The 71,388-nt window shown below is 48.9% G+C and overlaps 2 protein-coding genes across 5 annotated transcripts; both read left to right on the top strand.

The window, feature by feature from the left end:
- Window positions 1-21,988: 21,988 nt before the first annotated feature.
- Window positions 21,989-24,466, top strand: LOC103630653 (vegetative cell wall protein gp1). The gene is made up of 4 exons (XM_020547085.3): window positions 21,989-22,556; window positions 22,658-22,758; window positions 23,609-23,674; window positions 23,756-24,466. The coding sequence occupies exons 1-4, from the start codon at window positions 22,037-22,039 to the stop codon at window positions 24,188-24,190; spliced, it is 1,122 nt and encodes a 373-aa protein (XP_020402674.2). The 5' UTR covers window positions 21,989-22,036; the 3' UTR covers window positions 24,191-24,466.
- A 14,886-nt stretch (window positions 24,467-39,352) lies between these two features.
- Window positions 39,353-46,005, top strand: LOC100216768 (uncharacterized). 4 transcript variants are annotated; one of them, XM_008666894.4, is made up of 15 exons: window positions 39,353-39,623; window positions 39,720-39,774; window positions 39,875-39,919; window positions 40,133-40,241; window positions 40,722-40,798; window positions 40,872-40,948; window positions 41,637-41,717; window positions 42,002-42,134; window positions 42,565-42,624; window positions 42,858-42,914; window positions 43,026-43,121; window positions 44,925-44,984; window positions 45,231-45,338; window positions 45,413-45,553; window positions 45,676-46,005. In XM_008666894.4, exons 1-14 carry the CDS (start codon window positions 39,598-39,600, stop codon window positions 45,548-45,550), a joined length of 1,122 nt encoding a protein of 373 aa, XP_008665116.1. In that variant the 5' UTR covers window positions 39,353-39,597; the 3' UTR covers window positions 45,551-45,553; window positions 45,676-46,005. The 4 variants fall into 4 exon arrangements, 2 of the variants coding, with proteins under 2 accessions (XP_008665116.1, NP_001136639.1); XR_561224.4 differs by having other exon boundaries at window positions 39,386-39,623; window positions 45,235-45,338; XR_561223.4 differs by having other exon boundaries at window positions 39,386-39,623; window positions 45,235-45,338; window positions 45,413-45,558.
- Window positions 46,006-71,388: the final 25,383 nt, after the last annotated feature.

The following is a 71,388-nucleotide window of genomic DNA, read 5'->3' as shown; positions in this document are numbered from 1 at the left end:
AGGCCGACCTCCCTTGGCGCACCGGACACTGTCCGGTGTACACCGGACAGTCCGGTGAATTATAGCCGAGTCGCCTCTGGGAATTCCCGAAGGTGGCGAGTTTGAGTCTGAGTCCCCCTGGTGCACCGGACATGTCCGGTGGCACACCGGACAGTCCGGTGCGCCAGACCAGGGGTGCCTACGGTTGCCCCTTTGCTCCTTTGTTGAATCCAAAACTTGGTCTTTTTATTGGCTGAGTGTGAACCTTTTACACCTGTATAATCTATACACTTGGGCAAACTAGTTAGTCCAATAATTTGTGTTGGTAAATTCAACCACCAAAATTAATTAGGGACTAGGTGTAAGCCTAATTCCCTTTCAATCTCCCCCTTTTTGGTGATTGATGCCAACACAAACCAAAGCAAATATAGAAGTGCATAATTGAACTAGTTTACATAATGAAGGAGTAAAGGTTGCTTGGAATTTAGCCAATATAACTACTAACAAGATATGCATGGAATGTTTGTTTCTTATATAACATTTTGGACCACATTTGCACCACATGTTTTGTTTTTGCAAATTCTTTTTGAAAATCCTTTTCAAAGTTCTTTTGCAAATAATCAAGGTAAATGAATAAGAGTTTTGCAAAGCATTTTCAAGATTTGAAATTTTCTCCCCCTGTTTCAAATGCCTTTCCTAAACAAAAACTCCCCCTAAATGAGATACTCCTCTTAGTGTTCAAGAGGGTTTTGATATACCATTTTTGAAATACTATTTTCTCCTTCTTTTGAACACAATAGGATACCAATTGATAAATACTTTTGGAAAGCACTAAGTTTTTGAAATTGGTGGTGGTGCGGTCCTTTTGCTTTGGGCTCATACTTTCTCCCCCTTTGGCATGAATCGCCAAAAACGGAATCATTAGAGCTCTCGAAGTACTATCTTCCCCTTTGGTCATAAGTAAATGAGTTAAGATTATACCAAAGACGAAGTCCGGTCCTTTAGCTTTGGGCTCTTACTCTCTCCCCCAAAGACAAGGTCCATTTATTGGAGCGATGGCGAAGGATGAGTTACGGAGTGGAAGCCTTTGTCTTTCGCCGAAGACTCCAATTCCCTTTCAATATACCTATGACTTGGTTTGAAATAGACTTGAAAACACATTAGTCATAGCATATATGATCAAAAGTATAAATGAGCTATGTGTGCAATCTAGCAAAAGAAGTTGCGAGAATCAAGAATATTGAGCTCATGCCTAAGTTTGGTAAAGGTTTGTTCATCAAGAGGCTTGGTAAAGATATCGGCTAATTGATCTTTAGTGTTGATGTAAGAAATTTCGATATCCCCCTTTTGTTGGTGATCCCTAAGAAAATGATACCGAATGGCTATATGCTTAGTGCGGCTATGCTCGACGGGATTGTCGGCCATTTTGATTGCACTTTCATTATCACATAGCAAAGGGACTTTGGTTAATTTGTAACCGTAGTCCCGCAGGGTTTGCCTCATCCAAAGCAATTGCGCGCAACAATGACCTGCGGCAATGTACTCGGCTTCGGCGGTGGAAAGAGCGACCGAATTTTGCTTCTTTGAAGCCCAAGACACCAGGGATCTTCCCAAGAACTGGCAAGTCCCCGATGTGCTCTTCCTATTAATTTTGCACCCCGCCCAATCGGCATCCGAATAACCAATCAAATCAAATGTGGATCCCCGAGGGTACCAAAGCCCAAACTTAGGTGTATAAGCCAAATATCTCAAGATTCGTTTTACGGCCGTAAGGTGGGATTCCTTAGGGTCGGATTGGAATCTTGCACACATGCAAACGGAAAGCATAATGTCTGGTCGAGATGCACATAAATAAAGCAATGAACCAATCATCGACCGGTATACCTTTTGATCCACGGACTTACCTCCCGTGTCGAGGTCGAGATGCCCATTAGTTCCCATGGGTGTCTTGATGGGTTTGGCATCCTTCATCCCAAACTTAGCAAGAATGTCTTGAGTGTACTTCGTTTGGCTAATGAAGGTGCCTTCTTGGAGTTGCTTCACTTGAAATCCTAAGAAATACTTCAACTCCCCCATCATAGACATCTCGAATTTCTGTGTCATGATCCTACTAAATTCCTCACAAGTAGACTCGTTAGTAGACCCAAATATAATATCATCGACATAGATTTGGCATACAAACAAGTCATTTTCAAGAGTTTTAGTAAAGAGTGTAGGATCGGCCTTTCCGACTTTGAAGCCATTTGCAATAAGGAAATCTCTAAGGCATTCATACCATGCTCTTGGGGCTTGCTTGAGCCCATAAAGCGCCTTAGAGAGCCTATAAACATGGTTAGGATACTCACTGTCTTCAAAGCCGGGAGGTTGCTCAACATAGACCTCTTCCTTGATTGGTCCGTTGAGGAAGGCACTTTTCACGTCCATTTGATAAAGCTTAAAGCCATGGTAAGTAGCATATGCCAATAATATGCGAATTGACTCAAGCCTAGCTACGGGTGCATAGGTTTCACCGAAATCCAAACCTTCGACTTGGGAGTATCCCTTGGCCACAAGTCGAGCTTTGTTCCTTGTCACCACACCATGCTCATCTTGCTTGTTGCGGAAAACCCATTTGGTTCCTACAACATTTTGGTTAGGACGTGGAACTAAATGCCATACCTCATTCCTAGTGAAGTTGTTGAGCTCCTCTTGCATCGCCACTACCCAATCCGAATCTTGGAGAGCTTCCTCTACCCTGTGTGGCTCAATAGAGGAAACAAAAGAGTAATGTTCACAAAAATGAGCAACTCGAGATCTAGTGGTTACCCCCTTATGAATGTCGCCGAGGATGGTGTCGACGGGGTGATCTCGTTGGATTGCTTGGTGGACTCTTGGGTGTGGCGGCCTTGGTTCTTCCTCATCCTCCTTTTCTTGATCATTTGCATCTCCCCCTTGATCATTGCCATCATCTTGAGGTGGCTCATCTTCTTGACTTTGCCCTTCATCAACTTGAGCCTCATCCTCATTTTGAGTTGGTGGAGATGCTTGCGTGGTGGAGGATGGTTGATCTTGTGCATTTGGAGGCTCTTCGGATTCCTTAGGACACACATCCCCAATGGACATGTTCCTTAGCGCTATGCATGGAGCCTCTTCATTACCTATCTCATCATGATCAACTTGCTCTACTTGAGAGCCGTTAGTTTCATCAAACACAACGTCACATGAGACTTCAACTAGTCCAGTGGACTTGTTAAAGACCCTATATGCCCTTGTGTTTGAGTCATAACCAAGTAAAAAGCCTTCTACAGTTTTAGGAGCAAATTTAGATTTTCTACCTCTTTTAACAAGAATAAAGCATTTGCTACCAAAAACTCTAAAGTATGAAATGTTGGGCTTTTTACCGATTAGGAGTTCATAGGATGTCTTCTTGAGGATTCGGTGAAGATATAACCGGTTGATGGCGTAGCAGGCGGTGTTGACCGCTTCGGCCCAAAACCGGTCCGGTGTCTTGTACTCATCAAGCATAGTTCTTGCCATGTCCAATAGAGTTCGATTCTTCCTCTCGACTACACCATTTTGTTGTGGCGTGTAGGGAGAGGAGAACTCATGCTTGATGCCCTCCTCCTCAAGGAAGCCTTCGATTTGAGAGTTCTTGAACTCCGTCCCGTTGTCGCTTCTTATTTTCTTGATCCTTAAGCCGAACTCATTTTGAGCCCGTCTCAAGAATCCCTTTAAGGTCTCTTGGGTTTGAGATTTTTCCTGTAAAAAGAATACCCAAGTGAAGCGAGAATAATCATCCACTATTACAAGACAATACTTACTCCCGCCGATGCTTATGTAAGCAATCGGGCCGAATAGATCCATGTGGAGAAGCTCAAGCGGCCTGTCGGTCGTCATAATGTTCTTGTGTGGATGATGGACTCCTACCTGCTTCCCTGCCTGACATGCGCTACAAATCCTGTCTTTCTCAAAATGAACATTTGTTAATCCTAAAATGTGTTCTCCCTTTAAAAGCTTATGAAGATTCTTCATCCCAACATGGGCTAGTCGGCGGTGCCAGAGCCAACCCATGTTAGTCTTAGCAATTAAGCATGTGTCGAGTTCAGCTCTATCAAAATCTACTAAGTATAGCTGACCCTCTAACACACCCTTAAATGCTATTGAATCATCACTTCTTCTAAAGACAGTGACACCTACATCAGTAAAAAGACAGTTGTAGCCCATTTGACATAATTGGGAAACAGAAAGCAAGTTGTAATCTAAAGAATCAACAAGAAAAACATTGGAAATAGAATGGTCAGGAGATATAGCAATTTTACCAAGTCCTTTGACCAAACCTTGATTTCCATCCCCGAATGTGATAGCTCGTTGGGGATCTTGGTTTTTCTCATATGAGGAGAACATCCGTTTCTCCCCTGTCATGTGGTTTGTGCACCCGCTGTCTAGTATCCAACTTGAGCCCCCGGATGCATAAACCTACAAAACAAATTTAGTTCTTGACTTTAGGTACCCAAACTGTTTTGGGTCCTTTGGCATTAGAAACAAGAACTTTGGGTACCCAAACACAAGTCTTGGAACCCTTGTGTTTGCCCCCAACAAACTTGGCAACTACCTTGCCGGATTTGTTAGTAAGCACATATGATGCATCAAAAGTTTTAAATGAAATAGCATGATCATTTGATGCATTAGGGATCTTCTTCTTAGGCAACTTAGCACGGATTGGTTGCCTAGAACTAGATGTCTCACCCTTATACATAAAAGCATGATTAGGGCCAGAGTGAGACTTCCTAGAATGAATTTTCCTAATTTTGCTCTCAGGATAGCCGGCAGGGTACAAAATATAGCCCTCGTTATCCTGAGGCATGGGAGCCTTGCCCTTAACAAAGTTAGACAAGTTCTTAGGAGTGGCATTAATTTTGACATTGTCTCCCCTTTGGAAGCCAATGCCATCCTTAATGCCAGGGCGTCTCCCATTATAAAGCATGCTACGAGCAAATTTAAATTTCTCATTTTCTAAGTTATGCTCGGCAATTTTAGCATCTAGTTTTGCTATATGATCATTTTGTTGTTTAATTAAAGCCATGTGATCATGAATAGCATTGACATCAATATCTCTACATCTATCACAAATAGACACATGCTCAATAGTAGATGTAGACGATTTGCAGGAATTAAGTTCAACAATCTTAGCATGAAGAATATCATTTTTATCTCTAAGATCGGCAATTGTAACTTTGGAGACATCAAAATCTTTAGCCTTAGCAATCAAATTTTCATTCTCTATTCTAAGGCTAGCAAGAGAAATGTTTAATTCTTCAATCCTAGCAAGCAAATCATCATTATTATTTCTAGGATTGGGAATTGAAACATTACAAACATGAGAATCAACCTTAGCATTTAAACTAGCATTTTCATTTCTAAGGTTGTCAATCATCTCACGGCAAGTGCTTAGCTCACTAGATAATTTTTCACATTTCTCAATTTCAAGAGCATAAGCCTTTTTAACCTTAACATGTTTTTTGTTTTCTTTAATTAGACAATCCTCTTGGGAATCCAAAAGGTCATCCTTTTCATGAATAGCACTAACCAATTCATTTAATTTTTCCTTTTGAGCTATGTTAAGGTTGGCAAAAAGGGAACGCAAGTTATCCTCCTCATCACTAGCATTATCATCACTAGAGGATTCATATTTAGTGGAGGAGTTAGATTTAACCTTTTTCTTTTTGATGTCCTTTGCCATGGGGCACTTGTGGCCGACGTTGGGGAAGAGAAGTCCCTTGGTGACGGCGATGTTGGCGGCGTCCTCGTCGTTGGAGGAGTCGCTTGAGCTCTCGTCGGAGTCCCACTCACGACAAACATGGGCATCGCCGCCCTTCTTCTTATAATACCTCTTCTTCTCCTTTCTTCTCCCCTTTTGTCATCGCCTCGGTCACTGTCACTAGATATAGGACATTTAGCAATAAAATGACCGGGCTTACCACACTTGTAGCAAACTTTCTTGGAGCGGGACTTGTAATCCTTCCCCCTCCTTTGCTTGAGGATTTGGCGGAAGCTCTTGATGACGAGCGCCATTTCCTCATTGTCGAGCTTGGAGGTGTCTATGGGTTGTCGACTTGGTGTAGACTCCTCCTTCTTCTCCTCCGTTGCCTTGAATGCAACGGGTTGAGCTTCAGATGTGGTGGCATCATCAAGCTCGTTGATCTTCCTCGAGCCTTCGATCATGCACTCAAAACTTACAAAATTCCCGATAACTTCCTCGGGGGTCATTTTAGTATATCTAGGATTACCACGAATTAATTGAACTTGAGTAGGGTTAAGGAAAATAAGTGATCTTAGAATAACCTTAACCACCTCGTGGTCGTCCCACTTTACACTCCCGAGGTTGCGCGCTTGGTTCACCAAGGTCTTGAGCCGATTGTACATGTGTTGTGGCTCCTCCCCTTTGCGAAGCCGGAACCGACCGAGCTCCCCCTCAATCGTTTCCCGCTTGGTGATCTTGGTGAGCTCATCACCTTCATGCGCGGTCTTGAGTAAATCCCAAATCTCTTTTGCGTTCTTCAACCCTTGAACTTTGTTATACTCCTCTCTACTTAAAGAGGCTAGGAGTATTGTTGTTGCTTGAGAGTTGAAGTGCTCGATTTGGGCCACCTCATCCTCATCATAGTTCTCATCCCCTACGGATGGTACCTGCGCGCCAAACTCAACAACATCCCATATGCTTTTGTGGAGCGAGGTTAGATGAAATCGCATTAAATCGCTCCACCTAGCGTAATCTTCACCATCAAAAGTTGGTGGCTTGCCTAATGGGACGGAAAGTAAAGGTGTATATTTGGAAACACGAGGGTAGCGTAGGGGGATCTTACTATACTTCTTGCGCTCTTGGCGCTTAGAAGTGACGGAGGGCGCATCGGAGTCGGAGGTCGATGTTGATGAAGTGTCGGTCTCGTAGTAGACCACCTTCCTCATCCTCTTGTGCTTGTCGCCTTTCCGATGCGGCTTGTGGAAAGAAGATTTTTCCTTCTTCTCTTTGTGGTGAGAGGAGGAAGACTTTTTCTCCTTCCATTTGGAGGAGTCCTTCTTCTCCTTCCTCTTGGTGCGGGACTCTTCCGATGAAGTGCTCCCGTGGCTTGTAGTGGGCTTTTCGCCGGTCTCCATCTCCTTCTTGGCGTGATCTCCTGACATCACTTCGAGCGGTTAGGCTCTAATGAAGCACCGGGCTCTGATACCAATTGAAAGTCGCCTAGAGGGGGGGTGAATAGGGCGAAACTGAAATTTACAAATATAAACACGACTACAAGCCGGGGTTAGCGTTAGTAATAAGAAACGAGTCCGCAAGAGAGGGCGCAAAACAAATCCCAAGCGAGTAAGTAAGTGAGACACGGAGATTTGTTTTACCGAGGTTCGGTTCTTGCAAACCTACTCCCCGTTGAGGAGGCCACAAAGGCCGGGTCTCTTTCAACCCTTCCCTCTCTCAAACGATCCACGGATCGAGTGAGCTTTCTCTTCTCAATCACTTGGAACACAAAGTTCCCGCAAGGACCACCACAAGATTGGTGTCTCTTGCTTCAATTACAAGTGAGTTTGATTGCAAAGAAAGGATCAAGAAAGAAGAAAGCAATCCAAGCGCAAGAGCTCGAAAGAACACAAGCAAATCACTCTCTCTAGTCACTAGGGTTTTGTGTGTGGAATTGGAGAGGATTTGATCTCTTTGGTGTGTCTAGAATTGAATGCTAGAGCTCTTGTAGTAGTTGGGAAGTGAAAAGCTTGGATGCAATGAATGGTGGGGTGGTTGGGGTATTTATAGCCCCAACCACCACAAGTGGCCGTTGGGAGCCTGTCTGCTCGATGGCGCACCGGACAGTCCGGTGCACACCGGACAGTCCGGTGCCCCCTGCCACGTCATCACTGCCGTTGGATTCTGACCGTTGGAGCTTCTGACTTGTGGGCCCGCCTGGGTGTCCGGTGCACACCGGACATGTACTGTTTGCTGTCCGGTGCACCAGCATGGGCGAGCCTGCCCTCTGCGCGCGCAGAGCGCGCATTAAATGCGCGGCAGAGAGCCGTTGGCGCGGAGATAGCCGTTGCTCCGGAGTCGCACCGGACAGTCCGGTGCACACCGGACAGTCCGGTGAATTATAGTGGACTAGCCGTTGGAGTTTCCCGAAGCAGACGAGTTCCTGAGGCCGACCTCCCTTGGCGCACCGGACACTGTCCGGTGTACACCGGACAGTCCGGTGAATTATAACCGAGTCGCCTCTGGGAATTCCCGAAGGTGGCGAGTTTGAGTCTGAGTCCCCCTGGTGCACCAGACATGTCCGGTGGCACACCGGACAGTCCGGTGCGCCAGACCAGGGGTGCCTTCGGTTGCCCCTTTGCTCCTTTGTTGAATCCAAAACTTGGTCTTTTTATTGGCTGAGTGTGAACCTTTTACACCTGTATAATCTATACACTTGGGCAAACTAGTTAGTCCAATAATTTGTGTTGGTCAATTCAACCACCAAAATTAATTAGGGACTAGGTGTAAGCCTAATTCCCTTTCAATTATGTCTAACTTGATGTAATCTTTTTTATTTTTCCTATGGCACCCTTTTCCTTTCCAAAGGGGGAGAAAGGTTTTTAATGGGGCCATAGCATGTAATTTTCCTTTTTTTATTTCAGCTCTACGAGAGCAAAATCCCCCCAAAAATGTAAATGTAAAAAATGAGCATGCACCATCGAGTGCAGGAAAAAAGGAAAAAACAGGGAGAAGCTCAAAAGTCGTCCCTAAGGGGATGCAGAGCACGATGAAGCTACAAAAAGCCGTTCCTAAGGGAGCGCAGCATAAGTTTTCTGCTCAAAAGTCGTTCCCAAGGGAATGCAGAGCTTACAGCGAAAAGTCAACGCTGATACCGCCGAAATATAAGGCAAAGCGCGAAAAGTCAACGCGATATCGCCGAAATAGAAGGCGAAGAATTTCAAAAGACGTTCCTAAGGGGATGCAGAACTTACAGCGAAAAGTCAGCGCTGATACACCGAAAAATAAGCGGTGAAGCCGAAAAATAAACAGCAAAGAGACTTCGGTCATTCCCAAGGGAATGAAGGCTATGGTTGTGGCATCGGACGTGTGTGTTTGGGCATTCATTTGCACGACACATTACATCATACATTTGCATTCATAAACATTCATTTAGACATACATAGGATCATCATTATTATAACATACACATGCAGATGCTTCGGCTATAAAGATAAGGCTTCGGCAAAAAGAAAAAGAAGCAATTTCATGCTTCGTTGTGTACGAAAAGAAGGGAAGGTGTTTTTCGCCTTCGGCTCAAAAAATATGTCTCGTCCACATCAAAGTAGTTCACACATGAACAAAGAGGTAAAATTATATTACAAGGTATGCACAAATTCACAGAGTATCTGATTCCTAAAATTACAATACTTTTTTACAACGACATTACTAGATTTTCCATAGAATTTTTCAGCAAATTCTTCAATTTTGATATCATTAAACTTCGGATCATCTAAGCTTCAGATCAATGGTCAAGCTTCGGCTCTTTGTTCCTCAGCCTCGTCATCCTGTACATATTAAGACGATATGAGGCTAGTGCAAGGATCAAGGCGAAGGTAAGGTAACAGACTAGTTTTTTACCGGTTTAAGATGGCTTCGAGCTTCGTCGCCAGCCATTTTTCGCTTGCCCTCTATCCAAATTTGAGTTATGAACCTGTTTCCTATACTTCGAGCTAGGCTAGGGATATCAATTAAATCCACCGCTGACAAGCTAAAATTGGGTCTGTTGACAATTTTTTCGTGTGTACAACCAGATTTCATGAAGGCGACAGCTGTGCCTCGAGAAGCTAGCAGAGCGCAGAAATCAGTGTGTCCACCTATAACTTCGTCGAGAGCATCAACTTCACCCTCATTGTGTTCCAAAGTTTCTGGCAGGTTTTCAACCGAAGGACTGAATTTCTCAGTGCTTGCTCCAACCGAGTTGAACACCTGCTTCAGCCGCTGTAGGCATCGGTTGCCAAAGTTTAAGCATTTTTCCTGAAGGTCCTCCAGTGATTTTTGCAAATTTGAACTCTTCTCAACTTCAGCTTCGAGTCTGGCTTCAAAATTTTTCTTTTCTTAGGAAAGTTCATTCTTCAATTTAGCAATTTTATCCTGGGCTTCTGCCAGTGAACCTTCCATAGCTTAGAGTACGAAGTCTTTTTTCTCTAAAATAGCTTCGTAATCTTTAATTTTTTTCTAGATCTGCAATTATAGCTTCGTTCTTCTTGTCCTCGAGGTCTTGTTGCATCCTCAGGTTTTTGCTTAGTAGTAAACTCTGCCAAAAACAACCTTCATCAGAAAATATCTTTATATATATATATATATATATAATAAATAAAAAAATTTAAATTAAGAATTTTACCTTAAAGTTAGCATAAAACAGACTACCGGCGATATGCTGTCGCCGGTACCTGCAAAGGTCCGCCTCAATCTTCGGAAGGCCAACACTCTTTGATAGAGTGTTGATGACCTTCGCCCCGGTCCGGTCCCGAAGGCATCCTAACCTCCCTTCGTTAACTTCGCCAAAAAGCAGAGCCCCCGGTTTGTATCCACAAGATATAGCATATTCCTTCAGTTCTCCTTTTTCAGCTTCTGATAATTCTTGACCAAGTATATCTTGAAAATTGAATTCTTCTTCTTCCGAAGTATCTTCGGCTTTACCCTTTCCTTTTCCAGTGACTACGGTAGCTTCTTCCGCGGCCGCTTCCAGAAGCATGGTATCAATTTCACCAAGTGTGGCTTCTAGATTCACATTTTCAACGGTTTTAGCTTCGGCACCTTCAGCTTCGGTGGCGGCAGCTTCGGCAACACCAATGCTCTCAATAGGTGGTATCTTTGACGCCGATGCCCGCGACGGTGTCTGCTGGATGACTTTGGCCACTTGAATAATCCTACGTTTCTTGGGCTCAACAGGCTTCTCCGTTGCCGAAGGCTCTTTTTCTTTCTGAAAAAGCATTGTCAGATGTGGCCCTAGTGGACTTAGCTTGATAGGCAAGGATTCAGTCATTACCTTTAAAATTTCTTCCACATCGGCACCAGGAGGTGTTGCAGGAGCTTCTTCCCCTATATCAGCTGTTTTTTTGTTTCGGAACCGTAGCTTTCCTTTTCTTTGGAGCAGCTACCTTCGGCTCAGGGCTTGATTTTCTTTTCTTCAAAATTTCTTTGTCCTTTTTCACCAACTTAGCAGTTTCCCTATCAAGGACGCTAGCAACTCTTTTTCTTTTTTGCCCTTCGGCACCTCTGTCCAGTCGTTCATAGTCAGGATAATCAAAATTTAAGGCATCCATCACCCCGTTCAATCTTTGCTTCGGACGAGTGCCGAAGGCCGCAGTCATTAACTGATCTTCTTTTTTAGAATAGTTGCCAAGGATCTCGTTGCACATAACTTCGATCGTGTCCAACCATTCCTGGGAAGGTTCTTTGAAATGCTTCTTGAATTTATAATAATAAGGTAGCCGAACAAGCTCTTTCTTCTTCTTTTCCTCTTTTAGCTTCGGCATGTCCCATTCCTTCAAAGTTGGAAATACTCTGAAGGCTAAGAATTCTTGCACCAGATCCCTGATGCCAATATGCTCTGCAATAACCCGAAATTCGCCCAGTGCAATTTGGCATGGACTATCTGGTTTCATGTCGCATTGGGGCCTAGTTTCTTCGAAGATTAAACTCAAAGGGCTTTGAACCGGCTTCTCCTTCTTCTCATCCACTTTAACATAAAACCATTCAGTCTTCCAGCCAGCTGGCCATTTGGTACGATAGCTAATAACTGGATATTTCGCATCTTTGCGATAAGCAAAATTATAGCAGCCGAAGTTATCGTGCAGCCCATCTTCTCTTGCTTTGGTCTGATAATGAAGCTCGTGTGCCCGGCAAAAGCCTTCGGCAAGCGATTCTGCCCCCTGGCTCCGGAGAGCCCAAATGTAGATACTAAGCCTAACGATGGCGTTAGGAGTTAGCTGGTGAAGATAAATCCCAAATCTCTCCAAAACATCTGCGATCATATCATGTAAAGGAAATCTCAAACCTGCTTTAAAAAAGCTTCTAAATACCACCACCTCATCTTTTTCCGGCTTCGGGGTAATTTCCTCTCCGCCGAAACGAATCAACTTCTTTTTGGCTTCACTAAAATAGCCAAGCTTCAACATCTTAGGCACATCACCTTCAGTAATAATAGACTTTCCAAACTCTAGGTGGCTCGGTTTAGATGGCGTGGCACCGTACTCATCTTCATATTCATCCTCTCCAGCATCAACCTGCTCAGCTTCAGTAGCAGGTACACCTTCGTCGGAAATTTCCTCCGGTACCACCAGCCCTGACCGCTTCATCACTTCAGAAATGGGAGCGGTCTCAGCAGCTTCGGCTTCATCTCCCTCACGACCAACCCTGGCAGTGGAGCGTACTCTCACCATTTGATAATGAATTCCTTACAATTTTTTGAAGTTGGTGACTTTTTTGGTTTCCCCGAAGCTCTTCCTCTTGTGACGAAGTAGGAGCAAAAGCGATGCTTCGTTTGCGTGCGATGAACAAGCTTCGGCTATGTTTAATTTTTGGCAGCAAAACAGTGCAATAGCAATGAATGCTGTGGTAACTTCACACCTACCTGTCTGTTTATATAATGCCGCAGGTGGGAAGGTGAATCGACAAGTCTTCCACACCGAACGAACAGTCGCCCGCACCCACTGAATGGTGGGCCAAAGAACCTGAGAAGGTGAATTGCCAGGACGCGTGAACCTGCTGCATGGTGGGATTGTTTCGCGCTTGGAGAATTTTTATCGTTTCTCAGCAACGAGCTCAGGGAAGGTGTTTTTCGGACCTTGGCTTCCCGAAGCCTGAGAGACTTTTTCACGGATCAAGCTCGTTACGAAAAACGATCTAGCACCGCGAAGAGGCTACTGTTGGGGGCATGCTTCGTCGCCGAAGATCCTGTAAGAAGAAACACCGGTAGATTCCCCTAAAAGCAAGGCCGAAGCTACCACTCATGAAGCTTCGGCATTATGAAATGTCTTAAGACGAAGGGTGAAACCGACTTAAAGATGAAATGACTGTTTTGTCCATGAGGGTCTATGTCATAATTGTAATATTTTATGAAGGGCATGATTGTAACATCTCACAGGTTGCGCCCTGTGCCTATAAATAGATGAACAGTACCCCCGTACTGTTCACGCTGACTTGACATTTGCTTTTGCGTCACGCTTGTATTACCACTTTCTGTCAGGCCGAAGGTATAAATGTAATTCAATATTGTTCATATTCATTCATGATCATATAATAAGAAATATATATATATATATATTATGATATCATACAATTATTCATGTTATTTCTCATGTTTCATATGCTTCGTCTTTTATACAAACTAGCTCAGTGCCCGTGCGTTGCAACGGGATCATATAATAGCTCGATAACTTATATATACAAAATGTGTGTTATATTGTTATGAGATGGAGGACGACATCCACGAGCCGTCCGGGATGACGTTGAAGAGAAACTCGGGCCTATGACGCACGAGCACTCACCTAGTAGTGTATTATACAAGATTTAACAAGACAATTTAAAGACAAAAATTCAAGAATGATCTTTCATAGACTACTGTAAATTCATGACTAAAAGCCATTGTAATTGACTTGCTTGAAGAACACAATAATACTACTGTGAATATGTGATACAACTTAATCACAGTAGTAAAATTACATCTGATGTTGTATTTGGTAAAAAAAAATTCAGAGTTCAGAGCCAACAACTAAACTCAGGTGTTACAAGGTACAACGAACCTTACTATTCAGATTATTAATATAAAAACTCAAGATAGGTGTAATCCTCAAACAATCATAAGCAATGTGTATAGGAATTTTAGACATAATGGTGCCTACCACATGCTTTAGTATTCAGATTATTAACACAAACTCATGACATAATGACCAAAAAATATTAACACACAAACATGGACATAATGTTGTTTAAGAATTTCAGACATATATAGAGGTCAAATAGAGGAATTTTAGACAATGAACAATTATCATCATCAATAGGCTAGAGTTCAAATTCTTAGTATATAAACTTGACATATAATAGTGCCTCTAGCAGTGTCGCCTTAGTTTAAAAGCAGTAATATGGCATAGAGAGGAGAGGAGAGGAGAGAAGAGAAGAGAGGAAATAAACAATATCTATTGCTTTCCATATAAACTCATAAAGTTATATATATTCCAATCCCATGGAGAGATGAGGGGAGGAGAGCTATAAAAACCAATCCTGTTCTGTTTCTCCTTTTAGGCCTAACCCTATGCAGCAGCATATTCATCCAAGAAACCAACAACCTGTAACATATCCCTTATTATCCTACCCATTACAAACTTGTCATTAAAATTAAATTCAGTACTGACTAATATTATCTCGATCAATCTTCAAGGACATCAAGCTCAATTTTGCTATGCTACAGAGAATGGTGCATGTGGACCCTTCTTCCTTAATGCATCAGGTGGTCTAAAGCTGGCTTTAACCTTTAGCCCACCTTACATTAGAGATTTGGACATCAAAAGAAAGCTAAAACATTCTAAAGCTTTTAGATCTCTAAGTTTAGAAGAGGGAGGCAAACATGCCCTAGAATATTGGAGATCGCAGCTGCTGCTATCACCAAGTAACACACTAAGATATCGAAGACCACAACTGCTGCTATCACCGTTTAAATTACATGATTCAGTGGTGGTGCTTTTGCTTCTACCTTAACAACTAAGATCTCAATCCATCTTAATTTGTCCATCCGAACTCTGAATGAAAAAAAGGAATCGCATTTCAGGAATGATTGACGAGTTAGCACAATGCAGGCTCAGAACCTTTGGTGATTTCCAAAATAAAGACTCGCATGTATGGCTATAACAATTTATACTTTTAAAATTGGATACTTATTGAGACCTGATAACCACATTTAGCTAGCTTAGCAGGAGGGAGCATGGTAACTCATAATGCCTTGTAATTACTGAATACTGATGAACCAGTGGAGCCATACCTCATTGACATCCTCAAGTAGCTCTGACAAACAAATTAGGGGATATGACAAATAAATTAGGGGACACTACCTCTGCGTATCTGCACAAGGGCCCAAGAGAGGTGGGGCCCGACCATAGGAACGGAGCTCTCAGCTCCCACACCGTGCACCAGTGAATGCGAGCAGCTGGTTTGGCCTTCCAGTAATCCGATCTGCATGCAGTGTGATCCAGGATTCACGTGGATAAGGATGAAATCAAGAGAGCGCTAGCTAGGATCACACGCCAATAGCACAAGGAAGGAAGGAATGAGTGAGCGAACCTTGAGGAAAACATCGCCGACGGGCTTCTTTGTGTGGCTCTCCGTCGTTGGTCGCAACCCCCGCCACTGCCCTCACTCGTCGCACATCGCGCTGTGGTCACGGTCGGGGCTACCCTTCCGTCCGGTCGACCGGTCGAGCATGGGGCGATCAAGCAGGACTCGAGGAGGAGGTAGCGGATTTATGGAGACGGATCGGGGTAGCGGGGCTGAGTGTGGGTTGTTGGCTTGTTGCACCCGTGGGCGTGGCAGGCGGGGGGTGGGGGCGGGCGGAGGGATCATGAGCTAGAGGGGGAGATCGTGGAGGGAGTGGGCAGTTTGGAGGGAGATCGTGGGGGATTCCTTTGCGCGGGCGTCTGGGAGTGAGCGGGTGCTCCTGAGATGGCTGAGATCGACGATGAACAGGAGAGCACGGGACGGAGACGGCGCTAGCAGGAAGAGCTAGAGGGCGAGGGCTCGCTGGGCAGAGAAAGCAAGGGAGACTGACCCTAAAGCCAAGCTGGGTCAGGGTAAGAAGCGTACGGCCTCCTGGCAGCTACTTGGGCCGCACCAAAGAAACACAGCCCACGCGACCTATGTCGTCATCACCGGCTTGCACATTTTTATGACCATACCGGCCAGCCAACATAGCTTCTACCGGCTTATAAGCCTTCCTTCTTTAGAGAAAGCAATCATGGTCAAATGCTCCTGCTAGTGTCAAATTGAGGCAACTTTTTGCGCGAGCAGACGTGGGTCCGGTGTGTGCAAAACTAATGGTGGCTGTCACGTGGGCGTCCGTAGTCTGCAATGTGGGCCCAACGTCCAGAGTGTGTGATGGCTTGCACGATAGGAATGGCTGAATGGGAATGGGGGATTTTGTCATATGGGACCGGAGTGCCCCAAGTCAGGAGTTGCTCGACGTCCCGCGTCACAGAATGTGATGGTTTGCCGGACAACAGCGGTGGAGGAGCCATTATGGCTTAGTGTGGCATCAGCCATACCTTACTTTTAATAACTCTCATATCTTCTACTATAACATCAAAATAAGATGTGGTGTGGTGGATATGATGTCTCTAATAGATGTTTTCTTAACATATAGTTGATGGAGATACAATTCATTCATCAAATGAATATATATATATATATAGCTGAATGCCTGTGCGTTGCAACGGGAATATATAATACCAGTATACTACGATAACTTATATACAAAATATGTGTTATACCGTTATGAGAAAATGTTTCATAATCAATTTGTGATTCTGGCCATACATAAATTTTGTTATTTATAATCTATCTGTTTCACCACTACATTGCAACCATCAGTATCATGCAGACTTCGATATATGTCACGATTTGCATGGTCTCATTATTGGAGAGCACGTTTCACACATACTGGAAGAAATTCCCTCGTACATCGTTAGTCATCAGACACGTACCACCATACTCTTTTGCTTAAACAAAAAGGTAAGTGTGTGTGTTTGCAAGACTAATGGTCAAACATCGTATAACCATAAAGTTAGAATACTATATTAATATATTAAATAAATTAATCCAATAGACATGGATTAACCCAATTAACATAGGATAAATAAATATCTAATTATAAAAGTATGAAACACGGTATAATCAATGTTGTTACTGCGTAGTAAATATTCATACGAGACTAACACAACTGGAACGGTTCAATTTAGAATTAAAATGGGGAAGTTACGAATTTCCAAAGTTTCTATGTATTTGATATAGGATTAATTAGGAAATCAATTTTATTGTTTTTTCATGACAAAACAGAGGTATTATGTGATAAAAATAATATTATAGAATTATAGAAATTGAAATGAACTCATTTGGATTTAATATGAAATTTCCATGAATTAAATGGGTTTCTGCAATTATTTTTAAACTAAAAATCAATTTCTAAACTCCTTTTCCCTATTTTCTTTATTTCTTGGACTGCGTCCCAACTTCCAGAACGATCAGGGGCCAAGCTATAAATGTTTTTCTAGACTCAGTGAGCATACAGAGTGGATGGCGGGTTAAACACAAATAAAGTCTTAGTTGAAGTTGTACATAATTCAACATGAGTCATGTTGGCTACAGGGTGGAAGGTTAGACATTCTACTCAATAGATCTAAGGTTCGATCCCTGAGCAGCATGGTTTAATTTTTTTTCTGCGCGCGGAACAGGGAGGGCAGAACGGCAGAACATGGGGGAGGGCAGAACGACAGACTACTCTTACCTTCTTAATCTCTACTACTCTATAAGGATGGATTGAGGGCGTCCACACGTCTACACCGTGCCCCCGCCTCCGTCATTCCCGCCCCGCGCGTCTCCAGCGTGCACGCCGCCTCCTTCCCGATAATGCCGCCGCTTCCCCCACCCTCGTCCATGCCCCCGTGATGCACCCGTCGCCCAAAAATATCGCCCCCTCTCCCTCCCTCTGGAAACCTAGCCGTCGCAGCCCTATTGAGGTGCTAGCTCCGGTGGAAGGCGCGCCGCCACTCCTCTCCCTCGTGCTCCCCGCCGGCGCCTGCCCCGCCCGCCATTCCCTCGCCCCGTGACCCTGCCCCCACGACGGCCATAGCAACAGGATCTTGAGCAGGCATTTACTAGGTACGTGTATCCTCCTCGCATTCTCCCCGTCCTCAGCGCCACCCCCGTCATATGCTCCCCGCTGGTGCCTGCCTTGCCCGCCACTCCATCTCCTGCTGGGTTTGGTGTTGTGTCGTCTTAGATCTAGATCAGGATAAGGGGTTCCCTTGCCCTTCTGATTTTCTAAGACTCTCGCTGGTTTTGTGTTGATGCAGTGTTTGAAGAAGAGGGAAATCGAGCGCCAGATGGCCACGACCAAGCTATTCGTGGAGGACAGCTCATCGAGGATCTCGCCCTCAAGATAGGCATCTCCATGGGGCTGGTTGTTTTGCTGAGAAAAAAATACCGATCATGGAGGTGTGTCCACACATTTCTTGGCCTAGGGATCTTTCTGTGCTTGTTGACTTGCTCTAGGCATATTGCTACTGAAACTGCAAATGGTCACTACCTCTATTGTGTATCCTTTAGTTGATAGTTGAATGTTAGACGTTGCTTAATATACCATCTTATATTGATTGAGTTTGCTTGCTGCCTACCTATGGTTAATTGCTAGATACATGGAGCCAAATGTTATCTGATATACCAGCTTCCATCACTTGGGTTTTGCTTGTTGGCTACCTGTAATGACTTAGTGGTTAGCAGCTTCTGCTGTTTTATCCAAGGTTTTCAGTTAAATGCAGAAACTACACTTATTTTTTCGATCAAACAAGCATTTGTAAGCTACCAGCTCCTGGCTTCAGCTTCAACCATGCACAAATCTTTGTCCACAAAATTCGACTGCTCGGTTGGGCCAACAATTATAAGTTACTAACTCCTATTTTGCTTGAGAAACTTTGATCTTGGTTCAAATATCAATGTCATTCCAAAAGAGAGTAAATCACTAACAAGAAGTTTACTGGTTCCTTTATTAAACCATTCCTTTTGTTTTTTAAACGAATAGTAATTCATGTTGTTTGTTGATAGGTTGGTCGCATTATTATGGCAGGGGTTGTGGTCGCATTATTATGGCTGGGTTGTGGGGCAATGAAAATAAGGCATTTGCAATAGCAAGAACAAATTGGTTTTATGTGGTGCATGTTAGTTGAGAAATGCTACTTGACAATTTTATAGGAATCCAAAATCCTAAATCCAAATTGTATATTTAGTAATTGGAAGCAATTTCTCTTGGTTAACTTGTTCTGCTACAACTATTATCATGACATCCTTAAAAAATATGAAACTATTATCCATTGTTGGTTGCACATATATCTTGAGCCTGAGTTGTTGTCTTTCCTTAATAGATTTTCCAGTGAGAAGCTAATTTAACGTAGAGTTTTCTATTGAGAACTGAGTGCAGCTTGCATTTTATTTCGACTGTTGGAGGAGCTAGAACTGAGTGCAGCTTGCATATATCTTGGAGCTCTGACATAAGATTAGCAACACTAATTGCTTTGTTTGGCCATTGGTACCTTATGCAATGTGTACCTTATGCAATGTGTATGTGAGTCATATCTCATTAGTTTGTTTGCATGAGCGAATCAGACCATATATGTGAAAAAGTGGATGGTGTTGGTGGATGGGTTCTTAAGGGCTCTTGCCCCTTCTTTTTGTTAATATGCCTAGCTTTTTTTCAAGAATTAGTATCATCTCGATGTATTGACTTGAAAATTCAATAAAGCTTCCTTTATGACTTGTAAGAATCTGGTGGTCGGTGGTTTAGTGACTTATCCATGAAAAGGAAAGTGGAAGAGGGAGTCACAAATAGAAATAGGGCAGTGAGACTGGTGCTCCAGAGACATAATAGGAGCCCAACATGCCAGTATATGTAGATCCATTGGTGAACATGGGAATTTTCTCAGCTGTTAGGGCTTATTGCCACATTGCCCTTTTGTTGTGCTTCTTTTTTTAAAAAGAAGACATCAAACTATTGCACATCCAAGTAAGTGAGAAAGTGGATCCTTTAATTATAGATCTATACCATATAGAATCCAGCGATGACAAGTTTTTAAGTGGCACTAACAGTTTGCTCAAGTTGTTTTGTTTTATCCATGTTTTAACAAGTGGTCAACTATTTAGATTGAAGATGATTTGTGAAATGGAATGGTTGGGTATGTTCCAGTTCCACCCAACGAGGGTAGCAAAGAAGAGGTTATCAATTCATTTGTTGCCAATGTTGAATCAATGATTAAAGCAGGCCGAAAGATCACGTCATTGAAACAACTTCAGGTAGCTTAGTTTATAGTTCACATTCTTGGTCATTTTTTGTAAGCATATAAATTTTACCTTTGGTGTAATTCAACTATTTTAATTGGCCAAATTCTTAGTCATATTTGGAGATTGGATTTGAAAAGGCTACATGGAATTGTCTTTGAGGATGTCCCTCTAGCGCTAGCTATTTTAATTTTATAGTTTTATCAGGTTCGATCATGTGCACCCTCGAGTGATCTTGGTTTGAGTCGAGAATATTTGTTTATAAGGAAATGGTCTTGACGTTAACATCAGTGTAGACGTGTGGACGTGTGGACGCCCTCAATCCATCCTTAACTAATATTATTGCTCATAACTGATTCAGCCTGGAGACTCTGGATTTTTGTTTGTACAGATGCCTGACTCAGAAATAAAGATAATCTAACTCATGTTCAGCACTTAGCAACCTCACCGGCAGACTGAGATTCAAATATCGAATTGTTAGCGCTCACACTGTAGGTATAAAACTCATGTTTTAGTTTCCAGTGCCATCGTTACAGCAATTTGAAACCCATCAATTGTCTGTGTCCTTTATTTGTCTCCATCTGTCAGCAACTGACCTTGCATGTTGTTTTTCTACAGTGACATCTTTCATAGGTTACCTGGATGATGTTGAGTCTTGAGTGATATCATGGTTAATTCTATACCAGTGCTGATGTCTTCATCTTGTGGGAGTTTAGGAACACACATGCTGATTAACATTGGCTTACTCATACAAAGTAATGTTATAAAAAGATTGTACCATAAACAGCATTAAAGCACATAGTTACCATGCTTCAAATTGCAGTAGTAACTCATAACAGATCCAAAATAGTTTCAGTAATAGTGTTCTTCATTAGTTTTCTTGCCTCTGCATCTTAATTTCACTTTATCTTGCCATACAAATTATATTTTGTAGGAAACAACAGGTATAGGCTGCACCCTCTTGTAAATTGATCGTTTGTTTTTCAATAGAATTAGTAGGGCAATTTTGAAGACTTGGTCTTATGTTACTGAATTTTGATTTCTTCATGCCCTTTTCCTCGCCATGTGACTGTGGAATACTAGGCCTAGATGTGATCGACAGTGAGAGAAGGCCTAGGGGAGAAGATGGCTGCAGAAATGGTGAAGGCGGCGATGAGTGGCAAGCTCAAGGAGATGGATTGGGAAAAGAAGATCAAAATCTGCGAGCTCGTGGAGCAAGATCCTGGGTATGACTGCCACCCCCTGTTTTTTTTCATTTGGAACCCTTGTTTACTGAGTAGCATTGCAACTTTTGCTAGCTGTATCCTATGACGATGAATTCGATATCGTACACGTTTATTGTCATGATTTGTTTTCAGTGTATGACAAACTGATTTAGAAGCGTTCTCACTTTTTGTTGCCAGTTGGCTATGATTTTTCTTGTTGCACATAAGTCGTGGCTCATGAGTTGTCACTTGGAAAATGCTGCTTTTTGTACACTTGAATGATGTGTTAATTTTTGTTTTCCTGTTACTGCCACCAGGAAAGCGAAGGATGTGATAAAGTCTATAAATAAGTCTATATGGAGCATGAGCAAGAGCACTTAACTATTTGCTATTATGGTGAGTTGTTTACCTATTTTCACAAAAGTAGCCCTCTTGGATCCTGATTCCACCATTAGCTTGTGCGTTATAGTTATCTAAACTTATACAATATGCATGGATAACAATGTGTTTTTAGTCACTTGTCTGGTTGGGCATGTTTTGCTGCTGCAGGCCTGCAGCTCAGGTGTTTCTGAATTTTGTTACATGTAAATTTCATTCTTTATCCTATTTGTTTGGTAATTTCATTTACTTATCTAGGGCTGGGAAATGCAATCATGTTGTTTTAAGAATCCATTCATCATGAAAGAGTGCAGTTTATATATTGACTTCCTTCACTTCCACTTAGTGCTTTTATCTTCATCTTAGTTTCTTTCATGCAAATGTGTAATCTCTACTAATCCTTATGAGCAGAGCGAGGGCGTCCACAAAGCCTCACTGTGCCCCCGCTCGTGCGCGTCTTCCTCCCTGCATCCCGCCCGCGCGCGTCTTCCTTCCTTGCATCTCGCCCGCGAGCACGCCCCCACCAACCCCGCTCCCGCCCGCGCGCGTCTTCCTTCCTTGCATCCCGCCCGCGACTCGACGACAGATGGCGGGATCCGCGGACGCGCCCCCACCAACCCCGCCATCAACCTCGCCGCCGGGTACCCCGCCCCACACCAAACCGCGCCCCCTGCCCTCGCCCTCGGCCTTGATGGCAGAGATGGCGGGATCCGCGGACGCGCTGCCACCAACCCCATCACCAAGCTCGCCGCCGGGTATCCCGCCCCACACCAAACCGCGCCCCCTGCCCTCGTCCTCGCCCTCGACGGCACCTTCATGGAAGGCCAGATACGCGGACGCGCCCCATTCCTTACCTGGCAGCGACGACAATCACGATGCCCCTTCCTTGCCTCAATCGACCGCTATTAAAAGGATGGACAGAGGTGAGGTCTCCAGCCCATCCCCACTCTCCTTAGGCACTATCTATTGCTTCGCTTCAGATGCTGCTGTTGTGATCTACACCTGTCAATTCCTTGTTTTGTAGTGCGGTCCTTTGGAACCGAAGGGCGGAAGAAAGACGGAGTGCAGATTCCTGCTAGCGACAAAGTTTACGAGTATATCCTCTTCTGGGGAACTGATATCAAGGTACGTGGAACCATCTACGGGGCTCCTGATGCAGTGCTACTTCCATTGTCGACAATTGAGTGTTGTTCAACGGCTCACCGCTTTATGTTGGTGCCTGGTCTCTGCTTAATCACCAATTTATTTTGTGTTTCAACTTTCAATTATGCATTTTGGCTCATTGGTTTGAGGGTCTGATGGATGCAAAAGCAACAGTGGGGTTATCTTCTCACCAAACTAAGCCAAACTCACATGTGGTGTCCATGTTTCTATTTCACAAATTATTGTATTCGTGTTCTTTTCAAGTATCTGTATCATTCAGATTTTTAGAATATAATATTAGTGATTTGCTGTAAAGTCACTAAGCACATGTGTTGCTTGAATTGTTTGCTTGCCTACAGTTATATTTGCTAATTCTATTTAATGTATCATGCACTCTTTGTTGTGTCCGTTATTATGTTTCATCTCTTACCTACCTCAACTTGTTTTTGAGGACTCTGTGTATGTTTATATTTCATATGTATCCAATTCAGTACAATAAGCAGACAAGTAATATTAGCTGTACGGTAGTTAGTTCTGAATATTTTAGTTCAATATGCGAGCAATTCATAAATGCATATGTATTATGTACCATGTTGTCATGCACTTTTTTAAAGTTTCTATTTTGTACTTTTCTTCTGGAAACTTCATTGATTATTTTGCATTATATGTTTTGATGCATGAATAACATCTATGGCATGTTTTAGTGCATATATTTGAATATGTATATATGTATACTTTTACATTTTCCTCTTTTAAACTGTCAGCCTATTTTTTTATTTAACATTATAATTTACTTGTGGTTCCCATAATTCTGCATGATTTGCAAGTTAAGTCATCACCACCACAGCCGTCACCACCACAAGCAGCTTCCCTGCACAATGATCCTGCCATAATCCAGGTACTATCCTATACCAGTATAAATAGATAACCTGTTTTGTGTCTCTTCATGGCTGCTTAGCTAACAAACACTGTTTTGCAGTCACATTATTCTCAACCTGCATCAACGTCATCAAGTTTGCCTTCAACTGGGGGTGCAGTTTTACCAGACTTCAGCTCCCAGGCAGTTCAATATGGGCTTCAGAGGCCAAACTTCCAGAGTAACCTTCCTCTCTACCAACCAGGGAATACTCCGTGGGGCTCTTTAGTGGCACCTCCAGCAGGAAATGCTCCATGGGGCTCTTCAGTGGCGCCTCCAGCAGGAAATGCTTCAACACTTTTGGTTCCCTCAATGTACTGGCAAGGGTACTATGCACCTTCAAGTGGGCTACCGCATCATTTGCAGCCACCTCCTTTGCTTCATCCAACACCAGGATTGTCGGTTCCCCAGAATCTCCAATATCCAGGACTAAATCCTTCTTTGCAATCTGGGCCGCAAAAGCTGTCAGAACTCCAACCCTCATTGATGCAACACTGACTACAACTTTAGTTTTCCGAGACATTGATATCATTGATGCATATGTCTCCATGTGTGTTCTGTTCTCTCTCTTTTTTTAGCAAGGATTCTTCTCTCTGAGAAAAAATCCTGGTGCATGCTATCATGATGTTCGATTTGAGCTTCATTTACGTCCTTTTCTTACCAAATTTATACTATCTAGCTAGAGCTTGTTGTTATTTTTACGTGACATGTTTAGATGACTATTGCCAATTGCGGTGGTAAAGCAAACATGCATATGTGGCCTACTTGTATCTATCTTTTGATGAAAGTTGTTATGGTTATTTTTAATTTTTGTAGTGGTTATGTGTCGGGGACCATAATTAGGGGTACCCTCAAGACGCCTAATTCTCAGCTGGTAACCCCCATCAGCATAAAGCTGCAAAGGCCTGATGGGCATGATTAAGTCAGGGATCAGTCCACACGAGTGACTCGATCACGCTTCACCCGAGCCTAGCCTCGGCCGAAGGCAGCCGACCTCGAGAGACTTCCGTCTCGCCCGAGGCCCCCTTTTTATGGCGGACACATCACCGGCTCGCCCAAGGCCTTGGCTTCGCTCAGAAGCAACCTTGACTAAATCACCACACCGACTGACCAAATTGCAGGGGCATTTAACGCACAGGAGGCCTGACACCTCTATCCTGACACGCGCTTCCGGCAGAGCCGAGGTGACCGTCGTCACTCCACCGCTCCACTGGCCAGTCTGACAGAAGGACAGCGCCGCCTGCGCCACTCCGACTGCAGCGCCACTCGACAGAGTAAGTCTGACAGGCAGTCAGGCCTCGCCAAAGGCGCCACGGCGAACTCCGCTCCGCCCGACCCCAGGGCTCGGACTCGGGCTAAGACCCGGAAGACGGCGAACTCCGCTCCGCCCGACCCCAGGGCTCGGACTCGGGCTAAGACCCGGAAGACGGCGAACTCCGCTCCGCCCGACCCCAGGGCTCGGACTCGGGCTAAGACCCGGAAGACGGCGAACTCCGCTCCGCCCGACCCCAGGGCTCGGACTCGGGCTAAGACCCGGAAGACGGCGAACTCCGCTCCGCCCGACCCCAGGGCTCGGACTCGGGCTAAGACCCGGAAGACGGCGAACTCCGCTCCGCCCGACCCCAGGGCTCGGACTCGGGCTAAGACCCGGAAGACGACGAAACTCCGCCTCGCCCGACCCCAGGGCTCGGACTCCGCCCTGGCCTCGGCCGAACGACTTCCGCCTCGACCGACCCCTTGGCTCGGGCTCGGCCTCGGCAACGGAAGACAGATTCGACCCCAGTTTCGGAGGAGCCCCCACGTCGCCCGGCCTCGGGCGCGGGCCCGCCACGTCAACAGGGAGCGCCATCACCACTCTACCCCGAGCCGACTCGGGCCGCAGAGAACAAGACCGGTGTCCCATCTGACCAGCTCCGCCAGATAGGCAATGATGGCGCCTCCCAAGCTCCATGACGGCGGCGGCTCTCAGCTCTCTTACGGAAGCAGGTGGACGTCAGCAAGGACTCGACCGCTCCGACAGCTGTCCTTCCACCAAGCTCCGTTGCTCCTCCGACAGCCACGACATCACGCCAGTAGGGTGCCAAGATCTCTCCGGCTGCCACATTGGCATGTACTTAGGGCGCTAGCTCTCCCTCCGCTAGACACGTAGCACTCTGCTACACCCCTCATTGTACACCTGGATCCTCTCCTTACGACTATAAAAGGAAGGACCAGGGCCTTCTCAGAGGGGGTTGGCCGCGCGGGACCGAGGACGGGACAGGCGCTCTCTTGGGGCCGCTCGCTTCCCTCACCCGCGTGGACGCTTGTAACCCCCCTACTGCAAGCGCACCTGACCTGGGCGCGGGACGAACACGAAGGCCGCGGGACTTCCACCTCTCTCACGCTCGGCTCCGGCCGCCTCGCCTCTCCCCCCTTCGCGCTCGCCCACGCGCTCGACCCATCTGGGCTGGGGCACGCAGCACACTCACTCGTCGGCTTAGGGACCCCCCTGTCTCGAAACGCCGACAGTTGGCGCGCCAGGTAGGGGCCTGCTGCGTGCTGACGAACAGCTCCCCGTCAAGCTCCAGATGGGCAGTCTCCAGCAACCTCTCCGGCCCGGGACGGTGCTTCGTTTCGGGACTCTTGAGTTCATGTCCTTCGACGGCAGCTACGACATGACACTTCTTCCACCGCCGCGCGACTACGACAATGGCGGCCGACAACCCGCCCGCCGGCGGCGGAATCGACGACGTCTACCCCGCGTGGTGGAAGAGCAACATTCGGGCTCGCTCCGTTCTCTCCCCCGCCAACGGAGGAGGAGGCGGGGCCGTCAAGGCCAGACGGGAGGCCACGCTTCGCCGGCCGTCGAGCGAATCGACGCCCCCGACGCCCCGACGGAAGGCACGCCGGACGTCGACCTCGCGTTCGAGACGGAGGCAAGCGCCGTCCCCCCGCGGCACGCTGACCCCGAGCAAGAAGACGACGCCGGCGCGCTCGCGGAAAGCCTGCAGGACGTCGCCCTCGAACCAGAGATGACGGCGCAACCAGTCCCCGATGTGACTACGTCGCTCCACGTCGACCAAAAGGTAACGACTAACTCCCATCTTGCGTCATTTCGACTCGGCCTCAACCCGCCAAACGACCTCGTTTTGGCGGGCGCTCTCATTGAGGCGAGTGCAACCCCACTGAGGTTCTGTATGCGGTCGCCTTGGGACCAACTGACGGACGTCTCGACCTACGGGCCCTCCGGGTCCGAGGAAGATGACGATCCCAGCATCGGTTGGGATTTCTCCGGACATGGCAACCCCAGTGCCATGCGGGACTTCATGACCGCATGTGACTACTGTCTATCTGACCGTTCCGACGGAAGCCGCAGCCTCGGTGACGAGAGCTGCGGCCCAAGCCGCGAATGTTTCCACATCGAGCTAGGGGATCCCACCGAAGGCAACCATCTTGGCATGCCGGAGGATGGTGATCTCCCTAGGCCGGTGCCTCGCGCCGACATCCCACGGGAGCTAGCTGTGGTCCCCGCTCCGGCGGGGGGTTACGACCCACAACTCGAGCAAGTCCGCGAGGCGCAGGCCAGGCTCAATGAGGGAACAGGGGCGCTTGAGCCGATCTGTCAGGACGCCGGACAGGCATGGGTGGGCCAACCCCTGGCCGGAGAAATACGTCATCTGCCCCAAGGTCTCCAGCACCGCGTCGCCAACGACGTCAGGATCAGGCCGCCGCCCGCATCCAGCGGGGTCGGTCAGAACCTGGCGACCGCAGCGATGCTCATCCGCGCGATGCCGGAGCCGTCAACCACCGAGGGGCGGCGAATACAGGGAGAACTCAAGAATCTCCTGGAAGGCGCTGCGGCCCGGCGGGCCGAGAGCACTGCATCCCGGAGGCAAGGATATCCCTCGGAACCTCATGCCGCGACTTCCCGATTCATGCGGGAGGCCTCGGTCTACACCGGGCGCACGCGCAACACCGCGCCTACGGCCCCGGGCCACCTCGGCAACGAGCACCATCGACGCGACCGTCGGGCTCACCTCGACGAAAGGGTGCGCCGAGGCTACCACCCCAGGCGTGGGGGGCGCTACGACAGCGGGGAGGATCGGAGTCCTTCGCCCGAACCACCCGGTCCGCAGGCCTTCAGTCGAGCCATCCGACGGGCGCCATTCCCGACCCGGTTCCGACCCCCGACTACTATCACAAAGTACTCGGGGGAAACGAGACCGGAACTGTGGCTCGCGGACTACCGCCTTGCCTGCCAACTGGGCGGAACGGACGACGACAACCTCGTCATCCGCAACCTCCCCCTGTTCCTCTCCGACACTGCTCGCGCCTGGTTGGAGCACCTGCCTCCGGGGCAGATTTCCAACTGGGACGACTTGGTCCAAGCCTTCGCTGGCAATTTCCAGGGCACATACGTGCGCCCCGGGAACTCCTGGGACCTTCGAAGCTGCCGGCAACAGCCGGGGGAGTCGCTCCGGGACTACATCCGGCGATTCTCGAAGCAGCGCACCGAGCTGCCCAACATCACCGACTCGGATGTCATCGGCGCGTTCCTCGCCGGCACCACTTGCCGCGACCTGGTGAGCAAGCTGGGTCGCAAAACCCCCACCAGGGCGAGCGAGCTGATGGACATCGCCACCAAGTTCGCCTCCGGCCAGGAGGCGGTCGAGGCTATCTTCCGAAAGGACAAGCAGCCCCAGGGCCGCCCGTCGGAAGAAGCTCCCGAGGCGTCTGCTCTGCGCGGCGCCAAGAAGAAAGGCAAGAAGAAGTCGCAATCGAAACGCGACGCCGCAGACGCGGACCTTGTCGCCGCCGCCGAGTATAAGAACCCTCGGAAGCCCCCCGGAGGTGCAAACCTCTTCGACAAGATGCTCAAGGAGCCGTGCCCCTACCATCAGGGGTCCGTCAAGCACACCCTCGAGGAGTGCGTTATGCTTCGGCGTCATTTCCACAGGGCCGGGCCACCCGCCGAGGGTGGCAGGGCCCACGACGACGACAAGAACGAAGAACACCCAGCAGGGGGGTTCCCCGAGGTCCGCGACTGCTTCATGATCTACGGAGGGCATGCAGCGAATACCTCGGCTCGGCACCACAAGCAAGAGCGCCGGGAGGTCTGCTCGGTGAAGGTGGCGGCGCCAGTCTACCTAGACTGGTCCGACAAGCCCATCACTTTCGACCGGGCCGACCACCCCGACCATGTGCCGAGCCCGGGGAAATACCCGCTCGTCGTCGACCCCGTTGTCGGCGATGTCAGGCTCACCAAGGTCCTGATGGACGGGGGCAGCTGCCTCAACATCATCTACGCCGAGACCCTCAAGCTTCTGCGCGTCGATCCGTCCTCCGTCCGAGCAGGTGCTGCGCCCTTCCACGGGATCATCCCTGGGAAGCGCGTCCAGCCCCTCGGGCGACTCGACCTCCCAGTCTGCTTCGGGACACCCTCCAACTTCCGAAGGGAGACCCTGACGTTCGAAGTGGTCGGGTTCCGAGGAACCTACCACGCCGTGTTAGGGAGGCCATGCTACGCGAAGTTCATGGCCGTCCCCAACTACACCTACCTGAAGCTCAAGATGCCGGGCCCCAACGGGGTCATCACCGTCGGCCCCACGTACAAACACGCGTTCGAATGCGACGTGGAGTGCGTGGAGTACGCCGAGGCCCTTGCCGAGTCCGAGGCCCTCATCGCCGACCTGGAGAACCTCTCCAAGGAGGTCCCAGACGTGAAGCGCCATGCCGGCAACTTCGAGCCAGCGGAGACGGTCAAGGCCGTCCCCCTCGACCCCAGCGGCGACACCACCAAGCAGATCCGGATCGGTTCCGGGCTCGACCCCAAATAGGAAGCAGTGCTCGTCGACTTTCTCCGCGCAAACGCCGACGTCTTTGCGTGGAGTCCCTCGGACATGCCCGGCATACCGAGGGATGTCGCCGAGCACTCGCTGGATATTTGGGCCGGAGCCCGACCCGTCAGGCAGCCTCTGCGCCGATTCGACGAGGAGAAGCGCAGAGCGATTGGCGAAGAGATCCACAAGCTAATGGCGGCAGGGTTCATCAAAGAGGTATTCCATCCCGAATGGCTTGCCAACCCTGTGCTTGTGAGGAAGAAAGGGGGGAAATGGCGGATGTGTGTAGACTACACTGGTCTCAACAAAGCATGTCCGAAGGTTCCCTACCCTCTGCCTCGCATCGACCAAATCGTGGATTCCACTGCTGGGTGCGAAACCCTGTCCTTCCTCGATGCCTACTCGGGGTATCACCAGATCCGGATGAAAGAGTCCGACCAGCTCGCGACTTCTTTCATCACGCCGTTCGGCATGTACTGCTACATCACCATGCCGTTCGGCCTGAGGAATGCAGGCGCGACGTACCAGCGGTGCATGAACCATGTGTTCGGCGAACACATCGGTCGCACAGTCGAGGCCTACGTCGATGACATCGTGGTCAAGACACGGAAGGCTCCCTACCTCCTCTCCGACCTTGAAGTGACATTCCGGTGTCTCAAGGCGAAAGGAGTCAAGCTTAATCCTGAGAAGTGTGTCTTCGGGGTGCCCCGAGGCATGCTCCTAGGGTTCATCGTCTCTGAGCGAGGCATCGAGGCCAACCCGGAGAAGATTGCGGCCATCACCAGCATGGGGCCCATCAAGGACTTAAAAGGGGTACAGAGGGTCATGGGATGCCTCGCGGCCCTGAGCCGCTTCATCTCACGCCTCGGCGAAAGAGGTCTGCCTCTGTACCGCCTCTTAAGGAAGGCCGAGTGTTTCGTTTGGACCCCTGAGGCCGAGGAAGCCCTCGGCAACCTGAAGGCGCTCCTTACAAAGGCGCCAGTCTTGGTGCCGCCGGCGGACGGAGAAACCCTCTTGGTCTACGTCGCCGCGACCACTCAGGTGGTTAGCGCCGCGATTGTGGTCGAAAGGCAGGAGGAAGGGCATACATTGCCCGTTCAGAGGCCGGTCTACTTCATCAGCGAAGTGCTGTCCGAGACTAAGATCCGCTACCCACAAGTTCAAAAGCTGCTGTATGCTGTGATCCTGACGAGGCGGAAGCTACGACACTACTTCGAGTCCCATCCGGTAACTGTGGTGTCATCCTTCCCCCTGGGGGAGATCATCCAGTGCCGAGAGGCCTCGGGCAGGATCGCAAAGTGGGCAGTGGAGATCATGGGCGAAACGATCTCGTTCGCCCCTCGGAAGGCCATCAAGTCCCAAGTGTTGGCGGATTTCGTGGCTGAATGGGTCGACACCCAACTACCAACGACTCCGATCCAACCGGAGCTCTGGACCATGTTTTTCGACGGGTCGCTGATGAAGACGGGGGCCGGTGCGGGCCTTCTCTTCATCTCGCCCCTCGGAAAGCACTTGCGCTACGTGCTGCGCCTCCACTTCCCGGCGTCCAACAATGTGGCCGAGTACGAAGCTCTGGTCAACGGATTGCGGATCGCCATCGAGCTAGGGGTCAGACGCCTCGACGCCCGCGGTGACTCGCGGCTCATCATCGACCAAGTCATGAAGAACTCCCACTGCCGCGACCCGAAGATGGAGGCCTACTGCGACGAGGTTCGGCGCCTGGAAGACAAGTTCTTCGGGCTCGAGCTCAACCACATCGCTCGGCGCTACAACGAAACCGCAGACGAGCTGGCCAAGATAGCCTCGGGGCGAACGACAGTTCCCCCGGACGTCTTCTCCCGGGATCTACATCAACCCTCCGTCAAGCTCGACGACGCGCCCGAGCCTGAGGTACCCTCGGCTCAGCCCGAGGTACCCTCGGCTCAGCCCGAGGTACCCTCGGCTCAGCCCGAGGTACCCTCGGCTCAGCCCGAGGTACCCTCGGCCCCCGAGGGCGGGGCGTTGAACGTCGAGGAAGGGCAGAGCGGGGCCACGCTAGACCAAGATTGGCAGGCCCCATACCTGCAATATCTCCGTCGAGGAGAGCTACCCCTCGACCAAGTCGAGGCTCGGCGGGTAGCGCGACGCGCCAAGTCATTCGTCTTGCTGGGCGACGAAGAGGAACTCTACCATCGCAGCCCCTCGGGCATCCTCCAGCGATGCATCCCCATCGCCGAAGGTCGGGAACTGCTGCAAGAAGTACACTCGGGGGCTTGCGGCCACCACGCAGCACCCCGAGCCCTTGTTGGAAATGCCTTCCGGCAAGGCTTCTACTGGCCAACGGCGGTGGCTGACGCCACTAGAATTGTCCGCACCTGCGAAGGGTGCCAATTCTATGCGAAGCGGACACACCTGCCCGCTCAGGCTCTGCAGACAATACCCATCACCTGGCCCTTCGCTGTATGGGGTCTGGACCTCGTCGGTCCCTTGCAGAAGGCGCCCGGGGGCTACACGCACCTGCTGGTCGCCATCGACAAATTCTCCAAGTGGATCGAGGTCCGACCCCTGAACAGCATCAGGTCCGAGCAGGCGGTGGCATTCTTCACCAACATCATCCATCGCTTCGGGGTCCCGAACTCCATCATCACCGACAACGGCACCCAGTTCACCGGCAAAAAATTCTTGGATTTTTGCGAAGATCACCATATCCGGGTGGACTGGGCCGCCGTGGCTCATCCCATGTCGAATGGGCAGGTAGAGCGTGCCAACGGCATGATTCTACAAGGGCTCAAGCCTCGGATCTACAACGACCTCAACAAGTTCGGCAGGCGATGGATGAAGGAACTCCCCTCGGTGGTCTGGAGCCTAAGGACGACGCCGAGTCGTGCCACGGGCTTCACGCCGTTTTTCCTGGTCTACGGGGCTGAAGCTATCTTGCCCACTGACCTGGAATACGGCTCCCCAAGGGCGAGGGCCTACACCGAACAAAGCAACCAAGCCAGCCGAGAGGAATCGCTGGACCAGTTGGAGGAAGCTCGGGACAGGGCCTTACTACACTCGGCGCGGTACCAACAGTCCCTGCGACGCTACCACGCCCGAGGGGTCCGGTCCCGAGAACTCCAGGTGGGCGACCTGGTGCTTCGGCTGCGACAAGACGCCCGAGGGAGGCACAAGCTCACGCCCCCCTGGGAAGGGCCATTCGTCATCGCCAAAGTTCTGAAGCCCGGAACATACAAGCTGGCCAGCAATCAAGGCGAGATCTACGGCAACGCTTGGAACATCAAACAGCTACGTCGCTTCTATCCTTAAGATGTTTTCAAGTTGTTCATATACCTCGCACCTACGCAAAGTTTAGTTGTCAAGGAAGGGTCGGCCTAGCCTCGGCAAAACCCGACCCTCCCTCGGGGGCTAAAAGGGGGGAGACCCCCTCTGCGTCGAATTTTTCCTCGAAAAAGGATCTCTTTTTAGCAGGATTTCTTTCGTGCTTCTTGACTACTTCGGAAAGCGGATCCTGGAAACGATGAGGTACACGTAAGCAGCCAAGGCTGACCGAGCCGAGGGACTCCTACGCCTCCGGGATATGGATACCTCACTCGTCCCCTTCTGCGATAAGTAACTTGCGCTCGGATAAAGCGACTCCGTGGACCGAACGAGTCATCACGTTCGGAAGCTCTCCTGCCGAAGCAGTCCTTCAAGCTTTCTCGACTAAGTCGGGGACAGGGCCTCATGGACGGGTGAAAGTACGCGTAAGCGGCAAGGCCGACCGAGCCGAGGGATTCCCACGCCTCTGGGATACGGATACCTCACTCGTCCCTTCCGCGAAAAGCAGCTCTTGCTCACACAAACATCCCTGTTACCGGCGAAGTCCAGATGCTCGAAACAGGAGGAAAAAAGGCGCAGCTTCGCAAGTGCAGCGAGGGTGTTTTCTTCTGGCCTCGGCGGCCGCAGGAAGCACACGCTACAAGATGATCGGATCCTGCAGGCTCGGGTCTTCACGCCGAAGGGAGCTGTAGCACCCTCGGCATCAACGACGTCTTCAGCAAAGCCCGACCCAGCCTCGGGCGGCGCCGCGGCCCAGGGGCTCCTCCGGGAATCCGGCCCGAGCAGGCGGCTCAACCGGTTACCCCTGGGGCCTCGGTCAACCGGCTCCCAAGGGTGCCAGCCCGATCCGAGGCCTCGACTGATCGACTTTGGCGTCGGCCCCGCTGACGGACAACACGGCTAGGCTCCGGCCAACCAGGTTCCCATTCTCGAGCCAACTCCGCCTCTGTTCATACTGATATCGCTACCCCCGGCCTCGATCCACCGAAGGGCGACCGAGGGGTCTCTTCAACTAAGCTAGAGGAGCCTCACATAACAAGGCCGAACGGGCCGAGGGATTCCTACGCCTCCGGGATACGGATACCTCACCCGTCACCTTGACACGGGGCAATTCATGCTTGGTAAAGCGGTTCGGATAATCAAACAGGCAAGACCTAGTGCTCGAAAATGAGGAAAAAACACGGCTCCGTGCCAAAATTACATACACGTTCAGGCCTCGACAGCCACAATGAACGAACTCACTGGCATTCGAAGTGCCATTACAAACGGAACTCCGGTTCCCCCTCCGCAGGTACGAACAACCCCACTCCGAGGGGGAAGGCCTGCGGAGCGACGGAAGGCCGACGAATGGTGCGCCGTCACCTGCTCCAGCAGCGGCGGCGACGACGCCTTCTGCTCCGAGGGACCAAGCAGCGGCAACGCCAACCTCAGGCTCGATGCCGCTGCCAGGAGGCCCCCGCCCATGCCAAAACTTGTGAGGCAAGGACGGGCAGAAGGCCGTAGAGTTGGAGGTCAGCCCGTGGCCGGCTCCGGCTATCCCGCCGGCAGCAGAACCTCTTCGAGCTGCCGTGGCGGATGCCGGCACCGCGAGCGGCTCCGAAGCCACTCGCGCCTGAAAGCCAGGCACGCTGCAGCTGCCAGCGCCACGGACGGCGGCCGCCTTTCCTTCCGATCACTGAGTGAAGGAGCGGGCCGCCGCCCCCGCGGGGGCCGACCTCAACTCGGCGCACTCCCCTCCCCAGCCCTGGTGATGAAAATCCTTGAGGCTGAGGGAGGGGAAGAGGCCGCAGCCCGGCTCGCTTTCCCCCACCATCAAGCCGGAGGTCGCCATCTCGGGTGACCGCCGGCGGAGGGGAGCAGCCGGGCAGCATGATGAAAATCCTTGAAGCCGAACGATGGCTGAGAGGTACCAACTCCCATGGAGTTGCGTTCCTCCAACGAGGAGGCGGAAAGGCGGCGGATACCCCCCATCCGGGGGCTTGGAAGACGGGAAGACCCGACGCTTAAGGGAGGAAGAAGACATGGTTGCCTTACGAAGGGAGCCTCCCTCCTTTTTAAAGGCAACTCCCCCTACGTGCGCCCCCAAGCGCCGCGGGCCGAGTCTTCTCCAACACGCTCCAAGGCCCTCCCCTACGACTCGGGGGCTGGGTCCCGCATGTCATGCAAGCCGGCTCAGGGCAGAAGAAGCCAAACCGCCGCGCATGGTGCGCACGACCGTCCAGCGGTTACAGGCGACCCCCCATTTTCGCCCAGACCAACGGGCGGAAGGGGCGGGCAGCCATGCAGGCGGCATGCAACCGCGCCAGATGGACGCGCTTCTCCGACTTCTGACACGCCAGCCTGGAACCCAGGCCCACGCGTCGAGCAACCGACACGCCAGTTGCTGCATGCAAGCAACTGCACCGCCACTTGTGCCACCATCGCGCCTCTTCGGTTGCGAAGCCTGTGCCACGACTCGAGGCGACCCAACAGCGCCAGACTGGCGCATCGGTCAAAGCGACCGAAAGTGGGCCAGCAGTAATAGCGGTGGCAGGCGGGCGGGCACAGCAGTCACGTCGTCAGCCAGGCTCACGTCCCATCCTGAGACAGCAAGGGAGCCTCCTCTCACGGCGTGAAGACGGTGCACCCGTGACCCATTCCTCGAACGGATCGCACGCGCGCAACGGCTGCTCCGCCGACCACTCGCCCTGTCGCATTAACTCCACGGCAGGACACGCGGCGCCTCTGGCGGGAGGAGCGCGCGACGCTTCACCTTCGCCGTAATAACCGCTTCAGAAAAGGTACGCCACGTCGTCCGAATTCGTATCCTTTTCTGTTTTCCTCTTTCTCTATCTCTTGCAACAGGGACCGGGAAAGGGGGATACCCCGAAAGGGATCCTTCTCCGCGAAGGAACCGGGCTCCGAGCCCCCCATTACTGATCAGGGGTTCGAAGGCTGGCCCCCCGAGGGTTCAACAGTCGCCTCAGATCGCGTGGGCCCGACACCCACTACTGGTCAGGGGTTCGAAGGCCAGCCCCCCGAAGGGCTCCATGGCCGCCTCAGGCTACTCGGGCTCCGCGCCCATTACTGATCAGGGGTTCGAAGGCTGGCCCCCGAAGGGTTCACAGTCGCCTCAGACACCGAGCGAGGGATGACCAGGGGTACGTTTGATACATAACCGAGGCTCGGGCTGCGCTCCCGAGGTACCCTAGGACATTTCCGAGACCAGTGGGAACGATCTTGTAACGGAATCCCATCGGAGGGAGGCATCGAGCCCTCGGACCCCGTCGCCAGGGGACCGGGTCCGGCAAATCACCCGCAGGTACTTTTGGGCGTGCCTCTGGGCCCCTAGCCGACCCCCAACGAACGGGGCACGGACGTCCACTCGGATTACCCGCTTGCAGCTCACCGGAGACACCATGTTCGGTGCCCATCGAGGGTAACATGGCGCACTCCCCCCCTCCTCCTTGCGGAAAGGCGACGTAGGGGCGTATGTAAAAAGCCAAGTCTGTCCCTTATCGTCCTCTCGCCCTGTGCAGAGGCTCGGGGGCTGCTCTCGCAAAAACCGGCTCCGGCCAAATCGTTGACAGCGTCAACATACCAGCCCGAGAGCTTGGGCCCCGACCGTGCACCCGGGCTACGGCCAGTTCGCATGAGGGAACAACCAGACCAGCCAAAGTATTAAGACCTCGAAGGAGTGTAACCACTCCTCCGAGGCCTCGGGGGCTACACCCGGCGGGTGCACTCGCGCGCACCCACCGGAACGAAATGCAACCGAGAAAGGCTGGTCCCCTTGCAAAAAAGTGCGACAAAAGCCTCCAAGCGAGTGCTAACACTCCCTTCGAGGCTCGGGGGCTACTGTCGGGGACCATAATTAGGGGTACCCTCAAGACGCCTAATTCTCAGCTGGTAACCCCCATCAGCATAAAGCTGCAAAGGCCTGATGGGCATGATTAAGTCAGGGATCAGTCCACACGAGTGACTCGATCACGCTTCACCCGAGCCTAGCCTCGGCCGAAGGCAGCCGACCTCGAGAGACTTCCGTCTCGCCCGAGGCCCCCTTTTTATGGCGGACACATCACCGGCTCGCCCAAGGCCTTGGCTTCGCTCAGAAGCAACCTTGACTAAATCACCACACCGACTGACCAAATTGCAGGGGCATTTAACGCACAGGAGGCCTGACACCTCTATCCTGACACGCGCCTCCGGCAGAGCCGAGGTGACCGCCGTCACTCCACCGCTCCACTGGCCAGTTTGACAGAAGGACAGCGCCGCCTGCGCCACTCCGACTGCAGCGCCACTCGACAGAGTAAGTCTGACAGGCAGTCAGGCCTCGCCAAAGGCGCCACGGCGAACTCCGCTCCGCCCGACCCCAGGGCTCGGACTCGGGCTAAGACCCGGAAGACGGCGAACTCCGCTCCGCCCGACCCCAGGGCTCGGACTCGGGCTAAGACCCGGAAGACGGCGAACTCCGCTCCGCCCGACCCCAGGGCTCGGACTCGGGCTAAGACCCGGAAGACGGCGAACTCCGCTCCGCCCGACCCCAGGGCTCGGACTCGGGCTAAGACCCGGAAGACGGCGAACTCCGCTCCGCCCGACCCCAGGGCTCGGACTCGGGCTAAGACCCGGAAGACGGCGAACTCCGCTCCGCCCGACCCCAGGGCTCGGACTCGGGCTAAGACCCGGAAGACGACGAAACTCCGCCTCGCCCGACCCCAGGGCTCGGACTCCGCCCTGGCCTCGGCCGAACGACTTCCGCCTCGACCGACCCCTTGGCTCGGGCTCGGCCTCGGCAACGGAAGACAGATTCGACCCCAGTTTCGGAGGAGCCCCCACGTCGCCCGGCCTCGGGCGCGGGCCCGCCACGTCAACAGGGAGCGCCATCACCACTCTACCCCGAGCCGACTCGGGCCGCAGAGAACAAGACCGGTGTCCCATCTGACCAGCTCCGCCAGATAGGCAATGATGGCGCCTCCCAAGCTCCATGACGGCGGCGGCTCTCAGCTCTCTTACGGAAGCAGGTGGACGTCAGCAAGGACTCGACCGCTCCGACAGCTGTCCTTCCACCAAGCTCCGTTGCTCCTCCGACAGCCACGACATCACGCCAGCAGGGTGCCAAGATCTCTCCGGCTGCCACATTGGCATGTACTTAGGGCGCTAGCTCTCCCTCCGCTAGACACGTAGCACTCTGCTACACCCCTCATTGTACACCTGGATCCTCTCCTTACGACTATAAAAGGAAGGACCAGGGCCTTCTCAGAGGGGGTTGGCCGCGCGGGACCGAGGACGGGACAGGCGCTCTCTTGGGGCCGCTCGCTTCCCTCACCCGCGTGGACGCTTGTAACCCCCCTACTGCAAGCGCACCTGACCTGGGCGCGGGACGAACACGAAGGCCGCGGGACTTCCACCTCTCTCACGCTCGGCTCCGGCCGCCTCGCCTCTCCCCCCTTCGCGCTCGCCCACGCGCTCGACCCATCTGGGCTGGGGCACGCAGCACACTCACTCGTCGGCTTAGGGACCCCCCTGTCTCGAAACGCCGACATTATGATATGAGTGGATTGAAACACTATGTTGTTTAAGATCATGTAAAATTTATATATATCTAATTTAGGTCGAGAAGTCTCGTGTTATGATATGCTGTTTGATTTACGGTGTCATGTTATGTGTATAAATTTTATGCTTTGTTTGATTTGCAGTACCACATAGATAACGATTCCATGTGTTTCCTCGTAGCATCGTACGGGCATAAACCTATTTGTACATAATTATCGTGGTATTATAGGTTCCCGTTGCAACGCACGGGCACTCACCTAGTAAGTAGTATAGATATGTTATGATGATGAAGGTATGCCCTTCATAACCTTCGTCTGAAGATCATTATATCCTGAGGGAAATAATGTTTCGAAGGACGGAGGGCTTTAACATTTAATATTTTGTGTTGTCTTGTTCTTAATTCATAATATTTGAGAACAAGTCCCCAACACTACAGTAGAGAGCATCGCCATATAGTTCATCTCCAATAATTGACATGCAGATCGGCGTCAACATATAGTTCCGTAGAATCAGTACCGTGATAAAAAAAAGGCTAAGCTGAATTATCAATTCTACAATGTAGCTCATTTTTTTTAGGAAACGGAAAAAACTCAAAAGGACGTGAGAGAGAGACGGCGCGAAAAGGGTCGTCGCGGCGGAAGATAAATAAGACGTGATCCACACTGCACAGAAAACGGACGGTGTGTCTCCTGACATGTGGGACGTCACGGACCGTCCGATGCGACGCGTACCGGAGAGCCGAGCCGAGCGGGCGTAGCGCGTACGAGACCCGTCGCCGTCCGGTCGCTTTCGCGCGGCGAAAAGAGGGAGGAAGAACGGGTCAAGAGGCTATAAACGAGGGTGGGCCCACTCGATTTAGCCAACACCAAAACTACCGCGGCCCACGTCACGGGGGCCTGGAGAGTTACGTGGGCGCGGTCCATAGACCAATCTCCCTCCCCACTCCGACCCCGCAGCGCGGAACGCGGCGTGGTCCACGAGGGGCCGCACCCGCACGGCATGATGGGCTTAATAGACCGAGTCCACGCCACGCGGACGCTCCTCCCACTCCTCTCTTGCCCGCCCGTCCCCGGTCCCCGTCGTCCCTCTCCCTAGTCCCTCCCCTCGTCCGTCGTCCACCTCTGCCACTACGAGCTCGTCCCCGTCTTGTTTCGTCTCCTCTCGTCTCGTCACGCGAGATATTTCTACGGGACGGGACCCGCGTTGCTTCCCCGCCTCGCCGTCCCGCGCGCGCCAGCCGGGCCCGGGGAAGCCATGAACTGCCTCCAGAACCTGCTCAAGTAAGCGCCCCTCCCTCCCTCCCTCCTCGTTCCGTTTCGGTCCGTCCTCCGGTAACGCGCTCGCCTGCTCCGCTTGGCTCATGGATTTTCCTCCAGGGAGCCTCCAATCGTGGGGTCCAGGTCGATGAGGCGGCCCTCTCCGCTGAATCTGGTGAGGCTTCGGACCCATCCATCCCTGCGTTTCTGTGGACATTCTGTTCTGTTCTGCGTTCCCCCATCTCAATCTGACTTGGTTATCTGTGGGCGGTTAGGCGATGGTCCGCGGCGGCAGTCGCCGATCAAACACCGTCAAAACTGTAAGCATTAGCCCCCCACCTCGTCGTTTCCGATTTCATTCCGACAACGGAAATCTTATCCTCACACTGAGGATAAGGTGTCCCGATAGAGGCTGGCAGGCTGCAATGGGTGCTGAATCGTCGGTTACTGTTGCTGTTACTGTCAGTGCGGATGTCATTCCGTTACCTCGTTGACGCCCGCTCGGCTGCTGAACCAATGTTGTGGGTTGCCAGTTGCAGGCCCCTGGGGCGTCCACTTCCGGTGCCGAGAGCAGCGCCGTGGAGATGGGCACCGAGAAGTCCGAAGTGTACAGCACTAACATGACGCAGGCTATGGGAGCAGGTAAACAGAATGTTTGCTTCTGTCCTGTGTGCGCTGCTTGTAGTGTTAGGCCTTGTTAGACGCTGACTGTCTTATCGCATTCTGGGCAAATTGGTTGCTGACTGGATGGATTTGTAGCCGGAAAATGAAAAGATGTTTTCCTAGACTCCTACGTGTGTCACAGTCAGAGTGTTGAGCTGTCAGTGTGATCAGACCACATGTGAAACAAACACTCACTCTCCATTCTGGTCTACCGACCGCTTGCTTCCTGGATTCGTACACAATTTGGCGATTATGAACAGTTGTTTCACCTAAACACGCTTCCTGCATGTTTAACTTACCACGGCCCAGTCTGCAAACACCTGTTCAACAACAAATATCCCAATTTCATGCTTCAACATTGTGCTTGCCATCTAATTTTTGTGATTGCGTTATGCTTTTAGTAAGTTTGGTCTATTAACTTATCTGATATGTGTTTCTTTTCCCCCCATGTTATTATAGCGTTGACATATAGACATGAACTCGGGATGAACTACAATTTCATACGCCCAGACTTGATTGTAGGATCCTGCTTACAGGTGCTCGTCGCATCCTTCTTTAGACAGAAATATCGCTCCCTACCCCTGTCTGATTATCTGCATTCATGTGCAGAGTCCACTTGATGTTGATAAGCTTCGGAAGATTGGTGTCAAAACTGTATTCTGCTTGCAGCAAGATTCAGATCTTGAGTATCCCCACTAACATTTTGTAACGCGTCTCTTAAAGCTAGTCTACTGATTTGGCTAAACTCTCGATAGCTTCTTTCTCGTTTTCTTTGGTCCCGCTTGTAATTTCTTTTTTTCACTTCAAAAAGTTTCAATAAAATCGCGCTGTAGGGGTTTCCCCTACAGCCCTCTCCCCCTCAAAAAACATTTTGTAACACATAATCAGCTTACTTATATGAATCTTTTTATTTGGAGCCATAAATTTTGAACACCCTTTTAAGGGCTCAAATTTGCTAGACCAGACAGCTTGTTTAGCAGTTGTACAGTTAATCCCTTCATTTCAGCAACAAAAACATTAAAACAGTCTCCCAGTCTTTGTAATTTTGTAATGAATTATTAGATGGTACCTCTGATTTCAACTGAGAAGCTGCTTGGGTTACTTCCTTTTCATGCTGACTCTGTTGGATGTCAATATCTACATAACTGAACTTAGTGCCGGAGGCTCCCACATGAGTGGGGTCAATATATACAAAAATGAACTTCTTCCCTAGTAGTCTAGTCTTTTATACATCTATGTTGGTCTATGCAGCAGAAACCATCATTTAAAAGTTTTATTTGTATTTTAATAAAATGGTGTTTTTTCTTTCCACTGCCATCTAATTCTTCCATTCTGTGAATATATCTTTCTTCCTTTACCAACAAACTTGTTCAGATATTTTGGAGTCGACATCCGTGCCATTCAAGATTATTCTCTACAATTCAAAGATATTGTGCACTGCCGTGCGGAAATTAGGTAGCCAAACAGTCGTTATTTCTTTTTTGAAGTTTGGAGATAAGAACTTTGTGGCAAAAATCACTGCCCTTCTTTATATGCAATTAAGCAAATCCTTTTCACCATAGGGTATGTCCATTAGTTAAGTTTATAAGCTGTATAGTCTATTGAGGAAGTAGAGGACCTGTATTTCCATCGAGCAACACCTATATGCCAGTTTGTTTTCGTAGCATTGATCTAAGTCCCTTTTTCCCATTGTCGTTATTCTGCATATTTAAACTGTTCCTAATGTTTAATTACACCAGGGATTTTGATGCTTTTGATTTGCGATTGAGGCTTCCTGCTGTGGTTAGCAAATTGCACAAACTTATCAACTGTAATGGTGGTGTAACATATATACATTGTACTGCTGGACTTGGAAGAGCTCCTGCTGTTGCAGTAGGTTTACATGCCACCCCCCCCTAATTTTTGTTTCCCAAGACAACTTATTGTTTCACAGATTCCTTATGTTTGTCTAGAGATCCTTTTGCTTCAGTAGGTTTACATTATTTTTCTTATATAGCTCATAGCCAGGTTGAATGCAAGTAAATTTTTTGGAGAAAACCATGCTTATGTGCTTTAGAAAAAGTAGTACCAATCCTCCCAAGTTATGAAATTTTGCCTGGATAAAAAACCGACATCCTATGGTGCATTAAGATAAATACAGATGCTACAATCTGCAGCTCTGTAGCATTTTAATAACCTCAAGATTGACTGGGTCTAATACTCTAATTTCTTTCCAAGTTATGCAACTTAATTAGAAAATAGTACTTAGGGAGATACACCATTGGCTAGTCTGAACACTTTTTTTTTGTTTGTAAAATTTCAGTTGGCTTATATGTTCTGGATTCTTGGGTACAGTCTCAATGAAGGACATCGGCTGCTACAGGTGATTCATTGCAGTTGATACCGCCTTTGTGGAATGTTCAACAATCAGCACTTCTGTTTGTTTGAAGATAAGATAATATACCTATTATCTGTGCACCCGAAAACCAACATCTAATGATTGCCTGCTTGTGGGAATTTTGATGGTCCCCCGCATCTGTTCTCTATAGTCCATTTATGTTGGTATACGGCTAGTAGACAAGTTCTGTTTATTTATCAGTTTTTTTCGTTTTGTAGAGTAAAAGGGCTTGCTTTCCGAAGTTGGAAGCCATTAAGTTGGCAACTGCTGACATTGTAAGTGAATGCAGAACTAATTTCTCAGTAGTAGTTATGTTGGAGAAGATGAATACAGATCATGGCGAGTCAAAGATTTTCCTACTAAGTGATGGCTGTCGTATTATTTAGCTGACAGGATTATCCAAAAACACAATCACTTTGAAGTGGGAAGCTGATGGTTCTTCCTCTGTTGAAATTTCTGGGCTCGACATTGGCTGGGGTCAGGTACATTTTTCCCCTTCAGTTGTGTGTTTGGAGATTTTTTCCTTCTGACGGCGAGTAAGATCAGGGCATTTATTCAAGCTATTTAATAAATTAGATTATATGCTAGTATGCTACTACTTGTCTACCTCTCAGTGTTTTTAAGTCATTGCGATTAGTCGGACTTATCGGTAACTTAAACCCGACTAGACCCACCGAAGCGATTATCTGGACTAGAAACCTGGTCGTCCGATTAGTCAACGATTAATCACGATTAGTTGTCCAATCTGGTGTGGAACGACCAGATTAAACATGCGTTTTTAGATGAGCTTTTGGAGCTGTGGTTGTGGACTCGTGGGTTGCCATTTGGTACTGCATCTATGGGCTGCAATTGTGGCCTTGTAGGGTTGGGCAGCCACAGCCGCACAAGACGCAAAAACCATCCGTGTATCCTTGCTGCTGCAGTGCCCCTTCCGCCGCCGCACAAGTTCACAGTCCTGTCCCCGCCCTCAAGGCCACAAGACCCAAGTGGACGCCTACCCTACCGCAGTGCCGCCCCCCGCCCTCATGATACAGCTCCAACCTTCTAGGCGGACACTCAAGCTCCACTGCTGGTGCCTGCAAGATCCAACAAAATCCGCCGTCTTCCAGGTTCAAGCATCGTCGCCCAGGCCCAACTCTTGTGTGTCTGTCTGCATCAAGCAACGATAGACACAATCCCAAAACCCAAAAGATGAGCTCATCAGCAGATGGTGACTTCGTGACTGTGCTTCTTGCTGCTCTGCTTTTCTGCTTGTTGCCTTGTGTTACTTGCTATAGCCCGTGGCATGTGTCCCTTCTTGTTGCTACTACGCTTGATTAGTCAGTCTGGTCGATGACTAATCGCGACTAGTCGACTGATCGGTAGCTATACGAGTAGGTTCGACTAGACAACTTGAAAACATTGCTAGGCTCTGGCCATATTTATATGATGTTCCAACAAAGCAGTTCTTTGTTGATTGAGTAAGCCCCCCTGCGGTTGGTACACCATATATGTTGGACTGGAGAGAGCACATATACATTCTGTATGAGGTTTAGTGGATTAAACTAGCAATATATCTCTATGTCGTTTCTTACTTTTTCGTGGATAAAACTTGGTCATTCATCTGAGTTTTAGCATGCAAGCTCAGAAACGTTGTCTCAAATAGGAAGGTCCATGCCCTGATTAATTCTTAACGTTGGCACTGATTGTAAGTAGCAATTTTAATGCAGCTGTATTGTTGTCAACAACGCAGCAGGTTACTATAAACTATGAAAAACAGGTTATTTAGGTTTTGGATATTCTTCATTTTGTCGTATGCACTACAGTTAACGTTGTGTACCTGCAGGCTATAATAAAATGCTCTAACAAATTCTCCTGTTTAGGCCCTGTTTGGAACACCTAGAGCTAATAGTTAGCCAGCTAATAAATTATTAGCAGGGTTGAGCCAGCTAATAAACTAATTGTTAGTTGTGAGGTAGCTAATAATTAGCTACAGTATTAGCTGATGGTGTTTGAACTCAACAACTAATTTTTAGTAGCTAACTATTAGTTTGAGGTTCCAAACAGGACCTTAGTATCAATTATGGAGAAACATGATATGTATGCAGTACTATCTGCTACCGGTTTGCACAACTGTGTCTTACGATCTGCTTTAGCTAGATGTGCCTAAATCAAATTTACAAATATGATTGTCCCTCAGCTGCTAGGGGCTATGATGGTTGAACAAGCCCATCTACCTGTTACATGTTTTTATTAGATATAATCCCGTGCATAAGTCTCTAACTGATTTCTATTTATCCTTTCAGAGAATTCCTTTGACATATGATGAGGAGAAAGGAGCTTGGTTTCTTGAGAAAGAGTTGCCTGTGAGTATACAATGTTTATGTTAGGAACCATCTAAAAGTTTATGGAATGTTGATAGTTTCATTGTGGAACGTAGGCAGCTCTTGACCATACCTGGTACATGTAGACCATATCTGTGTGCGACATCCTGCTTGATCATTTATGATATTACATTCGAATAACCTCCTCTTAGGGAATTTTGAAAGCCCAGAAAGATTGTAAGCCAGTATGGCTATATCTTACACCTTTGGGATATCTGTTTCCTGAAGGAAGGACGGTATGAATACAAATACGTAGTGGATGGCAAATGGCTATGCAACGAGCATGAGCTGATAACGAAACCGAATGCTGACGGCCACGTGAACAACTATGTTCAGGTGAGATCCTCCTGTCCCGTCAAATGGATGCCATAGCTGAGGGCTGAGAGTGCACGCGTTTTTCTTGGCTGCAGGTCTCCAGAGACGGCACGAGCGATGAAGAGAAGGAGCTTAGGGAGCGGTTGACTGGTCCGGACCCTGATCTCACGGACCAGGAGAGGCTGATGATCAGAGAGTACTTGGAACAGTACGCGGATGCCGCCGAGCGCTAGGAGGTCCAGTTGAGAACAACTAACCCTATTCCTATGTGCTGGTGTATAAACAAACAAGCTCATTGGGATGATCACTCAGGTGGTACTGGGTACTAACAAGTATATGCGTATGACATGAACTGCAGAAGAATGATGATGACTGAGGAAGAGAAGAGACACACCATGAGACGACGGACCGAAGCCGACCTGACCGCACCTTCCTTTACGGAGAGGTCGGGCTTCCCCTCTCTTGTCAATCAAATACTCGTAGCTTAACCGTGCAAAAGGGCACGTTCTGCTCGCATACTTGGAGAATGATGATGAAGGAGCAAACTGTACGTATTGTTGAACAGCAGCTGTGCAGAAATAACAAAGGTAGTAGCGTAAAACTACTGTACTGACCATAATGTTACTACTGTATGCTCCTTCTTGGCTATGAATAATAATAATAATAATAAAAGAGTAAATAAACCTCATCGATCCCTTGTTATGCTTTTCTGTGATTGGTACCTGAGAGAGAGAGGCTGAATACGAGACAAATTAAAGGCATTCTATGGCTTCTTAAAATTATTGATGAAAATTGCAAGAGATCTTGCACCATGATGAAACCGAGTGAGGGACTGAGGCCTGAAGCCTGAGTCGGACTGCCTCATAACCCTTTTTATTTTTAGGTGCTTGTCTTTTTTTACCTCCGTCTATAAAAAATAGGCTTCTATATTTTTAAACATTACTACAAATCAGATTTCTATTTTTTAAAAGTTTTTATTTAATAAATTCTAAACTGTCCATATCATTGTCCGACTGAGCTCTGAATCTTGTGGCTAACATGATGGCACGTTGAACAAAATTTGTTATGAAAGCCCCCTAGAGAACAGATATACAATTCTAGTTTCTGCATTGGAAGTGTCGTAAGAAAAATGAAAATGAGATAAAAAAAACACAGGACCACTATGTAGCTATGGTAATGAGATCCCGGCGAAGAATCGAGTGGCAAAGTAGTCCCACCACTACAGTACGACTACTGATCCTAGCAAGGCAGCGAGTGACTCACTCAGTAGTGGTCCAGAGAAGAAGACGAGCATCAGGAATGAGAATGGCAACTGAGCTCTGCCCTCGATCACTTGGATCACTCGCTCCACTTTACGCTCTGCCAAGCAAGCTGCACTCTAGGACACTTTGCATGGATCACTTGGATAACTAAAAAAACTGCATAAATTCATACAAAATAAATAAATATAAAAGTTAAAATTTTTAAAATAAAAACCATGTAGTTCGTGAAAATTCAACATAGTACTACTTATCGTCATTCTCCCCAAATTTTTTGCATTTTGACCCTTAAATAGGAATAAAATCACGTTTAGACCCTAGTAAATTTTAATATCAATTTTGGACCCTTAGCTCGGCGCCATAGCCTATGGCGCCGAGGTAACACATGTCGGCGCCACTGTGGCGCCGAGCTCTGACGTGGCGATGACGGGTAGGGCTGATGTGGCAGACCGCGTGGCACCTAGCTTGGCGCCACAGATTTTGGCGCCGAGCTAGGATGTAGTCGCACGACTCTCTTCTCACTCCGTTTTCACCGCCGCGCAAATCACCCTTACCGCCGCCGCGCCGCCGAGCTCGCCGAGCGCTGCCCCCCCCCCCCCCCCGAGCCCGCGGCTCTCCACCACGCCCCTAGCGCGCGCCGCCCGAGCATGCGCCGCCGCCGGCCCGGTCGCTCCCGTACCGCCTAGGCGCTCGCCTGCGACGCCCGCCGCGCCGCCCGAGCGCCGCCGGCCCTCTGCTCCTCGCCCTTCGCCGCGCCGCCCGAGCCACCACAGGCTACTCAAGGTAATTTTTTTACTAATTTTAAAATATTTTATATGTATTTATTTTGTGTTAATTGTTTAGTTAGTTTTTAGTTATTTATAATTAGTTCTCATACCATGTGCCATTTATTTGATATATGTATTTATTGGTTAGTAATGAGTTAGGTTTAGGTATTAGTTATTAGTTAGTCGTTAGTGAGTAGTCATTTATTTTGTAGCATAGTTTAGGGTTTATGGTTTACTTGTAAGGTAGTAGCTAGTGTTTATTAACATTGTTTAGCATTTATTTACCCTAGGGTTTATTTAGTACTTTTATATGTTCAACCATCGCGTTGAAGGTTTATCTGCAGGTTTTAGAAACCTGACCATATAGGGGAGGTGCTGCCCATTTTTTTTACTATATAGTGTTAGTCAGATACCATATTAAATGGATATTGAGTTAGTAATATGTTTTTGCAATAGATGGACACCCTAGTGACACTATACCATGGAGGAAGCATGGAGATATATGCTTATGGGAATGTTAGTTTTGCTGGTATGAATATCGTTACCATGATGTTCGATGAAAGACCATCTTTTGCCAAGATTTTCGCTTGAGCTTGTGAGGAGATTAGTTGTAACATAAACGACCCTAAAATATCAATTCAGGGTTTGTTGTCCCATATTACATATGGAACAGTTGTCAGATTGTTGATCTCCATTGCCTCAGAAGATGATTGGGTGAGATATGTAAGAATTGTGAAGACGATGCTTCCACCATGTTTGGATGTGGTTGTTCAAAAGTTATTTGTTACTCATCGTGATGCTCCAGTCGGGTTGTCTCCACAAATACCAAATGCATCTCGTATTGAAGCTCCTTTGGTAGAGCTTCCGGAAGAAGTGGTTGTTATGCCCGATGCTCAATCGGGGCCGCACGAGTATGGGATTTCTCGTCCTCTTCCTGGCTTTTGTGGGGCTTCTAATCTGGTGGTACCCCCCAAGAGATCCCATTGACCCAGGATCCAGTTCAGAATCATCCTAGTAAGTGTCTTTGACACGTTATTCATATCCATCGTTATTTCGTTTGATTAGACTTTTTAATGTGGTATTTCTTGCTTCGACCCGATGCAGGATCTCCACAAATAGATAATGGTGCTTATCTTGATGTGCCTGTATCATAGAATATGGACAACATATGCAGGGCATCCAATAGTGTTGATGTTCAGATTGAGGATGAGGAGGAGCCATATGAGGCTGCACGTGCCTTAGATTCTGATGATGACCGTCCGGTTCAAGAAATGACCGAGCAAGACATTGAACTCATAAGACGTTTATGTCCCGAGCGTGACCCTGCAGTACATGAATTTAGCAGTCTAAGTCATTCCACCCGTGCATATGCTGAAGGACGTGATGATGAACTGCTAGAGGCTCCGGATAACGCCGACAACATTGAGATTAAGGTAGGCTTACTTTTCAAGGACCTACCTACACTGAGACGATGGCTACAGGAATATTCTGTGAACCGCAAGAGGCCGTTCAAGGTGAGACACTCGTATGCACAGCGTCGTTACACTGTTGTGTGTGAGGTGTCAGAATGTAATTGGAGGGTATGTGCCCGAAGGTAGAAGGAAAACGGAAAGTTTAAGATCACCAAAATTGTAGGTCCACACACTTGTGCCCAGACAGAGCTGAGCTCTAAGCATGGTCAGTTGACATCTACCCTAATTGCGAAAAGGATATTGGGGATATTGAAGAGTCAGCCAAACTTGAAGGTGAAGTCAATTATGACCATGACTTTGTGATTTGGACTCATGCTGGAAACGTTGTTGTCGGGTACCGAAATTAGGGGTATCCCCAACACTCCTAATCACGGCTGGTAAACACCTTCAGGGCAAACCATAAAGGCTTACGACTCAGATCAAAGTCGAAGCTTCGTCTACCAAGGGACTCGGTCTCGCCTCGCCCGAGCCCGGCCTCGGGCGGAACAGTGGTCCCGGACGAATCCACGCCTCGTCCGAAGGTCTCCTCAGGCAAAGGGCGCACCCTCGGCTCAGCCAAAGGCAAGCCTTGTCGTGCAAGCGACCTTGGCCAAATCGCCTTACCAGCCGACCGTATCGCATGCGCATTAAATGCTGGGATCGCCTGACACCTTATCCTGACACGCGCGCCTCAGTCGGCAAGGTCGAAGTGACTGCAGTCACTTCGGCCTTTCACTGACCGATCTGACAGGAAAACAACGTCGCCCGCCCCGCTCCGGCTGCTGTGCCAACCACCCGGGCGAAACCGACAACGGTCGAGTTCAGCCTCGGGCGCAACAGGAAGCTCCGCCTCGCCCGACCCCAGGGCTCGGCCTCGGCCTCGGGAGGAAATCTCCGCCTCGCCCGACCCTAGGGCTCGGCCTCGGGAAGAGTCACGTCCTCGCCCGACCCTGTGTCTCGGCCCCGACCTCGGCCTCGGAGGAGTCGCCGCCTCGCCCGACCTCAGGCTTGGATCAACCGCGCCACAAGGGATGCATCATTACCCTACTCCTAGCTAGCTCAGGCTACGAAGGAACAAGACCGGCGCCCCATCAAGCTTACCCCGGTAACAGGCGATGGTGGTTTCCCGCATGCAACCATGACGTCGGTGGTCCTCAAGCCCCCTACGGAAGCAAGGAGACGTCAGCAAGATCCATGCAGCGCCAACAGTTGTACTGCTACAGGGTTCAAGGCACTTCTCCGACGGCCACGATACTACCTCTACAGGACTCGAGACGTCTTCCCGACGGCCATGTTGTTATCTGTACAGGGCTCATGGCACTTCCCTGCCAGCCATGTTAGCTCCCAGCTACACCCCATTGTACAGCTGGGTATCTCCTTACATCTATAAAAGGGGGTGTCCAGGGTGAAAGGGAAATGTGCCTTTGGGCCATTTCTAAGTATTTTGGTGATTGAGTGTCAACACAAGTGCTTAAATGTGAATCTATGCCCATGGATGAACAAAGTGCAAATCACAAGCAAAGGTATGTTTCTATGTCTTAGTACATTGTTTTTGTGTACTAATATACTTGTCTAAGTATTGGAAACAGGAAGAAAAAGAAAAGGAATGAGGTGGCTGTGTACAGCCAAGGGGCTGTTTCGGTCTGGGGCACCGGACTGTCCGGTGGTGCACCGGACAGTGTCCGGTGGTGCACCGGACAGTGTCTGGTGCGCCAGGCTGCCTCGGCCGAAGTGGCCGCTCTCAGGAATTCGCCGACGGCGTACGGCTAAAATTCACCGGACTGTCCGGTGTGCACCGGACTGTCCGGTGAGCCAACGGTCGGCTAGGGCCAACGGTCGGCCGCGGATTCAGCGCGCGACACGTGGCCAAGCCAACGGTCGGAAGGGGGCACCGGACTGTCCGGTGTGCACCGGACATGTCCGGTGCGCCAACGGCTCCTAGATCAGTGATAGTCGCCTAGAGGGGGGGTGAATAGGGCGAAACTGAAATTTACAAATATAAACACAACGAGGTTCGGTTCTTGCAAACCTACTCCCCGTTGAGGAGGCCATAAAGGCCGGGTCTCTTTCAACCCTTCCCTCTCTCAAACGGTCCCTTGGACCGAGTGAGCTTCTCTTCTCAAATCAAAGCCGGGAACAAAACTTCCCCGCAAGGGCCACCACACAATTGGTGCCTCTTGCCTTGATTACAATGGAGTTGTGATCTCAAGAACAAGTGAGAAAGAAAAGAAGCAATCCAAGCGCAAGAGCTCAAATGAACACGGCAAATCACTCTCACTAGTCACTAGGGCTTTGTGTGGAATTGGAGAGGATTTGATCTCTTTAGTGTGTCTAGAATTGAATGCTAGAGCTCTTGTAGTAGTTGAGAAGTGGAAAACTTGGATGCAATGAATGGTGGGGTGGTTGGGGTATTTATAGCCCCAACCACCAAAAGTGGCCGTTGGAAGGCTGTCTGTTCGATGGCGCACCGGACAGTCCGGTGCACACCGGACAGTCCGGTGCCCCCTGCCACGTCATCACTGCCGTTGGATTCTGACCGTTGGAGCTTCTGACTTGTGGGCCCGCCTGGGTGTCCGGTGCACACCGGACAGGTACTGTTTGATGTCCGGTGTGCCAGCATGGGCGATTCTGACTTCTGCGCGCGCAGAGGGCGCATTAAATGCGCGGCAGAGAGCCGTTGGCGCGGAGATGACCGTTGCTTCGGAGGCGCACCGGACAGTCCGGTGCACACCGGACAGTCTGGTGAATTTTAGCGGGCTAGCCGTTGGCGTTTCCCGAAGCTGGCGAGTTCCTGAGGCCGACCTCCCTTGGCGCACCGGACACTGTCCGGTGTACACCGGACAGTCCGGTGAATTATAGCCGAGTCGCCCTGGAAATTCCCGAAGATGGCGAGTTTGAGTCTGAGTCCCCTGGTGCACCGGACAGGTACTGTTCACTGTCCGGTGGCACACCGGACAGTCCGGTGCGCCAGACCAGGGGTGCCTTCGGTTGCCCCTTTGCTCCTTTATTGAATCCAAAACTTGGTCTTTTTATTGGCTGAGGGTAAACCTTTTACACCTGTATAATCTACACACTTGGGCAAACTAGTTAGTCCAATTATTTGTGTTGGGCAATTCAACCACCAAAATTATTTAGGAACTAGGTGTAAGCCTAATTCCCTTTCAATCTCCCCCTTTTTGGTGATTGATGCCAACACAAACCAAAGCAAATATAGAAGTGCATGATTGAACTAGTTTGCATAATGTAAGTGTAAAGGTTGCTTGGAATTGAGCCAATATAACTACTTACAAGATATGCATGGAATGTTTCTTTCTTATTTAGTATTTTGGACCACGTTTGCACCACAAGTTTTGTTTTTGCAAATTTTTTGTAAATTCATTTCAAAGATCTTTTGCAAATAGTCAAAGGTAAATGAATAAGAGTTTGCAAAGCATTTTCAAGATTTGAAATTTTCTCCCTCTGTTTCAAATGCTTTTCCTTTGACTAAACAAAACTCCCCCTAAATTAAATCCTCCTCTTAGTGTTCAAGAGGGTTTTGATGTAAGATTTTTGAAATCCCCCTTTTGAACATAATAGGATATCAATTGATAAATACTTTTGGAAAACACTAAGCATTTGAATTTGGTGGGTGGTGGTGCGGTCCTTTTGCTTTGGGCTCATTTCTCCCCCTTTTTGGCATGAATCGCCAAAAACGGAATCATTAGAGCCCTTAGGTACTATCTTCCCCTTTGGTCATAAGTAAATGAGTTAAGATTATACCAAAGACGAAGTCCTTTTGCTTTGAATTCTCATTTCTCCCCAAAGAATAGAGAGATGCTTGGAGTGATGGCGAAGTATGAGTTACGGAGTGGAAGCCTTTGTCTTTGCCGAAGACTCCAATTCCCTTTCAATATACCTATGACTTGGTTTGAAATAGACTTGAAGACACATTAGTCATAGCATATAAAAGAGATATAATCAAAGGTATTCAAATGAGCTATGTGTGCAAGCTAGCAAAAGAAATTTCTAGAATCAAGAATATTGAGCTCATGCCTAAGTCTGGTAAAAGATTGTTCATCAAGAGGCTTGGTAAAGATATCGGCTAATTGATCTTTAGTGTTAATGTAAGAAATCTCGATATCTCCCTTTTGTTGGTGATCCCTAAGAAAATGATACCGAATGGCTATGTGCTTAGTGCGGCTATGCTCGACGGGGTTGTCGGCCATTTTGATTGCACTCTCATTATCACATAGTAAAGGAACTTTGGTTAATTTGTAACCGTAGTCCCGCAGGGTTTGCCTCATCCAAAGCAATTGCGCGCAACAATGGCCTGCGGCAATGTACTCGGCTTCGGCGGTGGAAAGAGCGACCGAATTTTGCTTCTTTGAAGCCCAAGACACCAAGGATCTTCCCAAGAACTGGCAAGTCCCCGATGTGCTCTTCCTATTAATCTTGCACCCTGCCCAATCGGCATCCGAATAACCAATCAAATCAAAAGTGGATCCCCGAGGGTACCAAAGCCCAAACTTAGGAGTATCAGCTAAATATCTCAAGATTCGTTTTACGGCCGTAAGGTGGGATTCCTTAGGGTCGGATTGAAATCTTGCACACATGCAAACGGAAAGCATAATATCCGGTCGAGATGCACATAAATAAAGCAATGAACCAATCATCGACCGGTATACCTTTTGATCGACGGATTTACCTCCCGTGTCGAGGTCGAGATGCCCATTGGTTCCCATGGGTGTCTTGATGGGCTTGGCATCCTTCATTCCAAACTTGGTTAGAATGTCTTGAGTGTACTTCGTTTGGCAAATGAAGGTGCCCTCTTGGAGTTGCTTGACTTGGAATCCTAGAAAATACTTCAACTCCCCCATCATCGACATCTCAAATTTCTGTGTCATGATCCTACTAAACTCTTCACATGTAGACTCGTTAGTAGACCCAAATATAATATCATCAACATAAATTTGGCATACAAACAAGTCATTTTCAAGAGTTTTAGTAAAGAGTGTAGGATCGGCCTTGCCGACTTTGAAGCCATTAGAAATAAGGAAATCTCTTAGGCATTCATACCATGCTCTTGGGGCTTGCTTGAGCCCATAAAGCGCCTTAGAGAGCCTATAGACATGGTTAGGGTACTCACTGTCTTCAAAGCCGGGAGGTTGCTCAACATAGACCTCTTCCTTGATTGGTCCGTTGAGGAAGGCACTTTTCACGTCCATTTGATAGAGCTTAAAGCCATGGTAAGTAGCATAGGCCAATAATATGCGAATTGACTCAAGCCTAGCTACGGGTGCATAGGTTTCACCGAAATCCAAACCTTCGACTTGTGAATACCCTTTGGCCATGAGTCGAGCTTTGTTCCTTGTCACAACACCATGCTCATCTTGCTTGTTGCGGAAGACCCATTTGGTTCCTACAACATTTTGGTTAGGACGTGGAACTAAATGCCATACCTCGTTCCTCGTGAAATTGTTGAGCTCCTCTTGCATTGCCACCACCCAATCCGAATCTTGAAGTGCTTCCTCTATCCTGTGTGGCTCAATAGAGGAAACAAAAGAGTAATGTTCACAAAAATGTGCAACACGAGATCGAGTGGTTACCCCCTTATGAATGTCGCCGAGGATGGTGTCGACAGGGTGATCTCGTTGGATTGCTTGGTGGACTCTTGGGTGTGGCGGCCTTGGTTCTTCCTCATCCTCCTTTTCTTGATCATTTGCATCTCCCCCTTGATCATTGCCATCATCTTGAGGTGGCTTATCTTCTTGATTTTGTCCTTCATCAACTTGAGCCTCATCATCATTTTGAGTTGGTGGAGATGCTTGCGTGGTGGAGGATGGTTGATCTTGTGCTCTTGAAGGCTCTTCGGATTCCTTAGGACACACGTCCCCAATGGACATGTTCCTTAGCGCTATGCATGGAGCCTCTTCATTACCTATCTCATCAAGATCAACTTGCTCTACTTGAGAGCCGTTAGTTTCATCAAACACAACGTCACATGAGACTTCAACTAGTCCAGTGGACTTGTTAAAGACCCTATATGCCCTTGTGTTTGAGTCATAACCAAGTAAAAAGCCTTCTACAGTTTTAGGAGCAAATTTAGATTTTCTACCTCTTTTAACAAGAATAAAGCATTTGCTACCAAAAACTCTAAAGTATGAAATGTTGGGCTTTTTACCGGTTAGGAGTTCATATGATGTCTTCTTGAGGATTCGGTGAAGATATAACCGGTTGATGGCGTAGCAGGCGGTGTTGACCGCTTCGGCCCAAAACCGGTCCGGTGTCTTGTACTCATCAAGCATGGTTCTTGCCATGTCCAATAGAGTTCGATTCTTTCTCTCCACTACACCATTTTGTTGTGGCGTGTAGGGAGAGGAGAACTCATGCTTGATCCCCTCCTCCTCAAGGAAGCCTTCAATTTGTGAGTTCTTGAACTCCGTCCCGTTGTCGCTTCTTATTTTCTTGATCCTTAAGCCGAACTCATTTTGAGCCCGTCTCAAGAATCCCTTTAAGGTCTCTTGGGTTTGAGATTTTTCCTGTAAAAAGAATACCCAAGTGAAGCGAGAATAATCATCCACTATTACAAGACAATACTTACTCCCGCCGATGCTTATGTAAGCAATCGGGCCGAAAAGATCCATGTGGAGTAGCTCAAGCGGCCTGTCGGTCGTCATGATGTTCTTGTGTGGATGATGGACTCCAACTTGCTTCCCCGCCTGGCATGCGCTACAAATCCTGTCTTTCTCAAAATGAACATTTGTTAATCCTAAAATGTGCTCTCCCTTTAGAAGCTTATGAAGATTCTTCATCCCAACATGGGCTAGTCGGCGGTGCCAGAGCCAACCCATGTTAGTCTTAGCAATTAAGCATGTGTCAAGTTCAGCTTTATCAAAATCTACTAAGTATAGCTGACCCTCTAACACACCCTTGAATGCTATTGAATCATCACTTCTTCTAAAGACAGTGACACCTGTATCAGTAAAAAGACAGTTGTAGCCCATTTGACATAATTGGGAAACAGAAAGCAAGTTGTAATCTAAAGAATCAACAAGAAAAACATTGGAAATAGAATGGTCAGGAGATATAGCAATTTTACCAAGTCCTTTGACCAAACCTTGATTTCCATCCCCGAATGTGATAGCTCGTTGGGGATCTTGGTTTTTCTCATATGAGGAGAACATCCTTTTCTCCCCGGTCATGTGGTTTGTGCACCCGCTGTCGAGTATCCAACTTGAGCCCCCGGATGCATAAACCTACAAAACAATTTTAGTTCTTGACTTTAGGTACCCAAACGGTTTTGGGTCCTTTGGCATTAGACACAAGAACTTTGGGTACCCAAACACAAGTCTTGGAACCCTTGTGTTTGCCCCCAACAAACTTGGCAACTACTTTGCCGGATTTGTTAGTAAGCACATAAGAAGCATCAAAAGTTTTAAATGAAATGGCATGATCATTTGATGCATTAGGAGTTTTCTTTCTAGGCAACTTGGCACGGGTTGGTTGCCTAGAGCTAGATGTCTCACCCTTATACATAAAAGCATGATTAGGGCCAGAGTGAGACTTCCTAGAATGAATTTTCCTAATTTTGTCCTCGGGATAACCGGCAGGGTATAAAATGTAACCCTCGTTATCCTGAGGCATGGGAGCCTTGCCCTTAACAAAATTTGACAATCTTTTAGGAGGGGCACTAATTTTGACATTGTCTCCCCTTTGGAAGCCAATGCCATCCTTAATGCCAGGGCGTCTCCCATTATAAAGCATGCTACGAGCAAATTTAAATTTCTCATTTTCTAAGTTGTGCTCGGCAATTTTAGCATCAAGTTTAGCTATATGATCATTTTGTTGCTTAATTAAGATCATGTGATCATGAATAGCATTAACATCAATATCTCTACATCTAGCACAAATAGTGACATGCTCAATGGTAGATGTAGAGGGTTTGCAAGAATCAAGTTCCACAATCTTAGCGTGAAGAATATCATTTTTATCTTTAAGATTGGAAATTGTAACTTTGCAAACATCAAAATCTTTAGCCTTAGCAATTAAATTTTCATTCTCTAATCTAAGGCTAGCAAGAGATACATTCAATTCATCAATCTTAGCAAGCAAGTCAACATTATTATCTCTAAGATTGGGAATTGAAACATTACAAACATGTGAATCAACCTTAGCATTTAAAATAGCATTTTCATTTCTAAGGTTGTCAATCATCTCACGACAAGTGCTTAGCTCACTAGATAATTTTTCACATTTCTCAATTTCAAGAGCATAAGCCTTTTTAACCTTAACATGTTTTTTGTTTTCTTTAATTAGACAATCCTCTTGGGAGTCCAAAAGGTCATCCTTTTCATGAATAGCACTAACCAATTCATTCAATTTTTCCTTTTGAGCTATGTTAAGGTTGGCAAAAAGGGAACGCAAATTATCTTCCTCATCACTAGCATTGTCATCACTAGAGGATTCATATTTAGTGGAGGATTTAGATTTAACCTTCTTTTTGCCGTCCTTTGCCATGAGGCACTTGTGGCCGACGTTGGGGAAGAGGAGTCCCTTGGTGACGGCGATGTTGGCGGCGTCCTCGTCGTCGGAGGAGTCGCTTGAGCTCTCGTCGGAGTCCCACTCGCGACAAACATGGGCATCGCCGCCCTTCTTCCTGTAGTACCTCTTCTTCTCCTTTCTTCTCCCCTTCTTGTCGTCGCCTCGGTCACTGTCACTAGATATAGGACATTTAGCAATAAAATGACCGGGCTTACCACACTTGTAGCAAACCTTCTTGGAGCGGGACTTGTAATCCTTCCCCCTCCTTTGCTTGAGGATTTGGCGGAAGCTCTTGATGACGAGCGCCATTTCCTCATTGTCGAGTTTGGAGGCGTCTATTGGTTGTCGACTTGGTGTAGACTCCTCCTTCTTCTCCTCCGTTGCCTTGAATGCAACGGGTTGAGCTTCGGATGTGGTGGCATCATCAAGCTCGTTGATCTTCCTCGAGCCTTCGATCATGCACTCAAAACTTACAAAATTTCCGATAACTTCCTCGGGGGTCATTTTAGTATATCTAGGATTACCACGAATTAATTGAACTTGAGTAGGGTTAAGGAAAATAAGTGATCTTAGAATAACCTTAACCACCTCGTGGTCATCCCACTTTACGCTCCCGAGGTTGCGCGCTTGGTTCACCAAGGTCTTGAGCCGATTGTACATGTGTTGTGGCTCCTCCCCTTTGCGAAGCCGGAACCGACCGAGCTCCCCCTCAATCGTTTCCCGCTTGGTGATCTTGGTGAGCTCATCACCTTCATGCGCGGTCTTGAGTAAATCCTAAATCTCCTTGGCGCTCTTCAACCCTTGTACTTTGTTATACTCCTCTCTACTTAGAGAGGCGAGGAGTATTGTTGTTGCTTGAGAGTTGAAGTGCTCGATTTGGGCCACCTCATCCTCATCATAGTCCTCATCCCCTACGGATGGTACCTGTGCACCAAACTCAACAACATCCCATATGCTTTTGTGGAGCGAGGTTAGATGAAATCGCATTAAATCGCTCCACCTAGCGTAATCTTCACCATCAAAAGTTGGTGGTTTGCCTAATGGGACGGAAAGTAAAGGTGTATGTTTGGAAATGCGAGGGTAGCGTAGGGGGATCTTACTATACTTCTTGCGCTCTTGGCGCTTAGAAGTGACGGAGGGCGCATCGGAGTCGGAGGTCGATGTTGATGAAGTGTCGGTTTCGTAGTAGACCACCTTCCTCATCCTTTTGTGCTTGTCCCCTCTCCGATGCGGCTTGTGAGAAGAAGATTTTTCCTTCTTCTCTTTGTGGTGAGAGGAGGAAGGCTTTTTCTCCTTCCGTTTGGAGGAGTCCTTCTTTTTCTCCTTCCTCTTGGTGTGGGACTCTTCCGATGAAGTGCTCCCGTGGCTTGTAGTGGGCTTTTCGCCGGTCTCCATCTCCTTCTTGGCGTGATCTCCCGACATCACTTCGAGCGGTTAGGCTCTAATGAAGCACCGAGCTCTGATACCAATTGATAGTCGCCTAGAGGGGGGGGTGAATAGGGCGAAACTGAAATTTACAAATATAAACACAACGAGGTTCGGTTCTTGCAAACCTACTCCCCGTTGAGGAGGCCACAAAGGCCGGGTCTCTTTCAACCCTTCCCTCTCTCAAACGGTCCCTCGGACCGAGTGAGCTTCTCTTCTCAAATCAAAGCCGGGAACAAAACTTCCCCGCAAGGGCCACCACACAATTGGTGCCTCTTGCCTTGATTACAATGGAGTTGTGATCTCAAGAACAAGTGAGAAAGAAAAGAAGCAATCCAAGCGCAAGAGCTCAAATGAACACGACAAATCACTCTCACTAGTCACTAGGGCTTTGTGTGGAATTGGAGAGGATTTGATCTCTTTAGTGTGTCTAGAATTGAATGCTAGAGCTCTTGTAGTAGTTGAGAAGTGGAAAACTTGGATGCAATGAATGGTGGGGTGGTTGGGGTATTTATAGCCCCAACCACCAAAAGTGGCCGTTGGAAGGCTGTCTGTTCGATGGCGCACCGGACAGTCCGGTGCACACCGGACAGTCCGGTGCACACCGGACAGTCCGGTGCCCCCTGCCACGTCATCACTGCCGTTGGATTCTGACCGTTGGAGCTTCTGACTTGTGGGCCCGCCTGGGTGTCCGGTGCACACCGGACAGGTACTGTTTGATGTCCGGTGTGCCAGCATGGGCGATTCTGACTTCTGCGCGCGCAGAGGGCGCATTAAATGCGCGGCAGAGAGCCGTTGGCGCGGAGATGACCGTTGCTTCGGAGGCGCACCGGACAGTCCGGTGCACACCGGACAGTCCGGTGAATTTTAGCGGGCTAGCCGTTGGCGTTTCCCGAAGCTGGCGAGTTCCTGAGGCCGACCTCCCTTGGCGCACCGGACACTGTCCGGTGTACACCGGACAGTCCGGTGAATTATAGCCGAGTCGCCCTGGAAATTCCCGAAGATGGCGAGTTTGAGTCTGAGTCCCCTGGTGCACCGGACAGGTACTGTTCACTGTCCGGTGGCACACCGGACAGTCCGGTGCGCCAGACCAGGGGTGCCTTCGGTTGCCCCTTTGCTCCTTTATTGAATCCAAAACTTGGTCTTTTTATTGGCTGAGGGTAAACTTTTACACCTGTATAATCTACACACTTGGGCAAACTAGTTAGTCCAATTATTTGTGTTGGGCAATTCAACCACCAAAATTATTTAGGAACTAGGTGTAAGCCTAATTCCCTTTCAATCAGCAACGGTCGACTGCACTGTTTAAGGAAAGAAATCGGGCACCGGACAGTGTCCGGTGTGCACCGGACTGTCCGGTGCGCCCTACGACAGAAGGCAAAGATGGCCTTCCAGATTTGTTCTCAACGGCTCCTAGCTGCCTTGGGGCTATAAAAGGGACCCCTAGGCGCATGGAGGAGGACACCAAGCAACCTTAGAGCATTCTTGATCATCCACACTCAGTCTTTGCACATTCGTTTGTCATTCTCAGTGATTCGAGCTCGTTCTAGTGTGAACTTTGAGATAGTCTCTTGAGCTCGTTTCTTGGCCGTGTGTGTGCGCATTTTGCTGTGGATTTGTGTGTGTTGCTTCCCTCCCTTACTCCGTGCTTCTTTGTGAAATTCAATTGTAAGGGCGAGAGACTCCAAGTTGTGGAGATTCCTCGCAAACGGGAAAAGATCAAAGAAAAGAAGAACATCGTGGTATTCAAGTTGATCATTGGATCACTTGAGAGGAGTTGAGTGCAACTCTCGTCCGTTGGGACGCCACAACGTGGAGTAGGCAAGTTTTGTACTTGGCCGAACCACGGGATAACCACCGTGTCATCTCTGTGATTGATTTCTTGTGATTATTGTGTCTTGGCTCCTCTCTAGCCACTTGGCAATTATTGTGCTAACAATCAACCAAGTTTTTGTGGCTATAAGTTTGATTTTTACAGGATCACCTATTCACCCCCCCCTCTAGGTGCTCTCAATTGGTATCAGAGCCGTTCTCTTCAAGAAAGGGACTAATCGCCCGAAGAGATGGATCCTAAGGGGAAGGGAATCGTGATCAACGACAAGGAAAAGGAGTCCTTCGTCAACGAGCCAAAAGATGACAAATCCAACGACTCTGGCTCGGGCCACAAGCGCAAAGATGGGAAGAAGAAGAAGACAAGGCGCATCAAGGAGATCGTCTACTACGACAGCGACGAATCCTCTTCTTCCCAAAAGGACGACGACAATGACTACAGGAAGACGGTCAATTCGAACTTTTCATTTGACTATTCTCGTATTCCACATAGTTCGAATTCGCATTTGCTTTCCATTCCTCTCGGCAAACCTCCACACTTTGATGGGGAGGACTACGGATTTTGGAGTCACAAAATGCGTAGTCATTTATTCTCTCTCCATCCAAGCATATGGGAGATCGTAGAGAATGGAATGAAATTTGATAGCTCGGATAGCCCTATGTTTATTAATGAACAAATTCATAAAAATGCACAAGCTACTACTGTGTTGCTAGCCTCTTTGTGCAGGGACGAGTACAATAAGGTGAGCGGCTTGGACAATGCCAAGCAGATATGGGACACCCTCAAGATTTCTCACGAGGGGAACGACATCACCATGCTCACTAAAATGGAGTTGGTGGAGGGCGAGCTTGGAAGGTTTGCAATGATAAGGGGCGAGGAGCCAACCCAAACATACAACCGGCTCAAAACCCTTGTCAACAAGATAAGGAGCTATGGAAGCACGCGATGGACGGACCACGACATCGTCCGCCTAATGCTAAGGTCCTTTACCGTTCTTGATCCTCATTTGGTGAATAATATTCGTGAGAATCCCAGGTACACCAAAATGTCGCCCGAAGAAATTCTTGGAAAATTTGTAAGCGGGCGAATGATGATCAAGGAGGCAAGATACGTCGATGACGCGTTGAACGGTCCAATCCACGAGCCTCAACCCATTGCTCTCAAGGCATCGAGAAGCAAGGAGGCACTACCAAGCAAGGTGGCGCAATTTGAGGCGGCCGGGCTTAATGATGAAGAAATGGCTCTCATCATTAAGCGCTTCAAGACGGCGTTAAGGGGTCGCAAGGAGCATCCCAACAAGACCAAGACAAAGGGGAAGCACTCATGCTTCAAGTGTGGTAAGATTGGTCATTTTATCGCTAATTGTCCCGATAATGATAGTGACCAGGAAAAGAAGAGTGGAAAATGGGAAAAGAAGAAGAATTACAAGAAGGCAAAGGGCGAGGCTCATATTGGAAAGGAGTGGGATTCGGATTGCTCCTCGTCCGACTCCGACAACGAAGGACTCGCCGCCACCGCCTTCAACAAGTCATCCCTCTTCCCCAACGAGCATCACACGTGCCTCATGGCTAAGGAGAAGAAAGTAAGTACACGAAACTCTACTTATGCTTCTTCTAGTGAGGATGAATCTAGTGATGATGAAATAGACTATTCATGCTTATTTAAAGGTTTAGATAGATCTAAGATTGACAAAATTAATGAATTGATTGATGCTTTAAATGATAAGAATAGGTTACTGGAAAAGCAAGAGGATCTCTTGTACGAAGAACATGATAAGTTTGTAGAGGCTCAAAAATCCCTTGCATTAGAAATTAAGAGGAATGAAATGCTTGCTTGTGAATTGTCTACATGCCATGATTCAATTTCTAAATTAAAGAGCATTAATGATGACTTAAATGCTAAACTAGTAGAAGCACAAAAATCCAACTCTTGTGTTGAACATGTTGAAATTTGCACTAGGTGTAAGGATGTTGATATTAATGCTTGTAGTGAACACTTAGTTTCCATTTCAAAATTGAATGATGAATTAGCTAGTCTTAATGCCCAACTTAAGACTAGCAAGAGTGAATTTGAAAAACTAAAATTTGCAAGGGATGCCTACACTATTGGTAGACACCCCTCAATTAAGGATGGGCTTGGCTTCAAGAGGGAAGCCAAGAACTTAACAAGCCATAAGACTCCTATCTCCACCAAGGAGAAAGGGAAGGCTCCTATGGCTAATAGTGTTAAGAAGAATCATGCTTTCATGTACTATGATAGGAGATACTCTAGAAATGCTTTTAGAAGTAATGATGTTTTTGATTCACATGCTTATGACTCTTATGCTATGACTGCTTCTAGTTCTCATGTTATGCATGGTAGAAATGTGTTTAGAAGAAATGTTGTTCACCAAATGCCTAGGAGAAATGTAGTTCATAATGCTCCTAGGAAAGTAGTGAATGAATCTTCCGAAATTTATTGTGCTCTAAATGCTTCCTTTGCTATTTGTAGAAAGGATAAGAAAATTGTTGCTAGGAAGTTAGGGGCAAGATGCAAGGGAGATAAAACTTGCATTTGGGTCCCTAAGAATATTTGTGCTAACCTTGTAGGACCCAACATGAGTTGGGTACCTAAGTCCCAAGCCTAAATTTGCCTTGCAGGTTTATGCATCCGGGGGTTCAAGCTGGATTATTGATAGCGGATGCACAAACCATATGACGGGGGAGAAGAAGATGTTCACCTCCTACGTCAAGAATAAGGATTCCTAAGATTCAATTATATTCGGTGATGGGAATCAAGGCAAGGTAAAAGGGTTAGGTAAAATTGCAATTTCTAATGAGCACTCAATTTCTAATGTATTTTTAGTTGAGTCCTTGGGATATAATTTACTATCTGTTAGTCAATTATGCAACATGGGGTATAACTGTCTATTCACAAATGTAGATGTGTCTGTCTTTAGAAGAAAAGATGGTTCACTAGCTTTTAAGGGTGTATTAGACGACAAACTTTATTTAGTTGATTTTGCAAAAGAGGAGGCCGGTCTAGATGCATGCTTAATAGCTAAGACTAGCATGGGATGGCTGTGGCATCGCCGCTTAGCACATGTGGGGATGAAGAACCTTCACAAGCTTCTAAAGGGAGAACACGTGATAGGGTTGACTAACGTACAATTCGAAAAAGATAGACCTTGTGCAGCTTGTCAAGCAGGTAAACAAGTGGGAGGAGCACATCACAGCAAGAATGTGATGACCACTTCAAGACCACTGGAGCTGCTGCATATGGACCTCTTCGGACCCGTCGCCTATCTGAGCATAGGAGGGAGTAAGTATGGTTTAGTTATTGTTGATGACTTTTCCCGCTTCACTTGGGTGTTCTTTTTGCAGGATAAGTCTGAAACCCAAGGGACCCTCAAGCGCTTCCTCAGGAGAGCTCAAAATGAGTTTGAGCTCAAGGTGAAGAAGATAAGAAGCGACAACGGGTCCGAGTTCAAGAACCTTCAAGTGGAGGAGTTCCTTGAGGAGGAAGGGATCAAGCATGAGTTCTCCGCTCCCTACACACCACAGCAAAATGGTGTGGTAGAGAGGAAGAACAGGACGCTAATCGACATGGCGAGGACTATGCTTGGAGAATTCAAGACCCCAGAGCGTTTTTGGTCGGAAGCCGTGAACACGGCTTGCCACGCCATCAACAGGGTCTACCTTCACCGCCTCCTCAAGAAGACGTCATATGAGCTTCTAACCGGTAACAAACCCAATGTATCGTACTTTCGTGTATTTGGGAGCAAGTGCTACATTCTAGTGAAGAAGGGTAGAAATTCTAAATTTGCTCCCAAAGATGTAGAAGGGTTTTTGTTAGGTTATGACTCAAATACAAAGGCGTATAGAGTCTTCAACAAATCATCGGGTTTGGTTGAAGTTTCTAGCGACGTTGTATTTGATGAGACTAATGGCTCTCCAAGAGAGCAAGTTGTTGATTGTGATGATGTAGATGAAGAAGATGTTCCGACGGCCGCTATACGAACCATGGCGATTGGAGAAGTGCGGCCACAGGAACAAGATGAACGAGATCAACCTTCTTCCTCAACTATGGTGCTACCCCCAACTCAAGATGATGAACAGGTTCATCAACAGGAGGCGTGTGATCAAGGGGGAGCACAAGATGATCATGTGATGAAGGAAGATGCACAACCTGCACCTCCAACCCAAGTTCGAGCGATGATTCAAAGGGATCATCCCGTCGACCAAATTCTGGGTGACATTAGCAAGGGAGTAACTACTCGTTCTCGATTAGTTAATTTTTGTGAGCATTACTCCTTTGTCTCTTCTATTGAGCCTTTCAGGGTAGAGGAGGCCTTGCTAGATCCGGACTGGGTGTTGGCCATGCAGGAGGAGCTCAACAACTTCAAGAGAAATGAAGTTTGGACGCTGGTGCCTCGTCCCAAGCAGAATGTTGTGGGAACCAAGTGGGTGTTCCGCAACAAACAAGACGAGCACGGAGTGGTGACGAGGAACAAGGCTCGACTTGTGGCAAAAGGTTATGCCCAAGTCGCAGGTTTGGACTTTGAGGAGACTTTTGCTCCTGTGGCTAGGCTAGAGTCCATTCGTATCTTGCTAGCATATGCCGCTCACCATTCTTTCAGGTTGTACCAAATGGATGTGAAGAGCGCTTTCCTCAATGGGCCAATCAAGGAGGAGGTGTACGTAGAGCAACCCCCTGGCTTCGAGGATGAACGGTACCCCGACCACGTGTGTAAGCTCTCTAAGGCGCTCTATGGACTTAAGCAAGCCCCAAGAGCATGGTATGAATGCCTTAGAGACTTTCTAATTGTTAATTCTTTCAAGGTTGGGAAAGTCGATCCAACTCTTTTTACAAAGACATGTGATGGTGACTTGTTTGTATGCCAAATTTATGTCGATGATATAATATTTGGTTCTACTAACCAAAAGTCTTGTGAAGAGTTTAGCAGGGTGATGACGCAGAAATTCGAGATGTCGATGATGGGCGAGTTGAACTACTTCCTTGGGTTCCAAGTGAAGCAACTCAAGGACGGCACCTTCATCTCCCAAACGAAGTACACGCAAGATCTGCTAAAGCGGTTTGGGATGAAGGACGCCAAGCCCGCAAAGACTCCGATGGGGACCGACGGACACACCGACCTCAACAAAGGAGGTAAGTCCGTTGATCAAAAAGCATACCGGTCAATGATAGGTTCTTTGCTTTACTTATGTGCTAGTAGACCGGATATTATGCTTAGCGTATGCATGTGTGCTAGATTTCAATCCGATCCTAAGGAGTGTCACTTAGTGGCGGTGAAGCGAATTCTTAGATATTTGGTTGCTACGCCTTGCTTCGGGCTCTGGTATCCAAAGGGGTCTACCTTTGACTTGGTTGGATACTCAGACTCCGACTATGCTGGATGTAAGGTCGATAGGAAGAGTACATCAGGGACGTGCCAATTCTTAGGAAGGTCCCTGGTGTCATGGAACTCTAAGAAACAAACCTCCGTTGCCCTATCCACCGCTGAGGCCGAGTACGTTGCCGCAGGACAGTGTTGCGCGCAACTGCTTTGGATGAGGCAAACCCTCCGGGACTTTGGCTACAATCTGAGCAAAGTCCCACTCCTATGTGATAATGAGAGTGCTATCCGCATGGCGGAGAATCCTGTTGAGCACAGCCGCACAAAGCACATAGACATCCGGCATCACTTTTTGAGAGACCACCAGCAAAAGGGAGATATCGAAGTGTTTCATGTTAGCACCGAGAACCAGCTAGCCGATATCTTCACTAAGCCTCTAGATGAGAAGACCTTTTGCAGGTTGCGTAGTGAGCTAAATGTCTTAGATTCGCGGAACCTGGATTGAATTATAGCATACATGTATTTATGCTTTTGATCATGTTCCTTTTTGCATTTTGTTGCTTATTATGGTGCTCAAGTTGTACAAACACTCCCTGGACCTCACAAGTCCGTTGCAAAGTGATGCACATGTTTAGGGGGAGATGTGTTACAACTTGACCCTTTGAGACTAACCATTTGCTTGAGTTTGCTTGATTTAGTCTCGAAGGTGGATTGAAAGGGAAAGGTGAACTTGGACCATGCAAGACTTCCACTGCACTCCGATGAGAGGGTAACTTATTCCAAGTTCATCTCTATGATCTTATTGCCTTTATACTCTTAATTGAAGATTTTGGTGAGGCAATGGGGTTAAAAGGCCAAGATTGATCCCGTTTTGGTGCTTGATGCCAAAGGGGGAGAAAATAAAGGCCAAAGCGATAAATGGATCAGCTACCACTTGAGAGATTTTGAAAATAGTAGAATAGAGTTTTTGTTTTGTTAAACTCTTTTATTGTCTCTCCTGTCAAAAGTTGGCTTCTTGTGGGGAGAAGTGTTGATTATGGGAAATAGGGGGAGTTTCTGAAATCTTTGATCAATCTCTTTTGGAATGACTCTCTTTATGCTTCAACATGTGTGTTTGACTTAGAGATAGAGATTTGAGTTTGATTTGCAAAAACAAACCAAGTGGTGGCAAAGGATGATCCATATATGCCAAAAATGAATCAAAATAGATTTGAGTTCTATTTTAAGTGATTTTGCACTTGTTCTAGTTGCTTTATGTTGTGTTGGCATAAATCACCAAAAAGGGGGAGATTGAAAGGGAAATGTGCCTTTGGGCCATTTCTAAGTATTTTGGTGATTGAGTGTCAACACAAGTGCTTAAATGTGAATCTATGCCCATGGATGAACAAAGTGCAAATCACAAGCAAAGGTATGTTTCTATGTCTTAGTACATTGTTTTTGTGTACTAATATACTTGTCTAAGTATTGGAAACAGGAAGAAAAAGAAAAGGAATGAGGTGGCTGTGTACAGCCAAGGGGCTGTTTCGGTCTGGGGCACCGGACTGTCCGGTGGTGCACCAGACAGTGTCCGGTGGTGCACCGGACAGTGTCCGGTGCGCCAGGCTGCCTCAGCCGAAGTGGCCGCTCTCGGGAATTCGCCGACGGCGTACGGCTAAAATTCACCGGACTGTCCGGTGTGCACCGGACTGTCCGGTGAGCCAACGGTCGGCTAGGGCCAACGGTCGGCCGCGGATTCAGCGCGCGACACGTGGCCAAGCCAACGGTCGGAAGGGGGCACCGGACTGTCCGGTGTGCACCGGACATGTCCGGTGCGCCAACGGCTCCCAGATCAGCAACGGTCGACTGCACTGTTTAAGGAAAGAAATCGGGCACCGGACAGTGTCCGGTGTGCACCGGACTGTCCGGTGCGCCCGACGACAGAAGGCAAAGATGGCCTTCCAGATTTGTTCTCAACGGCTCCTAGCTGCCTTGGGGCTATAAAAGGGACCCCTAGGCGCATGGAGGAGGACACCAAGCAACCTTAGAGCATTCTTGATCATCCACACTCAGTCTTTGCACATTCGTTTGTCATTCTCAGTGATTCGAGCTCGTTCTAGTGTGAACTTTGAGATAGTCTCTTGAGCTCGTTTCTTGGCCGTGTGTGTGCGCATTTTGCTGTGGATTTGTGTGTGTTGCTTCCCTCCCTTACTCCGTGCTTCTTTGTGAAATTCAATTGTAAGGGCGAGAGACTCCAAGTTGTGGAGATTCCTCGCAAACGGGAAAAGATCAAAGAAAAGAAGAACACCGTGGTATTCAAGTTGATCATTGGATCACTTGAGAGGAGTTGAGTGCAACTCTCGTCCGTTGGGACGCCACAACGTGGAGTAGGCAAGTTTTGTACTTGGCCGAACCACGGGATAACCACCATGTCATCTCTGTGATTGATTTCTTGTGATTATTGTGTCTTGGCTCCTCTCTAGCCACTTGGCAATTATTGTGCTAACAATCAACCAAGTTTTTGTGGCTATAAGTTTGATTTTTACAGGATCACCTATTCACCCCCCCCCCTCTAGGTGCTCTCACAGGGCCCCACGAGGAAGAGGACGAAAGGGGGAGCGAGGGGACGAAGGGACGAGCATACGAACATACGAAGCATACGTACGCACAGCGGGAGAAGACGAGCAGGGGCCGGACCCTCTCTCTCTCTCTCACTCTCTGCTACTCGCCCTCTCTCACTCTCACTCTCTCGCAAGGCTTGTAACCCCTACTACGAGCACCCTGGTGCAGGATAATACAAGGCTCATCCCCCACTTGTGTTCCATCCCGCGCCAACCCATCTGGGTAGGGGCACGCAGCGACAAATTTACTCGTCGGTCCAGGGACCCCCCGGGTCCGAAACGCCGACAGTTAGCACGCCAGGTAGGGGCCTGCTGCGTGTTAACAATTGCTTTCCCGTTGAGTTCCAGATGGGGAGTCTTCAGCAACCTCTTCAGCCCGGGACAGTGCTCCACTTCGGGAGCCTCGAGTTCATGTCCCTCGACAGTAGCTACGACATGGTACTCCTCCCTCCGCGGCACAACGACAACAACAGTCAACGACTCGCCCCGCGGAGGCAACCTTCACGGCGGCATCTCCCCGTGGCGGAAGAGGAGCACTCCGGTCGTCCCCGCCACCCTCCTCGCCGCAGGAGGCGGAGATGGGGCAACCGTGGCCACGCAGGAGGCGGCACCTTATCGGCTGTCGGACCGGATCGAGTCGACGACACCGGCATTCCTTCGGGGGACGCGTCGGGTGTTGTCCTCATGCCAGAGACGACGACGAGCGCCGCTTCCCCGCAACGTGCCAGCCCCGAGCAGACCGACGACGCCAGCACCCTCGCAAAGGACCTGCTAGGCGTCACCCTCGTACCTGAGATGATGGTGTGTTCCGTCCCCGACGCGACTTCACCACTGTCCATCGATCAAAAGGTACCGTCCGTATTCCACCCTGTTCCCTTTCGATTCAGCTTCGATCCACCTAGCGATCCTGCTACGGTGAGCGCTTTCGTAAGGGCGTATCCCAACCTTTCGGGGTACCATATGTGGTCGACCTCGGACCGACTGACAGCCGTCTCAATCTCCGGACCGGCGGGTTCCGAGGAAGAGGATGACCCCGACTTCGGTTGGGAATTCTCTGGCCTCGATGACCCCGGTGCCATGCGGGACTTCATGTCCGCATGTGACCACTACCTCTCTGGTTGCTCTGACGATGGCCACGACCTTAACGACGAGGGTTATGGCCCAAGTCACGAATGTTTCCACGTCGATCAGGGGGATCACGACAAAGGCAACCGCCTCGGTATGCCGGAGGTTGACGATCCCCTTGGGCCCGCATCTCGCGTCGACATCCTGCGGGAGCTAGCTGTGGTCCCAGTCCCTGCGGGGGTCGGGACACACAGCTCGAGCAAATCCGTGAGATGCAGGCCTGGGTTGACGGGGAAGCAGGGCGGCTTGTGCAGCTCCGACAGAACATCGAACAGGAGTGGGCAGGTTGAACACTCACCGGAGGAGCCTATCATCGGGCCCGGGACGTCCAGCGCCGTATCGTCGACAATGCCAGGGCAGCGCTGCCCCCGGCCGTCAGCGGATCCGGCCAGGACCTAGCTGCAGTGGCGATGCTACTTCGAACCATGCCGGAGCCATCCACCACCGAGGGACGGCGTATCCAGGGTGAACTCAAGGATCTCCTGGAAGGCGCCGCAGTTCGACGAGCCGAGAGCTCCGCCTCCTAGAGGCGAGCTGACCCCTCAGAGCATCACACGACGTCCTCCTGATGCATGCGGGAGGCCTCGGTCCATCCCGAGCGCACGCAGGATGAGGCACCTGCCGCCCGGGATCGCCTTGGCAACGAGCATCACCATCACGACCATCGAGCCTGCCTCGACGAGAAGGTGCGCCGAGGCTACCATCCTAGGCGTGGGGGCGCTACGATAGCGAGGAGGATCGGAGCCCCTTGCTCGAGCCACCCGGTCCACGAGTCTTCAGCCGGGCCATACGACGAGCGCCGTTCCCCGCCCATTTCCGAGCCCCGACTACCATCACCAAGTACTCGGGGGAGACAAGGCCGAAGTTGTGGCTCGCGGACTACCGACTGGCATGCCAGTTGGGAGGAGCGAACGATGACAACCTCATCATTCGTAATCTACCCCTTTTCCTCTCCGACGCTGCCTGGGCATGGCTGGAGCATCTGCCTCCTGCGCAGATCTCCAACTGGGACGACCTGGTCAAGGCTTTCGCGGGAAATTTCCAGGGCACGTACGTGCGCCCTGGGAACTCATGGGATCTCCGAAGATGCCGACAGCAGCCCGGGGAATCCCTCCGAGAGTACATCCGGCGGTTTTCGAAGCAGCGCACCGAGCTGCCTAACATCACCGACTCAGACGTCATCAGAGCTTTCCTCGCCGGCACCACTTGCCGGGACCTGGTGAGCAAACTAGGGCGCAAGACTCCCACCAGGGCGAGCGAGCTGATGGACGTCGCCACTAAGTTCGCCTCGGGTCAGGAGGCGGTCGAGGCCATCTTCCAGAAAGACAAGCAGCCTCAGGGGGGGGAAGGAAGACGCCCCCGAGGCGTCCGCCCAGCGTGGCACGAAGAAGAAGGCCAGGAAGAAGGCGCAAGCGAAGCGCAACGCCGTTGACGAAAATCTTGTCGCTGTTGCCGAGCACAGGAACCCTCGGAAGCCCCCTGGAGGGGTCGACGCGTTCGACAAGATGCTCAAGGAGCCATGCCCCTATCACCAGGGTCCCGTCAAGCACACCCTTGAAGAATGTGTCATGCTCCGGCGCTACTTCCATAAGGCCGGGCCCCCGACGGAAGATGGCAAGGGCCAAGGCGAGAACAAGAAGAAGGGCGGCAAGGAAGAGGAGTTCCCCGAGATCCACAACTGCTTCATGATTTACGGAAGGCAGGTGGCGAACGCTTCAGCTCGGCACCGCAAGCAGGAGCACTGGGAGGTCTGCTCGGTAA

Source organism: Zea mays, chromosome 1 (assembly GCF_902167145.1).
Source record: "Zea mays cultivar B73 chromosome 1, Zm-B73-REFERENCE-NAM-5.0, whole genome shotgun sequence".
Lineage (NCBI taxonomy): Eukaryota > Viridiplantae > Streptophyta > Magnoliopsida > Poales > Poaceae > Zea > Zea mays.
The sequence above is the reverse complement of the archived record's forward strand: the minus strand, read 5'-3'. Positions and strand labels throughout refer to the sequence as shown.

Coding starts and splice junctions, on each gene's coding strand:
- LOC103630653 (XM_020547085.3), top strand. CDS start 22,037: ATGAGCAGAGCGAGGGCGTCCACAAAGCCTCACTGTGCCCCCGCTCGT. Junction 22,557..22,657: donor TATTAAAAGGATGGACAGAG/GTGAGGTCTCCA, acceptor CTTGTTTTGTAG/TGCGGTCCTTTGGAACCGAA. Junction 23,675..23,755: donor ATGATCCTGCCATAATCCAG/GTACTATCCTAT, acceptor ACTGTTTTGCAG/TCACATTATTCTCAACCTGC.
- LOC100216768 (XM_008666894.4), top strand. CDS start 39,598: ATGAACTGCCTCCAGAACCTGCTCAA. Junction 39,624..39,719: donor TGCCTCCAGAACCTGCTCAA/GTAAGCGCCCCT, acceptor ATTTTCCTCCAG/GGAGCCTCCAATCGTGGGGT. Junction 41,718..42,001: donor CACTGCCGTGCGGAAATTAG/GTAGCCAAACAG, acceptor TAATTACACCAG/GGATTTTGATGCTTTTGATT.